The sequence below is a fragment of the Amblyomma mixtum genome, chromosome 1 (assembly GCF_055824585.1).
Source record: "Amblyomma mixtum isolate Tamu chromosome 1, ASM5582458v1, whole genome shotgun sequence".
In the NCBI taxonomy this organism is placed as follows: Eukaryota; Metazoa; Arthropoda; class Arachnida; order Ixodida; family Ixodidae; genus Amblyomma; species Amblyomma mixtum.
Window position 1 is genome coordinate 35,819,065 of NC_143012.1, and position 54,456 is coordinate 35,873,520.

At 48.3% G+C, this 54,456-nt stretch overlaps 2 protein-coding genes across 2 annotated transcripts in view; both read left to right on the forward strand.

The window, feature by feature from the left end:
- Positions 1-12,622, forward strand: part of g (adaptor-related protein complex 3, delta 1 subunit-like garnet) — a 71,370-nt gene extending 58,748 nt beyond the window's left edge. The window contains exons 26-34 of the mRNA XM_089547580.1: positions 391-525; positions 3,338-3,559; positions 4,533-4,580; positions 6,377-6,514; positions 6,981-7,121; positions 7,747-7,832; positions 9,418-9,542; positions 11,423-11,505; positions 12,300-12,622. Coding sequence (XP_089403706.1) covers positions 391-525; positions 3,338-3,559; positions 4,533-4,580; positions 6,377-6,514; positions 6,981-7,121; positions 7,747-7,832; positions 9,418-9,542; positions 11,423-11,505; positions 12,300-12,410 — 1,089 coding nt within the window. The 3' untranslated portion in view covers positions 12,411-12,622. The remainder of the gene's footprint in view (positions 1-390; positions 526-3,337; positions 3,560-4,532; positions 4,581-6,376; positions 6,515-6,980; positions 7,122-7,746; positions 7,833-9,417; positions 9,543-11,422; positions 11,506-12,299) is intronic.
- Positions 12,623-15,736: 3,114 nt separating this feature from the next.
- LOC149366013 (uncharacterized) lies at positions 15,737-50,513 on the forward strand. Its single transcript, XM_089547619.1, has 11 exons — positions 15,737-16,019; positions 16,578-16,629; positions 21,912-21,970; positions 23,309-23,370; positions 25,899-25,916; positions 29,707-29,780; positions 34,505-34,575; positions 35,982-36,088; positions 42,501-42,565; positions 44,370-44,464; positions 50,278-50,513. The coding sequence occupies exons 1-11, from the start codon at positions 15,962-15,964 to the stop codon at positions 50,439-50,441; spliced, it is 825 nt and encodes a 274-aa protein (XP_089403745.1). The 5' UTR covers positions 15,737-15,961; the 3' UTR covers positions 50,442-50,513.
- The last annotated feature ends 3,943 nt before the right edge of the window (positions 50,514-54,456 follow it).

Genomic DNA, 54,456 nt, shown 5'->3' on the forward strand with positions numbered 1-54,456 from the left:
GGGGAGATAACAGCAACAATGGACCCATGTAAAACGCGTTATGTGCATCACGTAACCCATTTGACTGCTATCATCACAATTAAACTTGCAGCTTAACTTGCAAACACATAGCTCATCCACATTCCCCTCACGCAAACAGCTGTTGCTGTGCAGAAGTACTGAAGTTTGGGCCAGTTGGTGTTGATACATAGTACAGGAATTTGTCGCGGCGCAAACGAAATGGGGACAATGAAAGAGAACAATCACAACAGGACGAACGCTGCATCGCTCGTCCTGCCATGATTGTTGTCTCTCGTTGTCCCCGTTTTGTTCATGCTGCGACAGAGTTGCTGAAACTACAGGAAAGAACACTGTCGTGATGTCGTCGCTTCTCTACCATTGTTTTTCCAGGATGACTTGGAGTTCTGGTTGTCGCCTGCGGAGAACCAGGGCCAGCTGGCCACCGGGGACGCTGCACCTCCGGCAGCCCCAGATGTGGCAGAAACAAACGGGGAGCCGGTAGCCCCCCCCACATCAAAGAGCGAGGTTAGCCCGGCCCTGTCTTCCGCATTGTTACAACAAGCTGCAGTTGTGGAAAGTACTGAAACCTGACGGCGAAGGGCGGCCAGTTTGAGTGAAGATTTTTGCGTTTAACAGGGGACACTGGTCTTTGAGACCAAAAAATGACCAAAAAATCGATTTTCAAAAAATGACATTTGTGGAATCTGCAGCTATTGTTTTCCAACTGTACCAATTTTTTCCTTCAAGAAATCAGCATTTTGACCATAATATTATATTCAGATCATCGTGTGGGCTGAATTTATGCAGGAGCAGACAGTTTAATGGCATGAAAATTTTGGACATGTGGCTGTCTTAGTATGTCGATATTTCAACTACTAGGACAGATAGAGATGTCATACCATTTGCTAAGGGAAGCTGAACTCACAGTGTGTGCAATAATCGAAGCAGATTTGTTCAAGCACACATCAAAAATTTATAATTTCGCAAAGTTTATCGGTGCATTACATTCACACCTTAAACATTGATATTCCAAGTGCTGTAAAATTACTAATTAGGGTAAAATGGAAAAAAGTTTTGATTATTGCACTCTTTACTCACCATACTATGTAGCCATGGATTAAAAATGATTTTTTATTGAGCAATTTTTTTTTTGCACCGACGTACTAATGAATGACTAATTAAAATTAATTATCTTGGGAACTGACCAAGTTTACAAGAAAGTTAATTTCGTTGTTGAAATCAGTTTAAAAAGCTGTGCAAGGTGGTACAGTTTCGTTAGGATTGGACTAAAAATAAGGAAAATAACTAAGACCAGTGTCTCCCAGTGTCTCTCATAGCCTGAGTCTGTTTGGGACGTTAAACCCCAATAAACCAAACCAAACCTAATTGGCAGGTGAAAGGCTTATCTTGGGCAAGAACTTTCTTGGGCTTTTCCTGTATGCCTAGATAGAAAAAAGCAGGGTTTAACTGCAGAAAGGCAGCGTTTCGCTATGTGTGGTTTTGCGGTGTTCAAATGCTCACTGATCTCCCAGGCTTAATCAGTCACACTTCGATAGGATGTAATGAAGACTCCATTAAATGGTAAGGCAACTAACAGGAAGGTTGTAACGCTTACTGATCCTTTTATCGTTTGCGTGGCCTTTGTTGTAGCTTAAATACACCTTCAACTTTGCACATGAAAGCTGTGCAAAGTTAGCAACATGGAGTATAGACAACTTGGTGCTCAGATGTAGAATGAACATAGAGCGACCTATTTCTGTTTGGTTGTTTGATGAAGTGCAAATGCAGTGCAAACAAAGGTTATGTTAGTATTAAAGGGACACTGAGGAGAGCACTATTGATATTTTTTTTATACTAAAATCCGATAGTTCGGCATGTCATGGCTTTGTTGCCACTTGGCCGGCAGCGAAAGATGCATTTATTTCTAAGAAATTTGGATTCGAAGTTGAAAAAGTTTTTCCCGCCGCTCTGATTCAAACTTGGGATTCTCCTATGACGACACAGGACTAAGTGACGTGAAACATGACGTGCGCATGACATAACGCAGACTCCGTGATTTCTGGACGCCAGCAGTGCGGCCTAGCAGCAGGCGAAAAGAAAGCTACCGCCGGCCGCACGTTGAAGGCATCTATCGGCTATTGCGGCCGTCGCTACAGTCGCTTCTATTACGTTTGCACTGGCGTTTCGCCAGCGTTACGATGGATCTCGTTCTCGAAGTTGTCAACGAAGTTCTCGCAAATACCGTGTACCTTGTTACCGCTAGCGGAATACCGGGAGCCCACCTACCGCCGGAAAACAGGCGCTGATTGGTCCCGATGCTTCAGGAGCGCGCGTAGCTGCCGGGCACGTGGCGCCATCTGGCGAGGTCAAGGACATTTGCGCATGCATTGGCTGCACCTCAGGGATTTGTGGCTTCTCGGGTCCTAGAGTTGCTAGAACCATTGGTTCTAGCAACACTGTTTTGTCCTATGACGTCATCACGCTTGTACTTGCGAGTTTGGCCTGTGGTGGCGATACCTGTATTTTGGTTCTTGCTCTTTCCTACGTTACAAGAGCTTTGTTGTCAGTATGAGTGGCGTTTTTGTAATCAGGAGCTGGTATTCTGTCGATACAAGCCAACTTCAATTTCTCCTCAGTGTCCCTTTAAAGATAGAATTGGCCTCTCTGTGAATATTCCTTGTGTTAAGGGCTTTTCTTTTTCCTTTAAGCTTTCACATATTGGGGAAGTATAGCATAGGTGGAAGAGGGCTGGCTGCGAGGTAGCCTAGCAAGCAGGACATGTGTGAATTGGGACTCATTCATGTACCAAATGGACGCTTAATTTTTAATTTCACTACAAATATTTCAGTTTTCGGCACATAGTAGGCTCTGAATAACCATTTGTGGCGCTTGTGTCTATATTTTGCGCCTTCTCAAAAGTTGCGAGCATCACACTTAGGAATTTATGGAAGAACAAGGGTGACATGAGTTCAGAAAAAATTTGATTCAGCCATGGACTGTATTTAGCATGTTTGTTCAACCTGTGCTTTCTTTCATGAACTGATGTCATCCCTATCCTTCTAGCACTTTGCTAGCAAACTCACTTCATGATGCTGCACTTGCTGACCTGCGTCAAAATTTTCTAAATGTTCGAAACTCGCAGCATTTAAAGTTGGCGGCTAATTATCAATTCACTCTAGTAACATACCAGTTTGCCCACAGCTATGCTTTCTTTTGTTTACTTCTTGGACTGCTTGTAGCAGTATTGGAAAGGGTGTTTCCTTTGCATTTTCTGTGTCCTGCGTCACGAAACTGGCGAAAATTGACGTACGCGTTCTGTGGCTGCACTGTTCCGCAGCGGAGCGGTCGCAAGAAGCACCACTCGGGTGAAGCGTCTGGCAAGGCAGCCAAGAAGAAGAAACCCAAGTCGTCCTCATCCAAGGGTGGAGCGGCCACCCTCCTTCAGCAGGACATGCCCAAGGACAAGCGCGAGTATGAAGAGACGCCAGGCATCACCACTCCGTCCAAGGAGCCCAATTTCAACACTGCCCAGACACCCATGACGCCCAGCATGCCTCCGGTGAGCAGTACAGTTTTTCTGGCATCTGATGCCTCTGTGTAATTTGTATCCAGTGGCTATGCTGCAAGTACTTTGATATCTGTAGACAGTTTGATTGGATCCAGTGTTGCCAACATTGTCAGTGTTGAGTTTTGCGAGTCAGCCACATTTGTATCAGGCCCCGCAGTGATGGCTCAGTGGTTATGGCGCTCGGCTCCTGACCTGAAAGACCTGGGTTCGATCTCGGCCGCGGCGGTCGAATTTCGATGGAGGCGAAATTCTACAGGCCCGTGTACTTTGCGATGTCAGTGCACATTGAAGAACCCCAGGTGGTCGAAATTTCCGTAGCCCTTCACTACGGCGTCCCTCATAGCCTGAGTCACTTTGGGACGTTAAACCCGAGTAAACCTAAACCACATGTGTATCGCTCCTCCCTGTTGTTGTTGTTGCTGCCATTCGGCCATTCCTTTTACCTGAAAGATTAGTCGGAAACTTCATGACTTCCAATCAGGCAAAGCATGTTAAGATTTTCAAATCAGTAAACGCTGTTGTTGTTTGTTATATAAAAAACTTTCTTTAAAATTCTTATTTTAACACTTTTAAGGTTTTCCTGTACCATCGTTTAATTGGTGGCTGAAGTGGGTCTGAAAGGGCACTAATAAACCTAAAGAGGCCTACAGGTTCTGAATGATTGCAGTATGCGGTGCTGTTCATATGAGCTGCCTGTTAATCGCAGTTTCTTGCTGGGAAATATTTCATATCTGCATAGCATGACTGGTCAAGTTCAGTTTTGTGATCTTACCAACTGGGCACTGATGCCTATTTTGCCTGTAGTTTGCTGAGTTCTGCCTGAATGTTTGTGTCCAAGGAAACTGCCATTCTTAAGCACTTTTAATTGCAATGTAGTGTGAACAGAAAGCTGTGTAGGAAAACACAAATAGGCAGGACGATGAGACTTCTAGTGCTTAATGTGCCTGCTTTTGAATGCTTCCAGCCTGCCTCAAACTACCGGCCACTTGCTGATGACAAGAACATCAAGCTGGTAAGGAAACATGCATTACTCTATTAGGACATTTCAGATAATAAGAGCTAAGGTCGTATTATTTTCAGTGAGTTGTACAAAAATACGCAAGCGCACAGTGAGCTGTTTTATGCACCGGAATAGTGTTCGCGAGGTTCTTGATAAAGTTGTGTGCTGCAATTATGAAATGGTCAAGTGGCGGAAGCAGTCTTAAAATGACACGGAGGACAACTCCATGCATTTTCTCGTAGTAAAGAAACTAATATATGTCATTTTGTGACTCTGTGGACATTATTTCAGCAGAAAAAGACGAATTTATTACCGTATTTACTCGCGTAATAGGCGCACTCGCATAATAGGCGCACCCCTAGTTTGGGCGCGAAAAATCTGATTTTTTTATTTTCGCGCATAATAGGCGCACCCCGAACTTGACACTGTGATCAATACTGTATTTACACGATTGCAAGCCGACGCCTCGCCACCCCCCGCTTCCCAATCTTTATTTTAACGAAGTTTTTGCTGAACTGACTACTAGTCCCTACTAGTGCTGCTGCCGTCGCAGCTGCTGCGGACCCACAGCACGTACAACGACATCGCGTGGAACAGCCGCTCACAGTTTTTAGGGATGCTCACTTTAAACGTCTGTTTGGAAAGCTTCATCTCCAGCCGGAAACGTTCCCGACTTAGGCCCGCGAAAACCTCGGCGCTTGGAGTCGCGTACGAAAATTAGGGACGCCGCAGTCGCAACTGCCGCACTTCTCGGCCACGTCGTATTTTCCGACCTGCCGCACGCTTGCCGTGTTCGAGAGCAAACTCCCAGCCAGCCGTGTAGCTGTTACGGTGCTTGCCCATCGAGCTAAAACAGCAACGCTCCGCGGCAAAGCCATAAACCACGATAACTATCGCCCTACCGCAAATCCCGGCACTTGACAGCAACAACAACAACAAAAAAAAAAACGAGCTGGAGATGCTGATGGCGATATAGATAGCGAAAGCTCGCGGCGGAGGAAAACGATGATGATGATAAGCTTGGCCTTGGGCGCCCTTCGTGGGCGGCGTCTGGAAGCTCCTGTGCACGTGCGTGGCCTCCGCGATCAAGCGCCCGTTGCGCCCAGCCGGAGCCGATCGCGGAGGCCTCGGCGCGTGCATTCCGAAGGCTATTCCCGCGTGTGTCGTGGAAAGTTTCGGTGCGGCCCTTACATGGATCTTTTTTTTTTAACATTTTCTTCGCGAAAACGGGGTGCGGCCCGTACACGGGTGCGTTTACGCGGTGTGTTCAATTTTGCGAGTCGAAAAATTTCCGGAAATTTTACCCCGCGTAATAGGCGCACCCCGAACTTTGAGCCGGATTTTCTGGAAAAAAAGTGCGCCTATTATGCGAGTAAATACGGTAACTGAGAAAATTGGAGCTAGAAGTAGAATTTTTTTCCGCCCACCACTCGATTCAAACCCTGATGTCAGCTGAGAACTGGATGGCGGGACAGTACTAGCTTCAAAGGTCTGTAAGCAAAACGCGTTGACACTACCACAGAATTTCGAAAATGGCGTGTGCAGATGGTACTTAAGTTTCATTTCTTGGCCTTTTCTAGCTCATAAAAGCTCAGTTTTTAGTAAAAGCAGAGTCTGTGTGTCATCAGAACGCGGTAATCAGTCAATGCAGTCCAACTTAAACTTGTCCTAAATGTCCCTTTAAAGAGAAGGAATTCCAAAAACTGTGTGGTTTGGACAGTGCTTGCAGTTCGCACACAACAGTCTATGGTGGGCTGTTTGCACAATTCTCTACTGCTGAGTCCTTTGGCTGCGGTGCTTTTTTGCAGACGTACGAGGTCCGCACCCTGCCCATGGTGAGGGACCAGGTGGTGGTGTCGGTGATCTTCACCAACCAGAGCGCGTTTCAAATCAAGGAGATGGAGCTCAACATTCTGGACACCCTCAACACCAAGATGCTGCGAGGGGTAAGCACCGGTGCTCTGCGCATTTCCCGAGCTTAAAGGTCGTCTCTCGTGGCCACAGAAGCTTCACTATCATCAGCTATATCGAGTTTACTGCCAACAGTATTCATTAGGAGCTGCTTACCTAAATATAAAAATTCAGGGGGCACTTTGGCTCTCTTAAAGTGCTGCAAGGCAAAAGCCTTTCCTGGCGCACTGTTTGGCATTGACTGCGAGACTGTTACCCACGGACGCCTTACGCCCCCTGTCGGAACGGACGACAACTATTTTATTAGTTGTCAAGTGCTCCAAAAGGGGGCGTCAGGCATCCGTGGGTGACCTCATTTCTGCGAATCCGCACGCTCCGACGTCATAACCATTTCGACCAACCGAAAAGCGTGACACCTCTGCTGACAGCCTTCTGTCGACAACGATGAGGCATTAAAGGCTTTCAGCTTAATAAGCATGGTGTCTTCTCTGCTTCTCTCAGGTGGGGGCCACCCTGCACGAGGGAGCCAGGGTTCCCTTCCAGCTGCCTACAGGGACGGCCAACGAGGGCCAGTTTGCATTCTCCGTGGACAGCGTCAGCATGTCCCAGCGGCTGCGTGGAACTCTCACCTACATGCTTGTGGTGAGGGTGCCATCTTTTCAACCATCCCTTTCTCTGCCTGTACTCTTTCAAAGCAGAGGCTGCCTATGCTTAGAACCTTTTTCCCAGTTCATGAATGGCATCTGGGGTCGTTAAAATGCAGGCCTGCCACATGAGATTGCAGGTTACTGGCAACTTTTTATCTTGCAGCAATAGCAGTTAATGACACGAACCCGGATCCGAACTGTTGGCGTTGATGTCCATGCAGTGAAGGGTTGTGAGGGGGAAAGTGTAGCTGTTTTGTGTTAGTGTTAGTTGCTTTCTTTTACTGATATTGTTTTCGTTGCTCATGCAGCACAGCATGGAAGCTGTCGCTGGGTCTTGCATTATGCAGCATAGTGCAAACGTTTCTTTTTTTTTTATTTTACAAGCAAGATGTTAGAAATTGGCTACTCGAGCTCCTCTCCAATAGCCACATCAGGCTGTGAAATGTCCTGTTTGACTAGGCTTTTGCTGACTAGTAAATCTGTGCTTCACTGATATTTTTGCATTTTGCTTCCCTTCTACTGAATTCAACTGTTTACAACTGGGGCAAGCTTACAGCGTCATATGTTTTCTTTTTTCCTGTAAGAGCATGTGTAAGGTTGTTGGATGTTGTTCGTTTCAGACGGAGACTGGTTCCACGCATGAAAAGCTGGACTTCAAGTTGCACCTGCCAGTATCATCGTATTTGATAGGAACAATGTCCAAAAGGCAAGCAAGGCACTCTTCGAAATTGTGGGTTAATGTGCATGTGTCTATACTGTCTATTTAAGTTCGAAAAACTTGGGTGCAGCCAATTTTTTTACTGTTTCATAGCTGCATTTGTTAAAATGAATGGGGGGGGATGTATCACATTTAATCGCATATGAACCCACTCGCGTAATTAACTCCCCCACCCCAGCCCCTCACTTTTTTTTTGCTCGGGAGAAGTCTCGGAACGCATCCCATTGATTGACGGCAGTGATGGAAGTAACCGGGATTACATCTTTTTTGTTTTCAAATGCTTCACTCCTTTGTGCCAATGAACCATCGGGAAGCCTCTAGACTGGCTGACTGTTGCAGCATTCTTGCTCTTTATGCCATGTTTCCTAGACCCAGCGCACTCGTATGTAAGCGCATCGTTGTAGTTTTCAGATGCGCTTCCCTTTACCCTTAGGCACTGCAAGGAAGTCATTGCGTTTATCCATTTTATGTCACATTCCTGTGGGAAGGGCCTGCTCGTATGGCAGTGCACTGATTTCTTTATTTCTTTATTATTTTTTATATACTCAGCCTCATTGCACTTAGGCGCTGCAGAGAAGCCATTGCGGTGGGTGGCTGCCACAGCACTCCTCCGGCTTTTCATGTTGTGTGTCCCGAGGGTCGGCCCCTTGTATGTTTGCACATGTGCAGTTGGTTGCTAAATGTATCGTACGACCACAATTTGTTGACAATTTTAACGTAATGGCGAAAAAATCGTGTTGTCCAGAAACGTATCAACTGGGAAGAAAAATAGTGCAGCTCCGTGCAGCTGTTTTTTTTTTTCTGCCTGCGATTTTGAGCGCCTGAACCGAGACGGCATCAGTGGGGTTCTGCTGTATTTAGCCTTGCTTTAATGAAGTCAGTTGTCTTGAAATTTAGTTGCAATGAGAACTGTAAATGTCGGAGAACTTTGGGAATTTTTCTTTACCAACACGCATATAAAACTGTGACTGGCTATTTAAAACATGAGTAGTGTCATAAACCATTCTCGTATGGAAGCATGAACGCATTTTCATAGTTGTAGCCTCTTGTCTCCTGTGTTTTTTTTCCGGAGGACCCAGACCCAAACCCGGCAACGGTGGCCGCGTTTCAATGGAGACGAAACACAAAAGGCAGTCATGTGCTGTGCGTGATGTCAGGACACATTAAAAAATCCTGAGTAGTCTAAACTAATCTGGAGCCCTCCACTAGGGCATCCCTCATAGCCACGAGAACTTATATTTAGTAGCATTGATTGATGACCTTCGTGAGTAGCAGCATAAAATAACCATAGTCAATGCGATCTTCGATGTGGAGGGCTTGGTTAGTGATTGAACAGAGCGATGACAACTGGGGTCAACCGCGAAGTCACCTTCATCTGTTTCTAGACTGCTGAATAGCCGCTTTCCCTTTGGTCAACTGCAAAATCCGCCATGCCTCAGTAGCTATGAAATCTGACGACTGTTTCAAATAGAATGTAATGGTATCCAGGCCGAGACTACAACTGGAGGCTGTTTGGTCTCCTCGGGATGCCTGCAGCAAATGTATGTGACCGTAACGGTACTTGTCATTGCAGGGACACCTTCACAGAACTGCTGAGCGGTGGGGAGCTCACGGCCAAGAGCAACTTCACTCTGGATGCCGTGGAATATGAGTTTTCTCATGTACTCTCCAAAATCTGCTATCACTGTCACTTTACAGGTGGGATCATCCTCTTTCGACCACCTTTTTTTTGTTTACTGTGAAGTCCACTTGTACGCATTGCATTACTAAAGGAAGTATTAGTAAACTGGAAAAAACGCTAGTTTCGGGACATGTTGATTCAGTGTGAACAAAAGAAAGAACAAGCCACTGCGAGTGCAATTTCTGAGTAAATAGGCACCGTATTTACTTGCATAATGATCGCACTCGCGTAATGATCGCACCCCGAACTTGCCGCTGCAATTTGTTGACGATGTCGAGTCTAGCCGACGATGATCGTACTTGCTATCTGTCTGACAGATGGCACGTGCAGATGACCGTCTTGTTCTGTCAGCATTGCAGCGGCAGCCGCCTGTTGGCTGACCTGCAGTCACACGGGAGTTTAAATGCAGTTATGCTGCAATCGCGGATACCAAACTTATCTGCGGTAATCTTGAATCACGGTTCGCCCTTGTCGCAAGGCTCGCCACCGTTCTGGGTTGCGGTGCAACGAAGTGACGCGGTGATCCGGCTAAACTTTATTGTTCTCATAAATAATAAGCCCTGGAATACGGGAACATCAAAAATGAATCGTCTTTGAGGATCGCTGGCCTGTACCGAGTTGCTGGTAGGAGTAATAACTGCGATACAAGCTAGTTTTGCGTTCACAGTCGCGTAGCAGCTGCCGCCGTTGCAGCGCGAGTGACCCGATCTGCTTGCACGCCAGCTCCGCTGCTAAGGCGTTGCTGAAATCAATCGTATATATTTCTTTTAATATGAAACAATTAGGTTGTCATTAAGGCAGCACTATAAGTAGAACATTCATTATAGCATTGGTCAGTTCAAAAGCGCCGTCCACTGTGGCTTCGATACGAAACAAGTTAGGCTTAGCGACGACTAGGGAGTACAGAGCACCGTCGTCCGCCGCGCTCGCGGGCGGCATCATTGCGGTAAGCTCGCGGAATCTGGTGCTGCGAGCGTTCCGAATTTGTCGCCTACTTTAGCGATGTGGCAGGGACCGGACGTTTTTCAGTGTTTTCGGTGTAACGGTGGTAAAATGCGTAGCTTGAGCGCCGCGGGACTTGCTGTTGTAGCTGTTGCTGCGCCATCGGACGAGATCGAAGGCTGCATAAAAGCGCCGTCGCGCAACTCCGCTGCTCATGCTGCACACTGCCAATTTTGATGCGTTGCTCTTGGAACATGATTTAATGCGACGAAAGTACGTTCTTGAAGCGGGCCAGCTCGTGTGCTTTTCGCACTCTTATCTTCTTGGTTAATGACGTAAGCTGAGATCGCCGAGCTCGATTCGCGATAAGCCGATAACCGCGTTTAGCGGCGTAACTGCGGGTAGCGCGCCCTCATGACAAGGGTAGTCTGACCTGCAACTTTTATTCGTTTTGGGGGCTGAAAAATTTTTTGTTAAAAATTTACCCCGCATAATGATCGCACCCCTAAATTTAGTCAGTTTTTTGAAAAAAAAAAGTGCGATCATTATGCGAGTAAATACAGTTACTATTCAAGTACATAGTACTCTCATTCCACCACTACATGTCTGACAGCATCAGTGCGTAGCGCACACCGCATATCATTAGCTGTTCAGAGTTAGTAGGTTGTGGTGGTGTGGCAATTGTTTAATGAACAGGTGACCAGTAGCAAGACAAAAGTAACGCTTGTGTTGCTTTCGCCATTGACATAAAAAGGCAATGGAAGTAGTGATATTCTCTATTCACACATAATTCATTGGTGACAGATTGTTTGCTTAGCTTTTATCTTTGAGTTTTTTGAGCATGGCTTGTAAGTTGTGCTTGCTTGCAGATTGCAAACAAAATAGTCTATTGGTTGAGCTGTGCATGGCTGGAAGTACAGTTCGGTGTACAAATGTGGTTACGCACTCTTTTCAGTGGTGGAGCAAGTTGGCCTGAGTGCTTCCTTGTACAGCCGGTCCATCCAGGATGACCACATCTGCCTTCTGGTCAAGCACATGGTGAGTGGGAAGAGCCATCTTGCAAGCAGAGGCTTCACAATGCACTGTGTGCTGGCCTTGAAAAGTTGGCAGTGTCAACACTGCATGCATTTTTCGTTCAGTTAAATTGCAGGACACTTTGAAGCATTATTTACTCTTATTGCTTGAAATGGATTGCCCAAAGAAATAGTTCGTTGGAGGCTTGAACGGTCTCTTGAAAAAGCCTGAGGATCACGCATCCTCCGTCAGTAGCTCTAGTGGATCTAGTTCCGTTCATAGATTACTGGTGGCAGTATTCATAGGGCTATTTCAGTTGTTGCAGACCAAGTCTGTGCAAAAGTTGTATTAACCAAAGTACACACGAAGCAGTTTGTCTTAAGTGTTGTTTTTTTTTCTTTTACATTGAATCTTGTGGACAACCAACTAAACCGTCTCGCATTGTTCATCTTATCTGAGAATTACTCTTAACCGAGTTTATGCAATTTGTGCAGTTTTCTCGCTTAATCATCATCATCATCAGCCTGACTATGCCCACTGCAGGGTAAAGGCTCTCCAATTAACCCTGTCCTTTGCCAGCTGCGGCTACCGTATCCCCGCAAACTTCTTAATCTCATCCGCCCACCTAACTTTCTGCAGCCCCCTGCTAAGCTTGCCTTCTCTTGGAATCCGCTCGTTTACCCTTAAGGACTAGCGGTTATCTTGTCTTTGCGTTATATGCCCTGCTGAAGCCCATTTCTATTTCACCTAGGATGTAATTAACCCATATAATGAAGTGCTGTACTGCAATGAAAGTTGCCTTCTGGTCTCTGTTTCAGAACCCCAACAGAGTGCTTGTGGATGGTAAGAGCACGAACTCTCAGCTTCTGTCCAGCCTGTTGGATGAAGTCCGTGCTCTGCTCTCCACCAGCAGTGCGACGTCAACATAGGAGCGAGAAACTTGAAACAAATTTCATTCCACAGTCCTCGGTGGGCCAGCGAAGAAGTGGAGCTTTGAGTCACGATGAGCGCTTCCCCCTGGCAGAGACGAGAGTGTACTATATTTATGTCAAGACGTGGGCAGCCACTTTTCCTTCTCTACAGTACTTGGACAAATTTGCCCCAAGTCTCTCTTTTTGCATAAAGAGCTAACTGGTGTTTACTACCGTGGACTCTGATATGCCCTCATGGCATGAGCACTTGTTTACACTGACACATTGTAACATTGCGCAAGATGACGCGGAAATATAAATATAGGTTGAGGCTGTTGATGGCTTTGCCAAAGCCCTGACTCTTGGCTGTGACGCATGCTTCGTTATAAAAGTGAAAGTGCTAACGTCTTGATATCAGTGTGTAGTTGAAACATCGCAGTTTAACCTTCATTTATATGCACCATGGATACCTGGAGCATGTTAACCAGAACTGAACAATAGACAGAAGAAGAGCAGGTTTAACATGTTCTAGCCCCATAAAAAAATAGTGCATGTCCTGCTTGCCTCTCTTCTGTACAGTCCTCTACAGGACAAGTGTGCAGGACTAGTGCACAGGACTAGTGTACTGTACGTAATGTATGTACGTAATGTACATTACGTACATAATGTACGTAACGTAATGTAACTAGTGTAATGTACGTAGGACTATGTACAGGACAGAGCACTGTACACAGGACACAGGACTGTACACAGAACACGGGACTGAACACAGGACAGGACTGTGCAGTAGTAGTGCACGTCTTGTCTGCCTTTATTCAAGGGGTGGATTTTGGGGAACCCTAGGGTTTCTTGGACTGCTTTTTCCTTTTTGCACTGCAATGCCAGAAGCACTCCGTTTTGCAGATTCATCTCTACTGCAGCAGCAGAGGTTCCCCGATATACATGGAAGGCGCATATGTGAGGGGAAAATTTTTATATATAGTATATTTTTGCTGTCACTTTTCAGTTGCATGTTTTGAAGCAAAGGCTTCACTACGGGACCTCGGGCTTCAATCGCGGACCGTCTAAGTTTGACCTTGAGCTGAGTTAGAGGTCAAACCATGAAAAAGAGAAAAAAGAACTTAATCAGTATCCATGACTGGGAGTTGAACCCATGGCTGCGCGAACAGATCTCCATATCCTCTCCCCTCAGCGAGACTACTGGCCTATCGCTGCAGCCAGCACGCCTCCTGTTAACTGCACCACACTCTCGCACTGCATTGGAGAGCGTCACCTTCATCAACTTCCATCTGCTCCATCCTGTGGCACTGCCTGCTAACCGTCGCCTTCTACCTATCACAAATCCGTGCTTTCGATCCAATTCGAATGTAGTAAACATTCGCTGTAGTTTTTGTTGTTTTATTTTTCATTGTGACTGTGTGAAACGGGGATCTCACAGGCTCGTCGGTGCCATGTGCCTTATCATATTGCTACCACTTTAGGTCTTAAAAAGAATGCAGAGGGGCCCCAGGCTTCTCCTCAGTCCGCAAATTAGGAATTCACAGCACAAAAAAGTTTTTTGTTTTTTATAGTTTGGGTATCAAATAGATGCGAGAGAGAAATTGAAGGCATACACAAGGGCATCATTGCACTTGTGGCTGGTTTACTTTGTCCAGAAGGTTTGTCTCATTCTTGTCAGTGTTTAAGGATTACCATGGTCGTTTTTTTTCTTCCTTTTTCATACTTGCGACCTCCTTCCATTTGCAAGCATATCTTGCTCACGATGAATAAATAGCGACAGGAACACGAAGGATGGACAGGACGATGCAGATGAGCATATAGTTTGGGCAATTGATGAAGGGGTGCAAAACTTGCTACGTTTCTCTGAGCTGTAACCACTCGGAGCTGTAAAGTTTCAGAAGTGAGAAGCAGCTTTGCGAATTGCAAGTACAGAATCAAAAGATCTAGATGCTCAATTCAAAAAATCGTGCAGCCGGTGCTGTTGGGGGCAGGGTTGATGTTTATAAGCTTAGTAGGGTACAACTGACAAAAAAAACTACTGCAGTTTTTAGCGGTGGGTCGTGGTCCATGATGACCTGTTTTGCTCTGTTGACCAATCTCTTACAATTATGTCATTAGCTTGTGTTAGTAACTAAAAGAAAAAGCTTTAATAACAGGCTACCTTTATTCTCGAATAAAAGCCGAGCATAGAAGTTCATTGCTCGTGGTTCTGCAGTTAAAAAAAAATATACAGGTAGCTTCTGTATGAAAGCGAACACAGTCGATAATCGGCCAATTGCTGGTCGATTGTAACCACTGCACGACGACCTCAAATGTAGCATACTATGACATTGCACCTTCTCTCGAGTCGTAGATTCTGATGCAGAAACCGAAAATTAGTGGACGTGCCGCTCTCAGTCGTATCGATCCAAGCTAGAGATGGGCAAAACGGCTCACTTCAGTGAGCGGCTCAGAACGGCTCCGCTCACTGAAGTGAGCCGGCTCATTTGAGCGGCTCACCGGCTCACTTAAATCTGCAACAGTGAGCCGGATGTTTTGAGTGAGCCGTGCTGCTTTTGGGGAGAGGAATCCGGCTCTCTCGTTCACACTGAGCCGTGCCGGGAGCCGGGTCTTCAGGTGGTAGTGGTTTATTTTAAAAAATAAAAAAGTGAAGCAAAAAAGAGTTGCCGGCCGCGGCAATTGCTATCTTAAGCACCCGAGCTGGAGCCGGCGGAAATGGAAGAGAAAAGGAGAGGATAGTGAGGAGAGGGGAGCGACAGCAAGAAAGGACAGGGGCATAGAGTCGTTAATATTTAACGACAGGGGAGAGCTTTGTACACTATTTGCGATTCCGCGCCATGGTGCGAGAAGGCAACTGCTCTCCTGCCCTTCCTGGCAAGAGTGGCATCCAACCCCTCACCTTCGGCTGTCTTTTGAACCGCTCTTTTTAGAGAACGAGCCGTGGCGCCGTACGTGGTTCAGTTAGTGAGCGGCGGTTCTTCTGGAGAGCCGGCTCTCGTTCAGTGAGCCGTATCCAAAAGAGGTTTTCGCCTTAAAAACGCGGGTGCCAGCGGCAGTGCACACGCGGAAACAAATGAAGGCGAGGGGTTGGTTGCGAAGGAAGGGAATGCAGTTGATTTCTCGCACTGCTCAATAGATGGCGCGCAAATCGCACCCTGGAGCAGACCCGGCTCTGACGGAACGGTTAGGCACGGTCAGCACGGCTCACTGAACGAGAGAGAACCGGTTCTCCAAAAGAACCGCCGCTCACTTTACTGAGCCACCGCTCATTCGCTCTCCAAAAAAGAGCCGCTCAAAAGATCCGGCTCGCTCCTGAGCGACCCATCACTAATCCAAGCCGAGACACCGGCTGTTTGGGCCACGTGACCGTAAGTCTACGTGCATTCGAAAACGAAAGAAGAAACGGCGAAAAAAAGGCGGTACTCGAGTGTCTCGACCGCTTAAAGTGCAGATACCGTGTATTGTCATATCTTCCCCTGCCTAGGGTTTCTGGCAGCTTGATCTGTGCATCGCGTTTGCAGTCAACGTCTCTCCGGTGAGCGATTACTTGTCGCCGATATCCGACAGTTATGCACAGCGAAATTTCTCTTTCGCTGGGCAACGACTCCGTCCGCTTGGTTCCTTTCGGTAAGTTTGCGTAAAGTGAGGCCACGCCTCATGTTTGCCTGCCTTCGTATGCACGCTGCACGGTCTTGTGTTGTTTGAACGTGTTGTATGCACGCGTTGCCACCGGTGAACGCGCGCGCATCCGTGCTCGCTGGTGCTGATATCTGTTCATCGGCGCGTTCAAGGCTGGAAATCGTGTCGTGGTAGCGCTTGCAAAACAGCCAGCTAATCCAGTTATATAGGCTTTAATTCTCGCGTACTGTACGTAATTTTCAGTTACACGCTGGACAACCACCGCGAAACCTAGGGAAGTGGGCGTAGCAGCAAGAGTGATGGTAGCATGGATTCTAGTTAAAAGCCCCTCGAAACGAAATGCTAGTGGTACTAGGGAGTCTACATGTTGCGCCGGCAATGGCGCCACATGCAGACTGTGCGATGCATACTGCGATTGGACTTTCACACTTTTCTGCTGTCTGCTTTCGAATTTTCCAATGATAGCAGGCAGTATGCTATGTTGCTTGACCATAGAAGTTTAGTATAGTTGCCTCAGGTTTTGCATGGTTTTGTTTTGGTTTCCAGGAGCGACTGTGACGTCATGGGAAGTAGACGGCGAAGAAATTCTGTTCATGAGGTAATGGTAACCGCGGCTCAACGCCGACATTTTCTCATGTACCATATTTTGTTTGACTTTCCAGCAAGTGCTCGTACGTCTACGAAATCAGTTCGCGTAGTTACTGAAATTGTGAAACTTAACTCGTACGTCGTTACCCACGCCGGTCCTTGTGGGCTGGATCATCGTTTGCATTTAGCATCGTAGGAAGTTCATTTAAAATACAGTAGGGCAGACGAAAACAATTGGAGCCGCCTCAACTCAAGTTTCCCTATGGTTGGAAAAGGTACTGAGTACAGAGGTTGGCAGCTGCGTTTTCGTCAGAATCTTGATCTTTAGTTTTTGTTAAAAAAATAAAAAATAAATGGAGATAATAAAAATGCTCTGAATTGCGGAAGTAAAGGCGCGGGCAACTTCAGCTCGAATAGGAGTTAATTAACCGGTCGCAAATAGTATATAGACGCGTACGCGTCGTAGTTCGAGAGAAAGCGTTGTAGGCGAAAGTACTTTTATCTATACAGGGAGTTTCACGTAACTTGAACCAAAGATTAAAAAAAAAGTGACTCACAGGAACTGGGTTAAACTAAGTACGTATTGTTTCCCGACGTGTGGCGCTCCTCAGAGTATCTTTTAAATTCATCTTAATTAGTTAAATACTTTAAATTAATTATTAAGGAAATTTAATATTCACTTTAGCGTCACTTGCGTTTAGTTGAGGGGCAGAGGGGATTGCGAAACAGCAGATCCAGTTTTTTGTAGCAACATATCTTCTACGTGGTCCTTTTTTTCCAGGATTTAAAGAAAACCCGCGAAATATGAAAAAAATCACGTGATTGCGCTCTTGCGCTGCCGTATTGTAGCGCTGCCAAGCGCGTCATGAGTGAACGAAGCGCGCGTGCTCACCGTCTCGAAGTGAGCGGCCGAAGCCGCTCTCAGCATACTCTTGAAAGTGCGTCAGCTCATTCTTCTTGAACATGGAAAGCGCGTGCCGTGATCTGCGATAAGTGATAAGGAGGCCATCGACAGCCAATTCAGGCTGAACCATCGCATAGGCAGAATAAAAAAGGAAGAGAAAGCAGTTGAGTCGCGTATTTTAAGGTAGCCTCCGTTTTTTCTATTTTTATCATTTTACAGCCTGTCGAACTGAGCGATGGCCGGTCACTTGGGCACGGTCAGCGCGCGCGTTTCGTTCGTTCAAAATGCGGTTGGGGGCGCTGGAATATGGCAGTGCATGAGCACAGTCACGTGGTTTTGTTTTAATATTTCGCGGGCTTTCTTTAAATGCCGGAAAAAAGAACAACGTAGGAGATACGTTGCTACAAAAAACTGGATCAGTGCTTTCTTAAGTTCCTCTACAACTTAAGCGAACGCACGTGACACTAAAGTGAATAATAGAAAATTTGCACATTTATCTTCACTAATTAATTATTTAAGTGGAATTTTGAAGATATTCGGAGGAGCGCCAATCGATGGGAAACAATATGTCCTTAGTTTCGCCTGGCTGCGGTGAGCCACTTGTTTTTAGTACTTGGTTCAGGTTACATGAAACGCCCTGTATACAGAACCCGCGCTGGGGCGACAGTGCGGTTCGCTGTTTAGTAGGGAGCTCCTCACTTGCAGGCATTTCTTTTGGTCATTTTGCCTGACGGCAGTCCGTTTTGTGGTATCCGCCACATCATGCATATGCCGGGATTTTGGCACAGAACAAAGTCGGTACATTTCAGTCAGCCAACAGGCTTACAGCGTGTTATGTTTATATGCCGCTGTAGTTTAAATCCATGCCAACCTATATGACAGGCTAGCTGGCATTCCATTTTCGTGCTGCAATGGACTTGCACCTGTTTTTGAATAGTCACAGCAAGTACTGGAAGATTTGCCCACAATGAAAGAAACTCGATGCCGTTTTTTTTTTTTTTTCGTAGGCATCCATATGCGTGTATAACCGGCATATTAGCGCATGCTTAAACGCCGGTTTGGACGGGATCAAAGGAGACCGAAAAACTGTTCGAGTTAAGCAGATTTCGAATTAACGGGGGGCATTTCAATACACTTGACACTGACGGGGCAAACGCATGTTCGAATAAACAAGAATTAGCATGCGCATGCATGTGTAACCAGTGTTCTGAGACTGCTGTCGCTTTCATTCCTTCCCTGCATGAGAGAGAGAGAGAAAAGTATTGCAGGTGTTTTATTTTTCATTTTGTTCATGAGTGCACCGTATCAGATATTTAGAGCTCAAAAAACTTAAATAAAAACAGAAACAGACGATACCAGCGCTGACTGACATCTTCATTCGCACAATTTCGGCTTTTCGAAGTCGCGATTTGTCGCAATTTCGAAAACTAATTGAACATAAACTTTTTATCATTCTATCATTCGAAACGCTCGAAATCGCGTGTCAGAAAATTGCAAATTTAAGGAAACAAAGAGAAAATATGCATAGACAAAAGCTTTGTATGCTTTGCGAATAAAGATGTCGCAGGTACTTCCTCGTTTGTGTTCCGTACTTTTTATTAAGTTTATAATAAAGTTTTTCCTCCTCCCTCAATAGTAAGCCATGCCAGCTGTTCCGGTTGTGTATTGCGTGCCTTACGCGCACTCGAATTTGTAGAGGACGTCCAGCAGTACGTTTCTTCTACTTGGTTTGTGAAGCTATGCATGCCTGCTCGCTCAGCGGTAACTCAGGACGTGCTACGTCCGCCGCTTAAGAACGTGGGTGGCGCTGATGAACACTCTGAATGTTAGGTTATTTGTAAACATAAATACCCCCGAATGCAGAAGATTTGACAGCCGTCGCCGTAGCTCAGCGGTAGAGCACCGGACGCGTAATTCGGAGGTCGTGGGTTCGGATCCCACCGGCGGCATGTGGTTGTTTTTTCTTCTGCTTTTCTAATCAATTAGCTTTAAGCAATAACATATTCTGTAATACTAAATCGAACAACAGCAAAAAATAAAATAAATAAAAAAATCCCCTTTGTCCCTTGGTTTCTGTGGCTGTTGGCTTCTCCGCTATAGAGAGTCCGGTGTACGTGAAGAGTCTGGTGGCGGTAGAATGTTCTTCGAATGACGCACGATTCAGACATCTGGTCGCTAGAGATCGCGTTGCCGGCACAACGCTCTCATCGCGCTCGCTTTACGCTATTGTTACCGAGGCAGCAGTCGACGTCAATCGTTGCGAGGAGCGCAGATGGCGACGCATCTCAACGCTTCGCGGCAGCTGCTATTCGAATATTACGTGTACCTCAGCCTCTGTAACTGAGAGAGGCGTTCTGACTCGTGTTGAATGAGACGCAGTATACGTAGTACTGAGAAAGGCGTACTATTGGAGGGAAAGTCGACTGGTCGCGAATAAATATCGCCTCAGTGTTGAAGTACAAGATAGGAGGTACGTGGCCTTAAAGCGGTGCGAGATTCAGAAAATGTTCACTGCTGACAGAAAATTGGAAATAAATCGGTGTTAGGGCTCCACAGACGGCTGAAAGTAAAATTAAAAGCGAAATTTTTTCCGCCACATCTGATGGAAATGGAAGCACTTCGCTTTCAGAGTCCCAGGGCTGTATGTTTATGGACGGGATGTTAGAGGTAAAAATCTGACTCTATTTGTGCTTTAGCTGCGCGGAGAACGAAAGCGGTAAAGAGCACATTCGTTTACTGTGTCATGCCCTACAGGGCCCCTGGAATCCTTCAAAAACAGTCAAAGTGCCGTTAGTTTTCGTTTCTGAACACAGTATGGTTTAGTTTACCACTTCGATGCAGCGCAGGCACGCTTGCGTGCCCAAACATTGTTAAAAAAATGTAAACAAAAAAAGGGGAGGGAGGGCCTTCGTTACAGCGTGGTTCAGGTGTCCGCCGAGATATGTGATAGATACTGCGCCATTTCCTTTCCCCAAAAACCAGTTTACCAATTTTTTTACCTTGACCAGGTGGCAAGTGAACTTGTGTAGTCTTTGCGTGTGTCCTTTCAAATTCAAAGCATACTGAGGACAAGTTTAAGTTGGCCTCTGTCCACAGATCAGTGCATTCGAACTACAAAGACGTCTCTTCCACTGAAAACAGAGCAATTATAATCGAAAAAAGGACAAGAAATAAAATACAGGTGTCGCCATCACCGGCCAATTTCGCAAGTTAAGACTCATTTTTGCACTGATCACGGAGGCTAAGCTGCATTGCCATTCACTGCAAAACGGCAATCGCGGATGCATTTTTGGTCTTGACGCCACCAGTTCAAATCGAACTGCGGGAAATATTCTTAAATGCAGTTTTCTCAGCAATAAATGTCCTTTGCTGCCAGACAAACGTCAACGTATACTAAGAGCCATAAAATCGATTTTAACTAGAACGACAATTGGATGGTCCCTTTAAGTCGTTTTTCATTTTTCTTTCTGTAGTCAGTTTTCAGAAAGTGAAAGCGCATAAAGGAGATAGAGGATTGGTGGAGGAGGATGGCGAAAGTAATTCAGCCTTGGAAGTACAGAAAGCCGGCATATTTGTTTCAAGAAAGCGCTTGAGGAATTTTAATTATTACTTAGGTTGTAGATGCTACCAGCCTGGTCTGAAACGTACTTATCTACCTATCCTGCCTAGAAGAGTAAATTAAAATCGAACAGAGCAAAACCATGGAAAGCGGTGCACTCAAAACTGAAGGGAGTAAAAAAGGGAGTGCGCTGGAGGACAACATTACTCCCTTTTTACTCCCATATAGGCGTATTCGTGTTCAGAGTGAAGTTACCACTCATATCCTGTAAACACTAAATTCCCCGCAGATGGTTGGAGGAGTCGAACAACGCATGGAGTGCCTTTCAGGCAGTCGCGCGGCGGCTTTGCTTTCGCTTTTATTTTGTTTTGGTTTTTTGGTTTCCGTGAATAAATAGATCTAGTCAGAGACTACATAGCTGCAAACTAGGCCAACGGAAATGAAAATACGCGTGGACTCTCTGCTTTCGCCGATCGCTACGTATCACTCCGCCGATGGCAGAGCGGCAAGCCGCCACGGGACTGGTTGAAAGGTTGGTGGACTCCTCCCACCGTCTGCGGGGAATCAAAAAACAAAATGCGGGAGCCGGGGCGTTTAATCGGATTTAAATTAGAGAAATCGGCCGCACAGGGCAAATTTTAAGAACGCTCAGAGAGTGCTTAGAGCACAGCTTACTCCCTTTTTACTCCTTTCTGTTTATAATGTACTTGTATGTCGTTCTCTGTGTCAAAGTGCGTGTCCGTGTTTGTATTGAATTTCTCTCCTGTCCTGCTCTCGTAGTCCGTTTTCGCCAACTTCTGTTGTTCATTCGAAATCTCCGCCCTTCCAGCGAGAAGTCACTCAAGGACGGAAAAACTCCCATCCGTGGAGGGATACCCATCGTATTCCGTAAGCGTCCTACTTTCGGAATTTTGTGGCAGTTTGTCGTTAACGTTGACAAAACAGCAGCGAAACTAGAAATGTGTACTAATATCAGTAGGAAATCACTGTACAGGGTGTTTCATTTTATTCTGTATGACTAACGTGGACAACTTAATGAGAGAGTTAATTAGGACGTGCTAAAGATTTTATACTTCTTTTAACAGGTATGCCTCTACGAGATAGCCGCATGGCCAATAACTGAAATTCAGAAATGGTCCTCTGTGACTATTAAAGCATTTTCACATGCACATACATGAAAAGTATGTTGAATAAAATGAAATATATATGCATAGGAGGAAGAAGGGAGATTGGGTGGAGGACAGAATAGTGAGGTAATGGTTGTTTACAAAGTACAGCCTTTGTCAAAAGTTCAGAGCCCAGGGGGTTTGCTTCTAAGCACTATTGTGGCGCTCCTTTAGCACTAATGGAAGTCCTCCGCATCGGAGGGAGCAGGACCAAAAATCTTCTTACCTTCAGGAGATTTGGGACGCTGAGGACGCATTACGAGCAAAGCAATGTAGCCCAGAAGCAAACCCCCTGGGCTCTAAATTTTTGACAAAGGCTGTACGTCCAAGAACGCACACACGCGAACGTAATATTGACGCCAGCGCTCGTGCAGAAGGAAGCGCCTCAACCATTGTAGATGGCCACCCGGTCATACTGGTCCAGCCAGTCTTCGGCGTCCTCGTGTGGTTGACCGCGAAAATGGGGTGGCTCTCGCTGGTGGTGGAGCAGGACCGGCGACACTGTATCTGGAGGATTCATCGTTGTAGGACCTACCCTCCGTGAACAATGCGAAACAGGGAGCAGTCCAAATTCGGGAGGTAAGCCCTGTAATCGGCGACTGCCCTGGTGGACTGGCGTGTCTACCTTCGGTATTTGTACGGGGCTCGAATTGCGGCTTGAAGGGGGCGTACGGTGCATTAACGACGTACCCAGCACCTGCACCAGATGTCACGTTGGTAATCGGCGGCTGAGGGTCCACAGCGGGTCAACAGACGTGCGCTTCCAGATCACTTTCACTTTCACACCCACACTTCCTCTTCTTCTGGAGAGGCGCTTCCTTCTGCACGAGCGCTGGCGTCAATATGTATAAAAAAACACGCCAGAACCAGTGTTGCATCACTCACCAAAATGCAGCGAGTTCAGTGTGGAAACTATGTGCATGTAGGAGCAAATGCTAGCCACACACGTGTCGTGCCTCGTCAGAGTTCATTTGCGGGGCTCGAGAGCAGCCTGGGAGGGGCCATGTATATACGTACGGCATCCAGGTGGTATAGTGAGGCGTTCCGGTGTTCGCTGCAGCCAACTTCGGCGCCTGGGAACTGGGACCGCACCATGGCTTCGCGCACACCATGGAGTGGAGCATCGAGCAGCTACGGCGAGAGGTACGCTCTCACTCTCTCGTAGTTAGTGGAGAGAAGCCAACCCATTGAAACATTCCGCGTTTTTTCCACATAACTGCAGCGTAAAAAAAAAGACGAGCACAAAGGAAGAAAACACCTACGACACGGACAAACGCTGCACTCACAACTGATTTTATTTCACCAGCAGTTGGAAATATAAAGGTTCCGCCGCGAATTCGCGCGCAGGAAAGTACACATTTATTTATTTATTTATTTCGGATACTTTCCAGGCCCGAAGGCATTACAGAAAGGAGTGGTAAGATACATAAAATGAACAGTGCATGTTAAACAATATTATTTACAAAACGGCAGAAAATACAGTTGTCTTGAAATTGCAGATGTCAGAAATGGCAGCGATGGAGGGAGGAAGGTCGTTCCAGTCTGCGCTCGTTTTGGTAATGAATGAATTATGACACATTTTTGTTCTGGAAAATGGAACAGCAACTTTAAACATGTGGTCAGAACGGGACGATATGTATGATGGTCGAGCAAAAAGATGATCCTTTAATACAGGGTTGTGATGATACATTCTATGGAAAAGACAGAGTCGAAAACATTTACGGCGTGGGGAAAGGTCTGGCAGGGTAAGGGTGTTTTTCATGGAAGTAATGCTGGCGTGACGGGAATAGTTAGATAAGATGAAACGTGCTGCGCGATTTTGAATGGATTCAAGTGTGTTGATTAATGTGATTTGACTGGGATCCCATACTGCGCAAGCATATTCTAGCTTCGGCCGCACTAATGTTTTGTAAAGTGTTAGTTTTATTGGTAGAGGCGCAGCAGAGAAATTTCGACGTAAATATCCAAGAACCCGGTTAGCGTTATTAGTGACATGCTCAACGTGCATATGCCATGATAGGTTACGTGAAATATGAACACCTAGGTATCTGTATGACGACGGATTTAAGGGAAGTGCCACGAAGAAAGTAAGTGCGCGTGTTGTCAGTGATGTTAGTGCGACGCGATACATGCATTGTTTTACATTTGCTTGCATTTAGTTGCATGAGCCATTTATCGCACCAGTTATATATGCTTGTAAGGTCTTCTTGAAGCTTAATAGAGTCAGTGTGGTCAGTTATTGTGCGATAAATGACGCAATCATCTGCGAAAAGCCTGATAGATGAATGGGAAATGCATTTAGGTAGGTCGTTAATGTAGATAAGGAAGAGAAGAGGTCCCAGTACCGATCCCTGCGGTACGCCCGATGTTACAGAAATGTGAGAAGATGAACAGTCGTTAGCAGAAACGTACTGAGTTCGATTAGAAAGAAAGCTTTTAATCCAGTTTAGTACATGCGGATCAATGTTAAGCATGCTAAGTTTAAAAATTAGGAGATCGTGTGAAACAGTGTCGAAAGCTTTCGCAAAGTCCAAAAACACGCAGTCTACATCGAAGCTCATGTCAGCATGGGTAAATAGGTCATTAGTAAAACATATAAGTTGTGTTTCACATGAGAACGTCTTTCTAAAACCGTTTTGTTCAGCCGCAAAGAAGGAATTAGACTCAAGGAAAGTGATGAGATGCGAATAAATAACGTGCTCCAAAAGTTTACATGGAATACTCGTGAGTGATATGGGACGGTAGTTATTGGGGGAATGGGTGTTACCTGATTTAGGGACCGGAACAACCTTGCCAACCCTCCAATCGCTTGGGAGTACTGAGGAACCTAGAGACTGTGAAAAAAGCATCGAAAGCATAATGGACGAATACGGTTGAGTAATTTTGAGCATTTTACAATTGATTGAATCTTCGCCCGATGAAGAAGATATTTTCATGTTATCAATCAACTTTGCTATGCCCGCAAAGTCTATAGTAATGGAATTCATTGGCAAGTAAGAGCAATTAGGTAGAGACGGAAGAGTAATAGGAGCACTTTTGAGGAAAACGGAACAAAATACATCATTCAAAACGGAACAGCACTGGTTCGGAGGGATCGGGACATTGTCAGAACGGGCTAGTTGGATTACTTTGCTTTCTTTGCCTCCAACAATACTCCAGAATTTGCGTGGATTAGATTGTAGAAGCGATGGGAGGGTGTTGTCAAAAAAATTCTTTTTTGTATTTTTGATTGCGATAGCGTTTTCTGCGTGAATGTGATGATACGCAGCCCAGCGTTCAGGAAGGTTAGTTGCTTTGGCGCGACGAAAAATACGCTTCTTTTTGTTACGCAGGCGGCGTAGGGTTGCAGTAAACCATGGTGAGGCAGAATGCGAAAGAACCTTTCTTTTAGGCACATGACGATCTATTAGTGTAAGCATTTTGTGTTTGTACAATAACCAGTTCTCTTCAACGGTACGTTTAGAAAAGTTTAGTGTGTACTCAGTAATGAATGACTCTAGTTCAGCTGTGATGGGGCCGCCGCGGTGGCTAAGCGGTTATGGTGCTCGACTGCTGACCCGAAAGACGCGGGTTCGATCCCGGCCGCGGCGGCTGGAATTTCTTTGGAGGAGAAATTCTAGAGGCCCGTGTACTGTACGATGTCAGTGCACGTTAAAGAACCCCAGGTGGTCGAAATTTCCGGAGCCCTTCACTACGGCGTCTCTCATAGCCTTAGTCGCTTTGGGACGTTAAACCCCATAAACCTAAACCTCAGCTGTGATGGATGTGGTATCGGCGGCATTGTAGTCACATATAGTTTTAACGACTTTCGTAGCACGAACTTTTTTCTTAATTGCGAAGTGGAGAAGCGAGTGATCACTGACTCCTTTAATATACGTTGGAATTGAGACCAAATCAGGTGCTGTGGTAAAAAAGAGGTCTAAAGTGTTAGAGGAACTGCTGGTAGTGCGTGTGGGTTCATGAATCAGCTGTGTTAGATTGAAATCAGCGCAGATGTCTAAAAAATGGATGCATTCGGAGGATGGCTGCTTAAGAGAAGGAACACCAGTTTTCCACACTATATTTGGGAAATTGAAATCACCTAATAAGAACAAATGCGATTTTGGGTATCGGACAATTAATTTGTTAAGGACATCATGAAGATCAGCGCAGAGAGTAGCTGGTGAAGATGGGGACCTATAACATGCACAAAAGATAAGATCGCCTGTTGGAAAAGCTACATGAGTGCAAACTATTTCTAACGGTGAATCAATGGGGATAGCGAAGGAATTGATAACAGCATTCACGGCAATGAGTACGCCTCCACCTGCACGGATATCGCGATCGAATCTGTAAAAGTTATTTTTTTTTTCACAGTCTAATATTTCACTATTTTTTATTTTTGCTGAGAGCCACGTTTCAGTAAGAACAACTATATCAGCTGAGCATGCGTCGATATGAGATGACAGCGATGTGCGTTTGTTGGTTATACTTCGAACATTCGTGAAAATAAGAGATATGCAGTTTTTTTCGCTTTGGACAAGAGATAGTTATGCTGAATCTGAATTTAATGAGGGTGAAACCGGTGGTGTGTTGCCTGTTTTGGGTCGAGTCGCGCTCCTTGCTGGTCACCAATAACAAAACAAAAACATTATCACCCGTGAGATACATCTTATCGTGTGGCAGAGAAAAGGTCACATTCTGCTTTGTACAAATGAATAGAAGTATCGCTTACGCAAAAATCGCCATTGTTCTTTATATGGTAAGCTTCCAGTAGTTCACGTGCAGTGTGATCTTTGCTTTTGCCTAGAATCCTTGCACCTTCAAAATGCGGCGAACAATCCTGGCAAGACCTGCAATGTTTTACCAAGTTAACATATTCTCTAAATTTCTTTCATGCCCCCTCAATCGATCGTTGACACATTTGCCAGACTGGCCGACATAGACTTTTCCGCATGACAGTGGAATTTCATATACCGCTCCTGACTGGCATTGTACATGGGGCTTGGTATGTCCGTGTTGTGAGTGCAGCGTTTGTCCGTGTCGTAGGGGTTTTCTTCCTTTGTGCTCGTCTTTTTTTACGCTGCAGTTATGTGGAAGCAAAGTAACCAACTTGCCCAGAAGCTCGTTTTACTAAAACATTCCGCGTGTCGCATGCTTGCGGTGTGAGTTTTTTTTTTCAGTTTTCGTTTGCGCGAAAGTGTGCCCCTTACGTTATTTACGTGTGGGGGACTCACACCATATGCACTTTGGTTTGTTGGTGTCTTGTTGTACTGGTCAGACACCGTGTTTGCGTTTTTTTTCCTTCTACCGGAATACAACAAACCTTATTTCTCGGAATAGTACACAGCTTGAATGTTTACACACGTCTCTGGACACTTAGCCGACAAGGCTAGCTAGTTGCGAATGCGTTGCAAAAAATAAATACCGTATTATTAGGCAAAACAATGAAGCTGGACCGCGTTAACTTTCGTTTGTAGGCTGAGTTGGTGCTCAATGTGTAGTCGGAACTGTCCAAATAAGATAAACAGCAAAACATACTGACGTGTGTCAGATCTAAATGAAACATCCTTTAATTGGGGTGTAGTTTAAAATAAATGCAAATCAATGGAAGCGATTCTGTTAGAAAGGAGGTTTTCTATATGTAATGCCCAAAGAAATACGGCCTTGTGCATACCGTAACGGTCACTCTTCAAAGTATACGTTAGAAGCTATGGCGACTTGCGGTGAATGGTTGAAGTTTGGAAAAACTTACCATCTGTGCACGGGGTCGTACTCGTTCGAACTCGCTTAACTCAAACCACCGGTTTATTCGAATTGCCGCCTCGCTTGCTAAGGATGCGACGTCCCATATCAGGCGCGTATTATGCAGGGACAGCGCGTTATATAAGGCCGGAAGGCCGGGAGGGCTTTAGGCGAACTCCATGAGCAGTTGAAACGCGCCAGGGAGCTTTTGCACCCGGTTTTGCGTCCCCCGGTGGCGGTGCGCGTCTACCGCTGCAGCCACAGGCGCACGCGAAGACGCGTGGCTCGATTTCTTGTGGAGTTGGGTCTGTGGTCTCCTCCCTCCCCCTATCCTTTTATTGCGAAAGCAATACTACTTCCAAGAACGGCCTTTCGCGTAGCGGCGGCCACTTGCCACGCTTGACCTTTACAATGACCTCTGACGTCATACCATGCCTAGTGACGTCACAGCGTGACGTCATACCAGGAGCGAGAGACGGGCTACCAACTCGGCTCGTCGGGTAACGGCGGCTGCTTGCCACAGCGCGCCGTGCTCTTCCCACTAGAGGCGCTGCATATGCAGTATAAAACACCTGCTTTCGCAACCTACCAGGCATAACCAAAGCTAAGCCCCCTCCAATTTTTTTCTTGGTTGTCCCGGGCGCGCCTGCCAAGTTCGTTTTATAAGAGGGGGCATCAGGGACGGCCCTTCTTTCGACCCGCTGGTGGCATATTCTCTACCTGTCGGCCCGGTCCTTATTGGTTCTGTCCTGCATCGAACATGAGCGCCACCGCTCGCGTTCTAGTCAGTGTACACTTTATGCACAAATCATAGGCGAACCGCATTTTGCTGCTTGCGATAACTGTGGAGTCTCGGAGCATAACGAATGTGTGGGAGGGGGAGGCAGTGTGAAAACCGCACGGTTTCGTTGCCATGATGTGCGTTACGCGCTCAGTCCCTTTCGCCTCGTGGTGAAGCGTGCGTAAAGGAGTGTGCTTCACCTCGACCTGCGGGTTAGCTAAGTGCACCTAACTGCATTAGTGAGACAGCAAGAGTACCATCGAAGGTTTTTCGCTGAAGTTGGAAACCGAAGCTTTGTGCCGCGATTCCACTTTTCTTTTGCTGCTTCTCCTTTCGCAATGCCCTTCAGCTTCGAAGTTGAAGGCGTGCCGTTAAGCGTGGCCGAATCTTGGGCTTGGCGAGCGGTCATCGTGAAGTGTTCGTTCGGTCGTTCATGGCGGGTCTTGAATTTAGATGGTTCAGACCGCGTACTTAAACTAAGTAACTGCTTCTAAACCTGACAGCGCCGTAATCACGAAGCATGGCAATTAAGTGACGCAATTCTTCGGCAGGAGCTCCTCTATGGCCAGCGAATATGGCGGCCGTCCAGAACATAGTCCGTATTGTTACTGAAGAAGCAGTGAAACTCTACACACAGAGGGCAGAGGGCGCGCATCATTAGTGAGGGTCGGGAAAACTAACGTTTTTGAACGCAAGTGTCGTTGACTCCCGATGTGACACCACGCTTTCTTGTTATGGCAATATAGGCTCGGCTTCAGTCGCGGTTTGACGCCTTGAGCGCAAGTGCTGATATGCGAGGTCGTCCGGTTTGTTCAGCGCTTGAAAGAACTCAAACTACTTTTGATATTTGATTTCACTCGGTTGTAAGCGACTGCCGGGCCCATGAGCATCCCGTGAAGTGCTTCAGTGCCCACGAGATGGCGACACCCGTTCTCCTTCCCAATCCTTGCCAGGAATCTAATGGTGACTTGGCGATGTTCTTGAGCCTCCGGGACAACGACTACACTCGCTCCATCTGGAACCACGGGTACGTTCTCAGCCACCTTTCTAAGCATGCATTACAGTGTCTTGAATCAGCCCACTTGTCTCGTACAGTGGTGAGCAGCCTTGTCTAGAGCGCTCGGGCGGTGCACTTCCTTGCATACAAATCCAGATTTTGTGGCAGCCTCTAGGGTCCAGCTGCAACGCTTGCACGGAAGTAGCGCCAGATAGCCTCGTAAACAAAGCAGGCACGAAAACTTTGCCCTGTAATGAGGGGCTGCACTCTAATTTCGGTTTTTGTTACCAAGTGCGCACTGCTCAAGCGCTCTAGACAAGGCTGCTCACCACTGTACGCAGAGGTGCACCCTCGAAGGTTGTTTAACTGCATCTTTGTTTAAAATGACTCGTTGCTTCGCAATTACGTGTCTTAGAAAATACGGCACGTCCTTTCTTGGTAAGTTTTCGTACGCAAAACTTTGTACTAAACCCTGAACGCCATTGTGCGATACAGTGGCGCACTTACAGCAAAGCAATGTATGCAGCATGGCAGACTCCTATAGACGCTTTACAGCGGCGTATCATGGGGGCTGCCATCTTTGATCACGTGATCACGCCGCCATTACTCGCCTCCTGACCGCTCGGCGCGCGCCTCGTCGCGAAGGCTGCTGCGTCTGACGGTTCGGTTCCGACAGGCAGTGTTCCGGCTGATACGGTTGTAAAGGAGTGGGAAGACGACACTATGGTTTGGCCAAAGCTTGGAAGGACATGTGAGAACCCTAATTTGATCACTTCACGCGTGAAAGCGCGATCGGACTTCATGTCGCGGAGAGCCGCTGAGCTCTCCGCCTGTTCGAGGCAACGGACGGATCGCCTGAATGCTTGTCTTTGCATGCGCTGAAGACTCTGCTGAATGTTTTTTTATTGTTAATATATAAAACGGCAATGTTTAATGTTCTTGCGGCCTTACAGGTTGTTGTCCTATTCTGTACATGCATGCAGACACTGGTCTGAAACGCTCACATGCACATCGTATGCATTTGTTTACACCCTGTTAACGGTGCTTAGGAAACCTGAAATATTTCTTACTGGTTGATTAAACATAGAAAAGCGACAAAAATAAATAGACACACAAAGGTTGACTATCATGGTAGCAGTACCATGCATCAAGCAGCCTTCACAAGCTGGCGTGCAATCGTTTCGAAGGATTCCGCGATATAATTGTTATAACGCGCGCATGGCCACGCGTTCATGCTGGACGAATTTTACAGTAACGTCAGCCTCATATAAAAAATTTTGGTACGCTCGACGCTCGATATGCGGACATGGAAATGCTCGTGGTCTCGTTGGTTGTAATTAATCAGCTTCACTCTGAGCGTACGGAGTCACTTTTAGTGACTGTCTCGCATGGACCGCGAGCAAGTGACAACCATCCGGCACAGCAGCCGTAAACCAAATGCTGTAATCCGAACACGGTCCACGAAAACCGCGCTACTTGGAGCGAAATTGAACAGTAGCACCAAGACTGCGTGTAATGCACGGACTGACGGTAAGCGTTGTCGGCTCGCACGGCTGTGCAGTGCATAAGAAACAGCAGCCGTATGAAGGAGCGTAAGTAGTCTTATTTTTTTTCGTTTCTAATTCGGCCTCGGGCGCTCGTTTTACTAATCGTCACAGACCACAACTTACGATCAATGCGGTCTGAGCACAGTGCACAATAACTGAAAGCACGCCGTCATGGTTTCGGTGGCGGAACAGCTTCTTCATGCGGCTGTGTTGTGCACTTACCCTCGACGATTTTCCAAGATCGAAACCTTTCTTTATTAGCTATCTAGCCCTGGCGAACGTGTTTGTTGCGCTCGCCAGTTAGGAAAGGGTGCGTGTCGAATGGGCGTGAACATTGGCATTACCTACTTGTGTAGTTCGGTTCCGTGAAGCGATCGCAAACGATCGCATCCCGCACCTTTAACTCTCTGTCGCAATTATTGAAATACACAGCACAGCACGTGTTTCCTCTGCCTTTTCACATCGTAGAAAGAACACATTCGGCAACCACCCGCGAAATTTCCACTGCTGCGTCGAGGCGTACACGCCGGCGACTTACGAGCAGGGTTGCCAGGTCCTAAATTTTAAAAGGAGCCACAAAAAGCAGAAAAGTAGCCAAAAAAGTAGCCAACTAGCTGCCGAAGTGTCAAAAGTAGCCAAAAATAGCGCCAAGGTTGCAGAAAAGCGTCACCAGAAGCATAAAGGGTGCAAACAATTTATAATTCTTGTAGGACGCAGGGCAATTGTGAATGCGAATAACTCTGAATTACAAAAGCATCGCAAATCGAATGAAAGGAAATACATGAACAGCATGGGACAGAAGCACGGAACTGCGCGAGGAATTTCTGAAGGGAAAGAGAGTGTGGGAAAAGTAATCAGAAAAGTATTTCTTCTTTTCAGAGGAGAAATAATTGGTGTTCCTAATCCACAGTCATGGCAATTTTAATTCCCATATATGTATACAAGAAGGGGGTGAAGATCAGATGGATCCGGTAGAACATAAACGTTTCGACCCACAGAGTTTCTTACTCTATGTGGTTTCGACCAGGGTCTGGCCGGCCAGACCCTGGCCAGACGTTATATATATACATATATATATATATATATATATATATATATATATATATATATATATATATATATATATATAGAATGCCTGGCATTGATTTTTGCATGAAATTTCTTCACTGCTCCATAAACAAGGGTTTGATTTGATGTGCCTATTTCTTTTTCCGTGTCTCTCTTGTGATCTTTTTTCAGCTTTATATTGCAAAAACAGACTGATCGCCACATTCAGTTCATATGTTCTAAAGGCATAGAAAGCATAGCCTAGCTTGGTCAAATTTTTTCAGATCACATGGCTTCCTTTTCAGGCGTATACTGGGGAACTCATGGCTCTCCGGATATCGCTGGACGATACAAAGAGCCTTCGTCATCGCGTTTCAAAGCCTTTTGCTCTTCCTCGTTCCCCAGTAATCGGCTAAAAGGAAACCGTATTTGCCCTGAAAAATTTTAACCAAGACTGTAATTCCCAGCATCATCCAATTGGATGTCGGGCTAGCATGTGCGGCCGATCAACGCGCTTTGAACCAGTATCCAACTGAGAAAACAATTAAGGTATATCAGCTAAGTAGCAATTCACATCCTTATTTAGCTGAAGCGCACTGAGTGAATGGAGATGGGACATTTCTTCTTGCTGGTTCTAAGGAAATCTACATAACATCATTGCATAGCGGAGGCGGAATCTCGCCTGGGAGAACACAGGAGCGAGAAGTATTTTAAGTCTGGGAGATGATTACAGGCAAAATTTCAACAAAAAGACTGGCACCGCAGAATAATGGTGTTCACGTATGGCATTCTGACAAGCAAAGATGCATGGACCATTGGCACAAAAAGAGGTCCATTAGTCCTAACTTCGATATCAAAAGTAGCCAAAAAGTAGCCAAGTAGCCAAGTTCAAATTTTTGTCGCCAAGCGGTCCTAAAAGTAGCCAATTTGGCGCAAAGTAGCCAAACCTGGCAACCCTGCTTACGAGGCAAGTAATGGTGCCGTGTTCGGAGCGCACGTGTGGCGCCATCTGGTCTCAAACGGAAGAACTGCGCGCTGTAAACGGTCTATAGGCTATAAGGATACCACTTTAAAAAAAAAACAGCAGTTGCTAACACTGCGCCGCGGTCCGCTGCGTCCTGTATTACTCCGCTGGCCAATCGCAACAGGAAACGAAATCAGCTTTTTAATGTTTGACTATATCAAACAATCCACGTATCATAATTCTAGAGCTCATAGTTTTTTTTTCTTGTGATAAGCTCCTTGTTTAGGTAACAAAATACGTTTAAGCAGCGGACTACTTTTCCTTCGGGGAGGAATTCTGTGCGCGGAGGCTGAATGTGGGCGGAGCTGCACTAATCTCAACGTGAAGGTTCCGAAGAAAACAACGCAAGGTAGAAGACAGGCGCTAGTGCAGCTGCTGTCTTGTGTTGTTTCCTTCGCGACCTTCGCGTTGGAAGCAATGGGCAGGCACGTACGAGAGCCAGTGGCCTCCGTGATTCGCTAAGCGCTGCCTCCGAGACCGGGTGAAAAATCTGCACCGAAGGCGCATGCGCAATAAGCGCGGGAAGCTTCTTTTTCCGCGCATGCGCCTTTAGTGAGATACAACTCAAGAACGAAGCAGCTTTTCCCCGTCGGAGGACCCCCTTCCAGCCAATGGCGGTGGCCGATTCTCATTCACAATGCAGGGAGTGGACTATCCCCTTTCATCTGCCACTCCCTGCATCATCACGCTAGCAGGGTCATGAGAATCAGCCGACGCCATTGGCTGGAAGGGGGTCCTCCGACGGGGAACAGCCGCTTCATTCTTGAGTTGTGTCCGACTGTAGTGCCGCCTATTCTTTTAAGTGCCTTATCTTAAGTGCCTTAACTTAAGTGTCTGAAGTAGCTAGAGTAAGTGGCCTTTGTAATTTTTGCCGCTACCCGTACAGCAATTAGGCGCATTTGCTTTGTCGCTCTGAGGCCGGGATCGCGAAACCAGGAGTAAATAGAATTAGAGGAGATGAGATGATTGGTTGAGGGTGTATATCAGTCGAGGATCGAATGGAATTGTCCTGGCGGTCATGCAAGAAACTGTGTGGAGCGGGTTATATGTGCACTTATTATAGGCAAGACATGGTGACATACCATTATACGCAGCTGTGTCGTCCGGCCCTCTCATGCTCGTCCACTGCGACGCAGGTTCCGGGTGCTGTACCGCGTCGTCCTGGGGACATCCAGACTTCGTCTTGAGCTGTCCGTTGAGAACAACGGTGGGACTTTGCACCTTTCTTCCGCATGTGCATTTGCAGCAACTCTTTGCGGGAAGAAATGTGGGCATTCCGCACTGCTACTTGGACAGCTTTCGAGTGGACCCGAGCACTGAATCTCTGTAAAGGCCTTTTCCGGGTGCAAAAGCAGCCCTGCGGGTGCACGTAAACGATGCTAGAGAGATTTAGCATAGCTCGCAAGATTCGCGATCTGCTACCGTGCATGGTACGCGTCCGCGGGGGCACTGTTGCGACTGCGCAGTGGAACGGGTGCGCCCCTCGGGGACTTCTGCGCATGCTCTGCTAGCGCCTTGAGGAACCGGTTCGCGGTTGCGGATCGCGTTTCGCTGTATCTCTCTATTGGTGGGTTCTATACGAAGCACGATCAAAGGTGGCAAGCATTCTAAGAAACAAAAAATGAAAAATGGTCTTTGAGGAATGCAAATGACGTAGTAATTGTCTCACATCTCGGCGGACAACCGAACCGCGCCGCAAGGGAAGGGAGGAAGGTGGGAGTGAAATAAAAAAGAGAGAAAAAGGTGCCGTAGTGGAGGGCTCCGAAATAAATTCGACCACCTGGGGATCTTTAACGCGCACTGACATATCGCACAGCACACGGGCGCCTTTTGCGTTTCGCCTCCATCGAAAGGCGGCCGCCGCGGCCGGGCTCGAATCCGGGGTCTAAGAAGCACACGCAATAGAAATGCGTAAATAAAACCGTGAATTACGAATGGGTTTGGTGATTGTACCTAGCCGAAATATTTTTCTTCGTCATTTTGATGCATAGCGAGCGATTGCTGTGATGCCCAGTGCAAACTCTCCATTTGACTACAGAGCTTCTCAGTATATTACCTGGGGGGAAGCCTTTCACCACCGTCTATGCGAGCTTCTTCAAGAGCAATTTGTCTACCGCGGGAATGCTGGTAAGACGAGGTTTCTTATTTGGCTTGGCTAGCGCTGGGTCGAAAACGATAATTCTGCCTCTGAATCGGCAGCCGCCGCGATGCTCTACTCTGCGCTCCGATGAAATTATTTTGATTATGCGTTTTTTTTACTTATTCGATAAATTTAACACAAGTGTTAGGCTGGTATGAAAACTTTCACAGCATTTCTTCAAGGTTTGCCGCGAAAATAGTCATATTGATATGCTTGGATAACAATAGCCAAGCCACATACGAGCACTCGTCTTCCCGGCATTCCTGCGCGTCTCCATGGAGGATGAAGTGCAGCGCCTTCTGCTTTTCCTCCAGGTAATATTAAAAATCTCTATGTTGCCTTTCTCGCGCAAAGATGAGTGCATAAAACGATGATGGCTTTCAGTTTTTCTATCAGGTCGGTAATGTTAGCGATGTCTTGCTTTGTTTATTTAGCTTGAAACACTCGCGGTGTCTGGCTGTTTCAACCCGCAGGCACGGACGCCTTCGAGTTTACGGCCCTACTGCACCCTTTCTGGCGCGTGGCAGACGTCCGTCAGTGCAAGCTGTCGGGCTGCCACGGCGTCGCCTACGCTGACAAGGTGAGTGTGGTCCACAACGAAGTTATGCGGTCTCTTTCAGTTAGACTGTGACGTAACCAGAGTAAGACAGGAGTGCCGACTATGGCGCGCCCCAGTGCATTCGGCAGGAGCGATTTTGCTCCACGAACGTCCAGCGCGTGTCCGGCGCTCAGCGTTGCGCTCTACTCTCTCCTTGCGTTTCCCTTCGCTCGCCGACGTGACTTCGCGCACGCTTTCCCCCTTTCGCTTTCCTCCTTGCGGAAGTAGCCGCACCGACGCGCCACCTGTTGTCGCTGCCGCGAAACAAAATGCTGTGCTGCCAGCAGCGCGGCTGGAGCGTTCTAGAGTACAGCCAATACCAAATCCGAGCGCCACCTATCAGATGCCCTACCAAGCTTTCTCCGATGTAACAACAAGTCAAAAATTGCGAGGACACTTTGGCAACTAAAGTGTTGGGAGGAGAAAGCCGAGAACAGTATGCTGTGACGACTTCCGATGGATGTGACGTCACGTCGTTCCCGTGACTCTATCGATATCCAAATTAGACATCTTTTGGTGGTCTTAAGTGTTAATTACGCTTAATTACACATTTTCCCGTCTAATTTGACACAAATCCGACGTTTTTCTGTTCATTCTGTGATAATTTCCACTATGCCGTGACGACTTCCGGTGGATGAGACGTCACACCGTTCCCGTGGCTGTATCGATACCCAAATTATACATCTTTCGGGGGTCTTAAGTGTTAATCACGCTTAATTACACATTTTCCCATCTAATTTGACACAAATCCGACGTTTTTCTGGTCATTCTGTGATAATTTCCACTATGCCGTGACGACTTCCGGTGGATGAGACGTCACACCGTTCCCGTGGCTGTATCGATACCCAAATTATACATCTTTCGGGGGTCTTAAGTGTTAATCACGCTTAATTACACATTTTCCCATCTAATTTGACACAAATCCGACGTTTTTCTGGTCATTCTGTGATAATTTCCACTATGCCGTGACGACTTCCGGTGGATGGGACGTCACACCGTTCCCGTGGCTGTATCGATACCCAAATTATACATCTTTCGGGGGTCTTAAGTGTTAATCACGCTTAATTACACATTTTCCCATCTAATTTTACACAAATCCGACGTTTTTCTGACCATTCTGTTACAATTTTCACTATGCCGTGACGACTTCCGGTGGGTGTAACGTCACACCGTTTCCGTGGCTACATCGACGTCCGCGCTATTTCGACGCAGTTTTGACATTTTCGGGTGTTATTAATTAATTAATCTACAGCCATCAAACTTGGCTTCTAGGTTCGTTTTCTCCTCCTCTATCCGAAGCAACCATTGGTTTTTGTCGTGTCCGGTCGCTGTGTTGAATGCAGCGAAAGACGCACACGGTACTTTAAGACTTCGTTTATTTAAAGCCGATGAGGGTGCGACCAGCGTCGACCGAGGCAGGAGCCGAACTGGCCGCCCGAAGAAAGGAGGGAGCGGAGAAGCGTCCACGGGAGGGAGTGGCTTCCCAAAACAGGAGGAGGATGCGGGGGCGCACCATGGGGGGGCATCTGGCGACAGCGTGCGACGAGGGGCAAGTGGTCGTTAGGAGGAGGATGCGAGTGGTCGTTAGGAGGAGGATGCGGGGGCGCACACACACAAAAGCAATAAGGGGACACAACACTTCCTTCCCCCTTAGAAAGTTGCCTGGTATCGTGCAGGGGGTCGGCGCTCACGCGTGGAGGCGCGCTGGCTTTGTGCGCTCGGGGGAGAAACACTTGTAGGCTGGCTGTTGGTCGCTGTGTCTCCTAGGTCTGTCCTGGGCGAAGTCTCTTCTTCCGGGAAGAGGTGCCAGGCTATGTGGGAAGATGGTGCACGTGTTCTCTCCGCTGGCGGACAGCTCTCAGACGGCGTCGTAAATCTACGCAGCTGGTTGAGATGTCGGCGTGCTACTGTGCCATGTATGTTGACGAGCCAAGAGCGCAGGCCTATGCGTCTGACAATTGTAGCTTCCTCCCAGCGTGGCTTTTTCAGAAACTGTCGGGCGAGGACGCGCTGCCCCTCATTAAGCGTGCCGCAGCGCGGAATTGCTTTTTCTTCCCGGAACGTCTCTGCCTTTGGCTCGGGGAGGATGGCTGTGAGCTGGGTTCGCATTTCACGCTCGAACATCATTTTCGAGGGGGTCTCGCCTGTTGTGCTCTGAACCGTCGTGTGCTGCTTGAAGAGAAAGCGCGCAAGGCGGCGCTGCAGCGAGCCTGTCTGATCTCTTTCAAGGGCGCGTTTTAGCTCGGCTACGTAGCGCTCGGCTTGTCCGTTTGTCGCTGGGTGGCAGGGGGCCGATGTAACTGATGAGATCCCGTTGTCGCGATAAAACTTGAGGATCTCCGCAGACACAAACGGTGTTCCGTTGTCCGACACTACCTTGCGCGGCAGGCCGAACGTTGCAAATAGTGATCGGAGGTTGTCAATGACTGCTGCCGAAGTCGTCTGTCCCATTTGCCTTATCTCAAGCCACTTTGTGTAGGCATCTACGACCACAAGGAAAGTGCAGCCCCCAATTGGTCCTGCAAAATCAATGTGCAGTGTGTGCCATGGTGTGTCTGGCTTTTCCCATTCTGGGACAGGAGCTTTCGGCGGGGCGCTCCGGCTGCTCTGGCAAGGCTTGCATTCTCGCACCACTGTTTCGATGTCGTTGTCAATGCCAGGCCACCACATGTAGCTTCTGGCACACTTTTTCATTGCAAGGATGCCCCGATGTCCGGCGTGGATGAGAGACATAGCTTGTGCGCGTAGTTCTCTCGGCATCACAACTCGGGACCCAAATATGATGCAGCCGCGATGGGTGCTCAACTCTGTAGCTCGCCTGCGGTAAGCGTCGAAGTTGTCCCCTTTGAGTTTATGCACGTTGCCTTGTTGAACAGCTGTGTAAACTAGCCGGAGAGCTGCGCACTTCTGCGTAGATGCTGCAACTGTGCCTGCTGTAAGCGGAGGTTCTGGCAGTGCTTCGAACATCAGAACGTCTCCTGGTGGAAATGGTTCGTCAACAGTTGCGTCTAGTGGCAGACGGCTTAGCGCATCGGCGTTTTGATGTTTACTCCCATTGCGGTAGACCAGAGCGTAGTCGTACGCTGAGAGTTTGATGCACCAACGTGTCATTCGCGGAGACAAAGTTGGTGGCATAGGCCTTTGTGGTCCCAGAATGCCCAATAGCGGTCGGTGATCGGTTATAAAGGTCACCTTCCGGCCGGCAATGTACTGGTGAAAATGTGTCGCCGCGTAGACGATGGCTAGCCCTTCTTTGACAAGTTGCGCGTAGTTGCGTTCTGCTTGCGACAACGTACGTGAGGCGAAGGCGATGGGAGCTTCCCTTCCTTGCTCGTCAGTTTGCGATAGAACCGCGCCGACTCCGTACGGTGATGCGTCGCAAGCCAAAAGCAGAGGCTTCCTTTCGTCGTAGTGGCGGAGGACTGTACATCTTCGAATCAGGTCTTTCAGGGCATCGAATGACTGCTGATGGCGTGGCGACCATGTCCATGTCACATCTTTCCGAAGGAGTTGGTATAAGTCGTTGGCCACGGTAGCTCTTTGTTCCAAGAACCGGTCGTAGAACGTCAAGAGTCCGAGAAAAGCCTGTAGCTCCTGCTTGTTTGTTGGAGCTCGTGCTTCTGTGATCGCTCGCACTTTGTCCTCGGTAGGGTGAATGCCTTCCGCATCAATTCGGTGTCCCAGAAATTGCACCTCTGGCACCGCAAAACAGCACTTCGGTTTGCTTATGCACAAATTAGCGTTTGCTAGCCTTTCGAGAACGAGCTCTAGGCGCACTGCATGCTCTTCAGTGGAAGTGCCACTGATGATGACATCGTCAAGGTAGACACAAACTCCTGGGATGCCCTGAAGCACTGTCTCCATGAATTTTTGAAATATGGCCGGGGCTGCAGCTACGCCAAAAGGCAGTCGCTTGACTTTGTACAAGCCTTTCAGTGTGTTAATTGCCAATAATTCAGCAGTTGACTCGCTCACCTTCAGCTGCTGATACGCCTGGGTGAGGTCCAATGTGCTGAAGACTCTTGCGCCACGTATTACACTGAATACTTCTTCAGGTGTCGGTAGCGGGTAAGAGGACGCTTTAGTCGCAAGATTGACGGTGCTCCGGTAGTCTCCGCAGAGGCGTATGGTTCCGTTCTTCTTGCGAACTACGACAAGTGGTGTGGCCCATTCTGAATGCTGCGTCGGCTCGATGACACCTTGCTGCTCCAGTTTGTCCAACTCTTTTTCAACTGAATCTCGGAGAGCAAACGGCACCGGCCTGGCCTTCAGAAATTTGGGTTGCGCGTTGTCCAACAACTCCAGTGTGACCGGGGGCCCTTCGTTTCCTGGAATCTCTTCCGAGAATACTCTTCCGTATTTCTCTTGGAGTTGCTCAACCATGTTCTGGCTCGGCGTCTGGTGTATGCCGCATATCATCACGCCTAGTGGAGAAAACCAGTTTCTCCCTAGAAGGCTTGATCCTGTGCCTTTCACAACAAGCAGAGGTAGCGTATGGGTCTGGCCGTTGTAGTTAACCTGCACGTTGGCAGAGCCCAATAGTGGCAGATTCTGTCCTGACCACGTTCGCAGGTGCGTGTCGTCTTGTTGCAGGGCGGGTGCGTCAGATGGCCATGAAGTTCGGAACGTGTCCTCACTGATCAGAGTACAGGCTGCGCCGGAGTCCACCTCGAACTTAATCAGCTGGTGATGTACGCTTACTTCTGTAAAAATCTTCGGTCGCGTGCCGAGATTCATGGTGTTCAGGTCGTACAACACAGATGGTGTTGCTGATGTTGTTCCATGGAGATCAGATAGCGGCGTATTCTCTGAGGCGTTGACGCTGTGATTAGGCTGGGAAGGTGACTTTATCTTGGCAAGTCTCCGTTTCGTAATGCATGCTCTTTCGATATGCCCTCGCTTGTGGCAAAAATTACACGTGGCTGACTGGAATCGACATCCCTGGGGGTTGTGTTGGTCGTCACACCGCCAGCAGCGTTGTGCCTTTTTGACCGATTTTACAACAACAGAAGGCTTGCGCACCTGGTTGCTTGTCTGGTGTACCGGCTCGGTGTTCCGGCGAATCCCTCTCTGCTGGTGACCGGCGCTCTCCGCTCGAACGGCGATGTCGTAAGCTTTGCTGAATGTGAGGTCCTTCTCAGCGAACAGGCGCTGCTGCAGTGACTCGTCACTCAGTCCGCACACAAATCTGTCGCGTAACATCACGTCCAAGGGAAGCATGGTGGTGTTAGCAGAAGAAGCTGCGTCTCCCTCCTGCCCGGTAGCTGTTGTCGACAGCGTTCCAAAATTGCAGTCGGCAGCGAGCTTCTTGAGCGCGGCTACGTAGGCGCTCACAGTTTCTCCTCCCAGTTGATCTCGTCGTTGGAAGCGAGCCCGGCTGTAGACCTGGGATGGCCTTGGGTCGTAGTGCTTTTGCAGCGCTTTTACGATGTCGTCGTAAGACACTGCCGCTGGTGTGCTTGGCTGAATAAGGGCGCAGACAGTATCGTAGGTCTGCTCCCCGCACAGCGTCAGCAGGTTGGCCCTCTTCAAGGCTGGGTCTGTGATGTTGTTAGCTTCAAAGTAGAACTGAAGGCGTCCAACCCACGATGACCACGATGAGCCGTTGAACTCTGGTATCTGATTGGGAAACCCTCGCGTAGCCATGGCTTGTCAATAGCGTTGCGTAGCGCGGGTCGAATCCACTTTCTCGTCGCCACTGTCGTGTCCGGTCGCTGTGTTGAATGCAGCGAAAGACGCACACGGTACTTTAAGACTTCGTTTATTTAAAGCCGATGAGGGTGCGACCAGCGTCGACCGAGGCAGGAGCCGAACTGGCCGCCCGAAGAAAGGAGGGAGCGGAGAAGCGTCCACGGGAGGGAGTGGCTTCCCAAAACAGGAGGAGGATGCGGGGGCGCACCATGGGGGGGCATCTGGCGACAGCGTGCGACGAGGGGCAAGTGGTCGTTAGGAGGAGGATGCGAGTGGTCGTTAGGAGGAGGATGCGAGTGGTCGTTAGGAGGAGGATGCGGGGGCGCACACACACAAAAGCAATAAGGGGACACAACAGTTTTCTATCTTTTTTAGTTCCTGAGTTAAACGCGTGTGACACGCTTTGTTAACAGACGACGGTATGAGCCATTAAAGGCTTTCGCCGTAAAATTGATTCCCTCTTCAGTGTAGCAGGTGCCCCTGTCTTGCTCCGTAGACGCAGCCATTGGTACCTGTGAGAGCGGCACAGTACAGTCAGGCTTAGTCACGCGCACCCACGCCTGTGAGTGGCATGAGTAACTTAACTGTACTTGCGACCTGTACTATAAGTGACTTGTCTGTTTTTTGGGGAGCAGTGGGTGGCTCGTGCGGAGACACTTGCAGAAGAGTCATTACATGCCGTGATTTGTCGACTTATTTGCAGACGAAGGATTTCTTCGAGTCACGCGAAGAACGGGAGCTCGTGACGGTGACTGAGTGGACTGACAAGTACGTGTGCTTTTCGTATCTCCTTCGTAAAGTCTTTCTAAGTTATCATTATGAGCCATGCCAACAGCCTCTTCTGTTGATCTCCGATCATTTCTGTCCGCACCGTGCATGGCACCCTGTCCTTACATGACCCGCGAACAGCTCGATGTCATCACCTCATCTGACTGTCTCCCTCCCATGGCTATAAGTTTCCGTTCCCACTCCGGTGACCTGACGAACCACTAGGTTTAATATAATCTGCATTGTCGTGCTGTTAGTAATGCAGTTGCTGTTCGGAGATGCTCGAATTTTTTTAATTTGGGCGGCGAAATTACGGGCTGCTGGACCTCGCACTATGCGTTGTCTTACTCGCCGTCCCTGTCTGAGTGTCCTAACGAGTGAATGGAAGCAGACAGTCTATACTCGAATACAACCCAAGGGCAAAGTGGCAAAGGCACCTTAAGGGAGGACCTCCAGCCAGTGTCGGCGACCCATTGTCATGACGCCATTATCAATGGAATGCTAGCAAGTGTTTTACGCCTGATAGCGAGGCATCGCAGGTTGCTAGCAGGTGTGAGGTGATTGACAGTGGCATCACAATTAGGATGTCACTGTTGTGACCCCATTGGTTGAATGACCTCTTCCAGTGGCATTTATCACTTTGGTCTTGTGTTGTATTCGACAATAGCTCAGACCAAAGCTGTTCTCCTCAAGCATGTAGGAGGTGGTGGCCGAGTACTTCAGCTAGGCAGCCAACTTGTGTTCAGTTGAACAGAACATAGTGTTGAGGTTATCATTACGAAGGGGACTTTACAAATAGTTCCCAGCCTTACCAACATCAGGCACCGTGGTGTGGCTACAGGGACGGCTCCATTTTGTGCCACTGTGTGAATGAGTGACTGGGATGTAGCTATGTCAGTTTCGCCACGCTCGGCGCAAACGATCATAGCTACAAAGAAATGCGTTGTCAATGATGAGAATGGGGAAGCCTGATCCGTGACGTCACGTAACAAGGGTTGGTAGGTAAAGTGAATGTTCATTGTCGCTTGTTAGAAGGCGGTCACATCATAGTATGACGTCATTCGAAGGAAACGCTGATTTGGCTATGCAATCAAAACTACTTTTTGTTGGTCAGAATGATCTCGCGAGAGGTCATGACGTCTCGGGGTATTCGGTTACTGGCGCCAGCGGCACCGAGAACCTTGTATGAAGCTGCGATTGTACGAAAAAGTAGTTCTCCGTGCGTTGGCGGAAACAGCTTGTGTCAGCATGCGCGAGCAGCCATTGCCTCTTTCGCAGATTGACCAAACTATAGGTACAGGCAGTTCTTTCGGATACATCGTGCCGAGCTCGGTCAGTGCCTTTTAGAAATGAGGTACTGGCTGTAGAAGTCACTGGCTCTACAAGGCACTGGATTAAGGAAGCACTGACTTAAGAAAGCACTGACGTAAGAAAGCACTGACGTAAGAAAGCACTGACGTAAGAAAGCACTGACGTAAGAAAGCACTGACTTAAGAAAGCACTGGCTTTAGAAGGCACTGGCTTAAGGAGGCGCTGGCTTCATAAGGCACTGACTCTAGAAGGCACTGACTCTAGAAGGCATTGACTCTAGAAGGCATTGACTCTAGAAGGCACTAGCTCTAGAAGGCACTGGCTCTAGAAGGCATTGGCTCTAGAAGGCACTGCATTTAGATGGCACTGGTTGGGTAGTGAAGCCGATGGGCCGCACCGTGCGTTCTTAAGTCGAGGGGCCTCTCCGCGAAGCTGGCGGAGCAGGCTTCTTTCACGTAGTGCTCAGGTCGTGACTGCACCCGCCCCGTTGCAGCATCTACAAGAGCACGGACCCCGTTCACACTCTCACCGGAGTTTCTGCCGCCGGAAAGACGCTCAAGATTGAGAAGGAAAACCTGCCGGACACCGGTGAGTTGCTCGAGCGGGCCAGGCCGAAAGCAGCAGATTCAAGAGTGGAACGTCTCTCTGCTCTACCTTTTTATTGCACTGAAAAAAAAAAACACGCTTCAGCGGGTTAGCTTGAACCTCACTGCCGCGCTGTGCATTGCCAGCACAGTGATATGTCCCTTCCGTAACCGAAGGTATTGTTAATTAGCCCCCAGGAATCCCGACTGCTGGCCTTTATTTCCCCTCCTGCTGTTTGGAAAATCTGGCTGTTGTTGTTCCAATTGGAACAACAACAAAAAGAGCTAAAAGAATCCGGTTCCGTAAGATATCTTTTTCGCCAAAAAAATTATTCCAAAAATTATCTGAACCGAAAATTACCTGAATGGAACATCAACTGTGGCTAAAGGAGAAGCATGGCAGAGTTGGTTCAGCATTATGCGAGCGCCGTCTGGGATAAGTCTGGAGCGTGTCTATTTTTTCTTTCCTCTTCTCTCGCTCGCTCTCTCTCTCTCTTTGTGGTTGCTCTTACGTGACCAAATAGCAATAATAATAAAGCTTAGAGACCGCGCTGACGAGAAAAATAATTCGCAGAAACACCTATGTGTGTTGGCAGTGCAATAGCGCGTTAGGAGCTGTTGATGCCTTTACCGTAAGTGGCCTCACTTTTCTCCAACCAATGAGAGTGTTCCCAGCTTGTGACGTCACTTTCTCCAGCCAGTGGGAATGCTCCGGTCTGGTGACGTCACTTTCCTCCGCCAATGGGCGAGTTTTATGACTGACGACTCACTTTGGCCCCATAGGTCTTTTAATGCTATCGAATTAAAAAAAATCGCTAAGTTTTCGAGCCAATTGCCACGTCCCCATGACGGCGGGTCGCTAGAGGGCAGGTGCTCAGGGAAAGCTGTTTTAACATTCCTAGTGTTGAGCAGTCTGCAGGCTTGAAGTCCTTACCGGAGTCGCTGTCTACGCTCACTCGACGCCACCCGTGTTTTGACTGACTACGAACACGGCGCGGCGCGGTAGTCGCGCTGTTACCTCCAGAGTCTCCATTCCACTGAATAGCGGTATCTTATCGAAGCCGCGGTAACCATTCTTCGTTGCATAACACAGGGAAAGCAGACCAAAGGAAAACATGCACAAAGGAACCCGCATACACTGTGTTGCGCGTTCGCGTCCGGCGCACGGTGCAATGTGTGACGCAGGGCAGCCAGCCTGCGATATAAGCTTCCGCTTTGGACAGTCGCCGGCATTGTTTTCAGCGCTCCGTAAAGTGCTTTCCATTGTGAGTGAACGGATGTTGCGCGGGGGAGGACTTTATCTTTTCCTTCCCCTTCGAGCGCACTGCTGCCTTTTTGTCGTTGCTGCTGAAAAGATAAGGCGCAGTGATAAGGTACAAGGATAAGGCACAGCGAAGTTGAATTTCGTTGCCGGAGTGTTACGCGGGAGGCTCGCAAGCGCTGCTATCTTAACGCGACGGCGTTATGGGTGGTGGTGGTGGTGAAAAACTTTTATTCAAAGAGAGCTTGAGGGTTAAAAAACCCTGCTGCATGGTCGGTATCCTTAGTCCGGGACACCGCACGACGAGGCCCCGTCTCGCGTCCGCTTGACCAGAGCCCTTTGGGACTCCAGCGTGGAGCAGTTGAGGAGGGCAGTCTCCCATGCCTCTCGGGTGGGGGTGGGGGTGGGGGAAGGGGGAAGGTGAGGATTCTGAGTACATGCCCACACCATGTGAAAGATATCGCAGATCTCTCCACAGTGCGGGCAGCGCCCATCTGTGTTCGGATCGAAGTGTTTTGCTATTGCAGGACAGAGAAGGGTTCCTGTCTGCAGGCGCCGCAGAGTTCGCTCCTCCGCCTTATTCAGCCCCTTGGCAGGTGCCGGGTAGAGACGGTGGCTGTCGCAATAATAAATTAGGATTTCGTGGAACCGCAGAAGCGGTTTATGAGCTTCTGAGCCAGGAGAGCTAGGATGAGGAGCCCGGTGTGTGAGCGCTCGGGCGGCCGCATCAGCGGCCTCATTGCCTCGTAGACCCTGGTGGCCAGGAGCCCAGATCACTTTTGTGCGGAGAACCGGCGTCATGGTTGGCGTGAATCCGGCTTGGTCGAGAGGGTCGAGACGTCACAACGTGAAGCTGTGGAATCGAAAAGTCTGGTTTGGTTTCGTTTGGTTTGGTTTATTGGTGTTTAACGTCCCAAAGCCACTCAGGCTATGAGTGACGCCGTACTGAAGGGCTCCGGAAATTTCGACCACCTGGGGTTATTTAACGTGCACTGACACCGCACAGTACACGGGCCTCTAGAATTTCGCCTCCATCGAAATTCAGCCGCCGGAATCGAAAAGTGATCAAAAGATTATATAAGCTGAGATTGCAAGGTCGCGCATGACTTAAACGTCACCGCGACATGTAAGAATCTAAAGTAAATTAATTGCGCTGAAAAGAAAATTACAGGTAATTAGATGGGAATGGAACCTGCGACCCCTAGGCCGTCTAGGCAGGTCCTTTCGACTTAGTGAAACTGAGGCCTTGTGTGCCTTGTACGACAGTGTTCATCTCTGGGAAAAGCGGACCCAGGCTGCTGAAGGGACCCATTAACGATATCGCGCATACCCTTAAGCTTAAGTGCCCCCCCCCCCCTATCTTTTTTTTTGTTTTGCCGCTGTCTTCGTTGAACAGAAGCTGCTTCCCGGGGGCCGAGCATTGTTGGGTTTATTGTTCTGGCTGCTTAGAGTATGCGATAAACGAGAGCGATATTTAAGAGCAACTACATTTCCCTCTTTCGCGCCCGGTTGCCGCTAGGGTGCGCTGAAAGCAGTACCAACATCAATGGTAAAAACTTTGATATCACTGCGGCGACCCGCATCGAAGCAATTCGAAAGCAAAACGTCCACATACTATATCGACGTCCGTGGTTATTCTGACGTCCATGTGCTATATCGACGTCCATGCTTATTTTGGCGTCCAAGTGTAATTTTCGCGTGCAGTTAACTAACTAATCACAACTCATGAGCCAAATTTTTCCCGCAGCAAGATCTCATCACGCACTCTCTAACACAATCAAACTTTTGACCATTTATCTTTACTGGACGACACAATCGTGCGGACAAGTTTTGATGACGCGACATAACCATCTCATACCTTCGCATTAATAATTAGCGTATTGTCATGCCGTGGTGTCACTTCGCATCCATTTCGTCCAGCCTTGAGGTCTGTTAACATGATCTCGGGGCGCAGTACACGGCCGATTTGTACATCACCTCTGTTAAAATGAGTCCGCAGCCGCAATTCGAACCCGCCAGTTAACGTTCCATTCTGAAACGAACTTTTATGATCGAAGTTTCACGGTGGATCAGTGGCTGTGGCATTGGCTGCTGAGCACTTGGTCGAATGTTCGACCCCTGTCTCCCCAGTGGCATTCGATTGGATTGAAGATCAACAAGGACCGTGTCCTGAAATTTTACGCCCGTTAAAGAACCGCACAGGTGATCGAAGTTATTCCGGCATCTCCGTTACAGCAAACCTCATCGCTCGCAGTGTTTCTTTGCGATATCGGTCCATTGATTTGTATCCGAAGAGGTGGCTATAGTGCCACTTTTTTCGATTAAGAAAAAGATTCGCTTGGCTGCTACGCTGTCGCGATAAGTGGAGATAAGTGGTGGTAAGTTGTGGTACGAGAGACGGCTTATCTCACTGCTCGAGATGTGTCGGATGATCACATTGCGATTTGAGGAGACTGGGCGTTGCGGTGTTTCGAGCTTGCGGTCGATCGCTTGACCCGCATACCGTGAGTTGTTTCTCGGAACAGCTGCCTGTGTCGTTGTCATGATCATTGCTTGTCTTTCGTTTTATTACGTTATCATCACCTCCAATCTACACCCTACATAGATCTTTCCTCCCTTTCCCTCTCATGTGTGAGGCTATTATGAGCGACATCGCTGCCTTTCGTGTCATTAAATTTATCCATCTCTCTCTCATTGCGTGTCCCCGCCGGTAATTCTTGCTGCATGGCTATTCTTCAGGTGGTCCCTGCCGGGTTTTGACGGCACGGGTGGTATTTACTTATTTATCTATATATGTAACTCCTTCACGATGCGAACGTGTCACCGGGGCAGTGGTAGAGCAGCAGCAAATTGACTGTACAAAGAAATATTCGGCCGAAACACTCGAGACTGCCTATACTCTGAACAGAAAGGAGTGAAAAGAGAGTAAAGTTGTCCTTAGCGCACACCCCTTTTTACAGGGTGCGCGCTAGGGGACAACATTACTCCCTTTTTTACTCCCATATGGGTGTATTCGTGTTTAGAGTGCACATGTGAGAATGCAAAAGCGTCAGTGCTGAGTCATGCTATGTTGCAGAATGGCTGTAAGTCATGACTATGTACGAACTCTATAAGCCTTACATTACGTTACTTGTAAAGTGCGGAGTCATGACACGCTGCAGAACGACTACGAGTCATGACTTTCATAGGTCATAATGACACGTAGCTGAGAAGTAGTGGAGGCAGAAGTGGTTCGTCATCATGCTTACGCCCGCCTGGCAGGCCGGAGTAGTTCCTCAGTACCGGATTGCCTGCCGTGGAATATTCGTGACAAATCTGGTGTAGGTGCGGGGAAGGAGCAGGGTACTGGTCTTCCAGACCCACGTAAGCTACCGATCAGTCCGGATCTCACCCCAGTCCACCAGCGTCGCCACCGTGGAGCTTCCTCTGAATTAGGGCCACTTCCGGCTGCCACAAGGGTGACGCAGCCTCGGTCGTCGGAGGAACCAGCCGCTATGGGAACTGAGAGCAGGCTAGCTCCCGGCGCAAATACTGTGCCATCAGCCGCGAATACCCGCGTCGTTTCATGGCGACGAGTTCGAGGACTGGCTGAAGACCTTAGAGCGCGTAGCCCGTTACAACGGCTGAAGCGATGACCGTAAGCTCCTTGAAGAGTCGGCCCGGACATGGTTCGAAAGCCATGAGGCGTCGTTTGCATTCTGGGAGGGCTTCCGTTGCAACCTGCTGGCCATTTCCCCGAAAGTGGACCGCCGAGAGAGAGAGAGAGAGCAGAAGCTGCGTTAAACTCGCGCAGCCAGCGCCAAAACGAGTTTCCGCGTGTACCACGGGGATATGACCCGTCATTTCAAGCGCGTGGACCCCAACATGACGCAAGACACGAAGCTTCGCCAGGGACGGGGAGTAGGGGGCCTCCTACATCGGTGGAAATAAAAGTTGTTATCATCATCATCATCTTCGTCACCTCATGCGGGGTGTCAATCAAGAGCATTTCGCGGGACTCATGCTTAGCCCATCGCGCACTGTGGCAGAGTTGTTGTTGTTGCTCGGCCTCCTCCACTTCTCAGCTACGTGTCATTATTACGTTACGTTTCATCATTCATGACGGTACATGTTCGCTTGCATGCGTTGTGACGTCGTATACCGGTATAATGCATCATCTGAATTTCGCGCCATAGACGGCGGCTGACTGCTTGTGTGCCAATGGGACACATAATGCTTCCGCATTAAAAGCTTTTAGCGCCCTCTACACTACGGTATATAAACTGCCACTTTGATATTTCTAGCCTTGAAGGAATAGAACAAGCCACCGAGGCGTTTAACAAGGCGATAGCCCGTGTTAATGAGCTTCCCATGTGAATCGTCATTCCTTCGTTATATCCATTTGTCGTTATAAACTGTTTCGTTATAACGAGTTTCAACTGTATTACGTTTAGGAAAAAGGTACTCAGAAGGTTTAGGTGCTGAGTTGGCTAACGTATTCTCCTATAAGCCGCAAAGCGTCTGACATGCGTCACCCGCGTGCGTTTCATACGAGGATGTCATGTCCGTTTTCTCAGTGGTATGGAACCCGTGGGCAAAGATGGCAGCAGACCTGCCCGACCTTGGCTCGGAAGAGTACCTGAACATGCTGTGCGTTGAACCCGGTCACGTGGCCAAGCCCGTGCGTCTGGAGCCCTCGCAACGCTACGACGCCGCCTGCACATTCACTGTGGTCGCCTGAGCTTCGCAACTCTGGTGGACTGCGGCGGTGCACCGGACCGCGCAAAGCTGAGGATTAAAGGGGATTTTGCTATGTTTTCTTATTTTGTGTGTTTTGGTGCGTATAGGTACGCAACGTCGATGTGGTATTGTTGTTCAAGTCAGGTAGTGTCGGCATTAGATGAAATTTTGTGATCCTGAAATTTAAGCCTCCTTATCGTATTTAGAGAGCAAAAACGCTATCGTTCCTAATAGTTTTTGTGACGTAATAAAGAAATACGTGGTTCAAATGGCATTGCCACCTCCCAACCACCCCATCCCCGTAAATCGGACCCTGCTACGCGTCGAGGGTGATATGTCCAGGGAGTCTACGCCTTAACAAGAAAGTGTCACAACGCACGCAGGCGGCAGACGCAAAGGAAGACTTCGTGACAACAGCGACCGCAGTTTGAACCAACTCTCCACCAGGGCACGAGAGGGCGCTATTTGTGGCAAGCGCCGAACTTTATTTGGCTCCTCATACCATCAGAGTAACCTGCAGGCACACACGAGCTTTTGCGGCTACGACGTGAAATGCTTTCCCCGATCAAATACCATCAGCTCGTGGTCACAGACGCACGAAGGCTAAGCGAATTGGTGACGATTCATCTACCCGCCTCCAAGGAGAACCTATACGGACACGCAAGAACCTTTGACGCAAGGATGTGGAGCGCTTCTTTCGATCAAGGACCATCATCTGATTCATGTGCCATGTCTTGAAAGAAACTGAGGAACTTACAGGCATACGCAAAAAATTGGCTGTGGCTTAGCTAAGGTTAAGCCTGGATATCTCGAAGCGAAAAGCTCTCGCTGCTTTTCAGCCAACTCCCAAGCTACCACTTCTGGATCGGTATAGACCTTTCCACAAATTCCGCCGCGCCACCAAGCGGCCGCGCAAAGCACTCTGGGAAAACGGAGCGCCGCGGCGCCCGCGGCGCCGCGCTCGCGTCTTTTCGTCCGTCTCTCCGACTGCGCCTGATCACCGGAAAGCCTTCCTCTGCCATCTCGTCGCCATCGCTGTTTCTTATACCTGTGCTACATGGGAACGTTCGAATGACATCTGAGTCGAATGGCAGTCGAGATTTGGAATGGCATTCGGAATCGACGGACGCGCGCGGTGCTACACGACACTTTCCAAGCGCATTCGAAAGCCTCAGCTCGTTTTCAGTGTACAACGATGACGACGGTCACACTAGTCCGACAACGACACTATCACGGTCAACAGCAGCATGTGATTATAGTGAAATATCTAGTTTACTATAATATCATTGCAGTGGGACACGTTTTTCAGGCCGACGACACCGACGAATCCGATCGGCGGACGGTCAGCCTTGTCGGCGGCTGAGCGAAAGCACGGTGATGAGGCGGCGGTGCAAATATGTTCGCGCTTCTAAATGAGCGAAACGAACGGCCATATCTCACATGTGCACACCTGAACAGTCACCAGCGATAAGCGCTGGCCAAATTAATTTCAGTCGACGACGACTCCCTTCCCTTCCGCGACGACTAGGCCTAGCGAGTTCATAGGATATGATCTGTGATTGCGGCGGTTGTGATGAGCGAATCACTAGCTTTAGCGAATGAAAATGGTCCCCGAGTGTAGTTTTGGCAATAGTGACTTGAAATTAATTATTGCTTACATCGCTGGACACGCATATGATGAACGTGAAACGCCGGTGTGACCCAGACTGCCGAGCCGTGCTTTACGGCCAGCAGCAGTCGTCGCCGTCGCTAGCTTGTGGATAACAAGTTAGGCCGTTTCAATTAAAGCAAACGGTCGCCAAACATACTTCTGGATAAAGTAGTTTAAAATAAAGTACTGGTCACGTCGGAGGAAGCCGGGACAAAAAACGAGAAGCGCCGGTCCTGCGCGATGTCAACAGCCCGCGGTTAAGTGTTTCTCAGGCGTGCGATCGCATCATCGCTTCCCACACATTATCGCACTGCGTAAAAAAAGCACGGCTACAGCCGGTAGAAAAGAAAACAGGTTGATTAATAGAACTAAAGCGCCGATTGCGTTTTATGTCATGAAAACGAGTACTAACTGTTCGCACGCAGCGATGTAAACAACAGTATGTGTGCAGTGGTACTCATCGGCGCACTCCTGGGGAAATTTCATGCTGACGCGGTAAATGTTCACTGCTGTAATATATAATCTTCAAGCACTCCCTTAGACAGAACACGAGCTATTTGCTAAACATGACACACTTGGTTGACACAGTAGGCATGACACAGTCGGATGTTGCGTTCCGTGGCCACGGATAACCAGCCGAGCACCAGCAGACGCAAAGACCGGCGTTCTCCCAATGCATGTATACACAGAGCCCTCGCCGCTCATGTGCCCATGGTGGTGGTGAATAACTTTATTCATTAAAGCCCCCCCCCCCCCAAAAAAAAAAAAAACGAAAATTATGCAGCAGCATTGTGGGCGGCCTTCAGGCTGCCGGTTGTGGCGTTCTGGCCGTACCTAGTCGCGACGCCCTCTGCCCCGGTCACCAGCCGAAGTTGGAGATTCGCATGTGCCCATTGCTCTGCGTAATCACAGCAGGCGTCCGTTCCGCATACACTCGGTGTGGAAAGATCGTGGAGAGACGATCCATGTATCCCTTGCGCCCGCTAATGTTGAAATGCGTACCACATATTTTGTGGTGTTTCGAAGGCTTCCACAGGGTAAATCGCCCTTGCGAACCTTGCCGATTTATCCTGCGCACCCATTCTAGCTTCAGCTTCTTGTCCTTGGGGAATACGTGGTATGAAATGTTGATGTCCTTTCTCGTGTTGTTACTACAGCCGGGCACGCAGCACCTTTGACCGCCACCGCGATTCTAATCTGCAGACATGTTGAATGTCTAAAAAAATCCCCACGTAATTGCAGAAAGACCAAGAGATAACCACCACAGCAGTGCGCTGCAACATTTACAGCGCGCACGAGAAGACGCACAACGCCTGAGCACGGCGGCACAACACAGCAACACGCTTGACAGCAGACGACGCGGGCGGCGACCGCTCCTTTCTCCCATCATGCTTTGCGCGGATCCGCTAGGGGATGGCGCGGCGCTGCAATTTGTGGAAAGGTCTATTTCTGCGCCGTCCGACTGTTGCTTCTTCTTCTCCTTCCATGGCGAGTGCCTGCGCCTGTTCTATGGGCAAGCGCACCTTATTTACCCCTCCTTTCAAAAGCGCACTGCGCACGGCTGTGGCCAAAGGTCGAACGGTGGCGAGGAGGAGAAGCGGCGGCGGCGAAAGCCGACGGAGTCAGCGGCGGCGGCGGCGACAGCGGCCACCTGCGCCGTGCGTGGCGTCGCTCGGTTTCGCGCAGTCGCAGAAGTGGCAAATCTGGCCTCCGGCTCACGCGAAGCGCGGTGTTGTCTACCCTAGTGAAGCTTTTCGCTTCAAAAAAGTGTGCCTCGATCCAACGTTCTTTTCAAGGGTAATGATAAGATTGGTAAATTGGATTTTGTGGAAAGGAAATGGCGCAGTATCTGTTTCACATATCAATTTCCCCTGGCTGTGCCTAGGTTGGCTGGTGGTGTGTCTTTGAGGTGCTCTTAGTAAGGGTTATGTTATCAAAGTTAGTTAATGACACTTAAGCTTCGCCTTTAGGAGTGGAACGCGACAGCGTGTTGTAGCGCTGCCAGACAGTCCACGGAACGCCACCACCCGTTCGGCGCCTTGCCCTTTGAGCGCAACACTTTTTGAGGAAAGGAAATTACGCAGTAATTCTCTGTCATCTCGGTGTACACCCGAACCGCACCGTACAGGAAGGGAGGAACGCCACCACCCGTTCAGCGCGATGCTTTGCCCTTTGAACGCAAGGGAGGAAAGGAAATGGCGCAGTAATTCTCTGTCATCTCGGTGGACACCCGAACCGCACCGCTCACCGCTGTTGGTGGCTACCGCCGCTCCACACTGACGGCGCGAGCTGGGGCCCTGGTTTTTCCCAGCTGGTGTGACGTCACTCCGGCTGTAGCGCCCTTAGCGGAGGATCGCGAGGCTCA

Coding starts and splice junctions, on each gene's coding strand:
- LOC149366013 (XM_089547619.1), top strand. CDS start 15,962: ATGCACAGCGAAATTTCTCTTTCGCTGGGCAACGACTCCGTCCGCTTG. Junction 16,630..21,911: donor GAAGAAATTCTGTTCATGAG/GTAATGGTAACC, acceptor CCGCCCTTCCAG/CGAGAAGTCACTCAAGGACG. Junction 36,089..42,500: donor GCGTCGCCTACGCTGACAAG/GTGAGTGTGGTC, acceptor ACTTATTTGCAG/ACGAAGGATTTCTTCGAGTC.